Here is a 72089-nt window from a genome sequence, read left to right as displayed (position 1 = left end):
AAAAGACAGTTCTCGTCTCATTATTCCCTGTGCATCAGTGTTCCTGCGAGCAGAAGGAAACTCGTTTGTGCCACCTAATGTCAAGCACCGAGCACTGTGCCGTGCCCCACGCGGCCGGCACCCCGAGCACAAAGCAGCACCAGAGGGGGAGGGAGGGAACTTGGACGCTCATGGATCAGGGCTTCCTCTGAATCTAGGAAATTAATTAAAAATCACAATAATAATAACAACAATCACCATCAAGGCCTGGCACGGTCACGAGGAGAACTGATGGTGCTCACTTGCAGCCACTCGCACTGATGGGAGACTGATTTAGCTCTGGATGTCATGCCTGCTCCTGCAAAAACGGGCTGAAAGAGGCAGCGCTGGTAGCAACAAACTACACTGCTTTGGGATTCTGATGAAGAGTTCAATTTTTGAGGCTGAATCACCCTTGCTTGCTGAGATATTAGAAGAGAACGTGAGGCTTCCTCGGCAGTATCCGAACATCCTGATGCTGTGCCCTCCTGCAGGACAGGGCCAGAGGAGGGTGTGCGCGTGGAAGCAAACTTATGGAAACACACAGCACCATGGCCTCACATGGCCCAGCACAGGGACAGAGGAGCCCACGCCCAGCTGCTTAAATTCTTTCCTTCGAAGGGTTTTTAAAGTTTGTCTGTTCTTAAGCAGTAGCTTTACAGACTGGGGCCAAGAAGACCCCAGCACACGGCTATACGGGTCCTGCAGCATTGGGGCTGATCCCATGGGCACAACTTGTCCTCTCACCCACCGGGGCAGCTTTCACTTGATGCAGGGAGATGGCTGTGCATGTAAGTCCTTCACTGTGCCTTCGCACAGCCAAACCCCATCCCAGAACACACGGCCTCGGGCAGGGCCCCGCTGCGTGTCCCCAAACCCAGGGTCAGCCCCACGCTGCACTCACTTTCCCCTTTCCCTACACCGTGGCCTGCAACCAGCAGACCAGAAAGGCTCCACAGCAATTACAGAGTTAGGAGACGTGAGAGCTGCAGTTAAGATCTTGAGGGCTGATTACAGGATAAAATTTACTTCCAATGTGCAAGAGCCCATTTTTAAACTGCGGCCTTTCAGCTGGTTTCCATTACATATATTCTGAAGTATCAAAAGCAATTAGAGTGGACAAAGCCTAAATGGTAAATAATTTCCAAATCGGACTGTTATTAGAGCAAGCAGCATCTATTTTTGTTAGCACTAAGATACAGAGGGGGCCAAACAAAATAACTTTTGCTTTCGTATCATGAAAAGAAAGCGAGGCTTCTGCTTCCACCCTGAGAGCGGAGACACAGGATTTCAAGCAAGCAAAGAAGAGCTTCGAAAGCCCGAATGTGGTGGTGAGCAGCAGTGCTGTGCTCCCACCCGACCCTGGGCTCTGCAGGTCTGCCCCGCTCAGCGCTGTGCCAGACAGCAGCACTCAGACTGCCACTGCTCTGCAAAGCAGAATTTGTCAGAACACCCATCTTGATGCAATGGTGAGAAGCAGGCAGCAGCTCTGGCTGCTGTTGGGCACTGCTGAAGAACCCAGTGTGACCCCACGCTCCTGCCCCTGGATTTTTTTTTCCCCCTCAGTGGTGCCATCCCTCAACATCTGCATCTCGAGTACAAATAATATTTACCCAACCTCCGAACACCATTTTTGCACTGACGTCATTTTCTTTTCTGGCTGAGGCGTGAAGTTTTGTTTTGCATCTCTATCTTTGGGAAGGGAAATAATAATAATAAACAACAGCCTGCAGATCTCATTAACTGTAACGTGGTCATGGCTGATGGCAGTGCCTGAGCTCCTCTGGATGCAGCTCTGCCTGGAGGATCTGTGTTACACTCGGGGACCTGCGATCTGACTCAGCCAGACCGAGTGCTGCGCACAGGTACTGGAAGCTCTGCGCTGGAGGGGGGGAAATAAAGTCAGAATCCAGACAAAACCATGATTGCAGGAGGGACAAAATTGGCCACAGCTTTTTTCCAGCTCCTGCAAATGGAGTTGCTAACAGAATTACCAGCGCTGTCGAGATGTTGCGCTTTGCACTGGGCTTCACACGCTTTGTATGGACACAGCGGGTCCTTCCGACCTAAGAAATGCTAATTCAGGGCTAGAACATGGGGTTTGCAGAAATTGTCCTGCAAGTGTCATGGGGGGATTACCAACCCGACAGGAAGATTACAGCTCTGCCTACGTTTAGATCCCATTGATTTAAAACTTTATTACCTTTGATGTAGGGAAGCAGCCCAGCAGCGGGAGCTCAGCCTCAACACGGGGACTGCAGAGCTGATCCTCCCCGTGGGCAATGCTGCACCGTGCAAGCGCAGCTCCTGCACCCTGCCCTGTGCAGATGCCCCAACCCGAGCATAACCACTGCCGAGACAGAACACAGTGCACCCCAAATTACACAGCCATGATGCATTTTAACAGAAAAATCACGGAGCGAGCGATAGCACCCATACTATAGTAAAGCTGTAGTACAGACTAAGAAGTCTGCCTGGGCTCTTTCTTCTGGACCAACCACTATCGAGCCACCCCAAATGCTGCTCCTGGGACAGAAATAAAGAGTGGAGCAATTTAACCCCAACTCGGCAAAGCAGTGCCTGTTGCTTTCATCCTAAATCCAGAATAAAAACGAAAGCCTGTCTTTGCCTGATATATTGAGGCTGCTCACTGCTCTGCACACAGATTTCAGCCGATTTCCAACCACGCCACACCTGTGGCCTCCCTGTGTACAAACTCTGCAACATTCTTCACCCTTGATGACAAAAACACCTCCCGCTGTTTCACGACAAATACCCTGGGCGTTTCCCCGGCCCAAGCCCTGGCATGGCAGTAACACATCATACATCCCAAAGGAGGTAGCAGCCAGCTGCAGCGCTCCGACCTTTCGTGTGCTGGTGCTGTTGGTGCCCTTTGCTGCGGCCATGTCTCACGCTGGCAGCAGTACCCCCAGGGAGCACGGTATGGTGGGGCCAGCCAGGTGCCAAACACTGAAAAGGTTAAAGCCTGTGTTTATGGATCTGTTAAATGTTTATAGTCTTTCACAGGCTACAGTAGGCATTAAAATTACGATATCCCATTCTCGTAACAAACACTATAAAGGAGAACAGAAAATGGCAAAGCATGAAGCCATTCTCATGGTAAAATTTGCAAAGGGAATGCAACAACAGCACAGTATTAATTCTTCCCTTTGAAACAGCCTGAACAGAAGAGATGATGCGAGCAACTCAACCCACACAGCTCAACGAGGAGTCACCGTGAACTCACTGGCATTGCTCCTCAGCACACGCCAGCAGCAGCTTCCCCCAGGGAAATTTGAAGACCTGAGCAGAGCTTTCCTTCAGTCCTCGGAATTTGTAAGCTAACATGTACAAAATAAAACTTTTGTGAGACTCCTGACACACAGCAGGGACAGCGTTCCTGGTCCCACAATCTCCTCTAAGCCTCTTTGGACCACTGTAGGCTATCCACCCCACTTCTACACAACAATGGGTTTAAAAGCCAGTTAAACATTGTGTACGTGTATATATATATATATATATTCTTTTTATATTTTCTTAATATATTTCATAAGTCAGCTACAATACATTAACAAGTGCCAGTGGAGATGGGTAATGCATATTTGAATTGTCAACACATCCAGCCCCAGCATCAGTCCCTTCTGGACCTGGCTGTATGAATCCATGGGAAGGGACCCTACCACAGGCATTATTTTGGTAGTCCAAAAAGAAGAAGGTGCACCTGGGGCTTTGTTTTTCCTGTCAGATTTTAGGTGGAGAGTGATGGACCATGGCCATTCTGGGTCAGTTTTCCAGTCCTACACTCTAGAGTCTTGGCCAGCAGTTGGCACCAGCTAGAACATTCCAGCAGTTTAATCCTGAACAATTTTATCCAGGAATCACAAAGGTTTAAAGCAAAATTTGAAGATGCTACTGAAGATGAGGAGTTCCTTGGCGTGAAATAAGTAATGAAGAGGGATGGTTCTTGGAACTGCCACGAGCAGTGATATAAAATCATAAATAAATGGACATAAACACAGAGAGGATGAAAGGAGCTAGCAGGGGTCAGAGGCTGTTCCAGGTCTGGAAACAGTTCCTAAAAGTGGTACACCATTAGGCACACATACATCACCAGGCTTTGATAACCATGGAGTGGACAAAAACTGCAATGGAGAGAGAAATAAAATCCCTCTGTCCTGATAGCAGGTTGTGTGTTTCAGCGTTTCTATCAGCAACAGGAGGGCTCAAAGGGAAACTGCAGTGGGTATTATTGGTGCTGCTCTGACTGCCTTCCCTTCTCCAAAAGTCCTGCGTTATGAAATGATCAGCTATGAACATCTTCAACACCCTGTAACTTATGTACAACTACAGTAACACCTCTAATGCCCTCAAACACCATTGCTACCCAGCTGGTCTCCTGCTGCCGATATGCATTTTAGAACAAATGAAAGATGAGGGTTAAAACAGAGAAGTCAAGGCACGTTTGCTTTACCTGAATGATCCTGGTATTTGCATTGGTTGATGCTGCATCAAGAAATCAGACCACTGGCCATGAACCTGCAAACTTCCCAATGGCTGCTGGCACCGTGACAGTGATGGAGAGTGGACAAAGATGCTGTCAGAAAGGGGGCAAGTTAGCATGAAGCAAATTAAACTTTGAAATAACCAAAGCTGGTAAAAAGGAAGAGAACCAACAGTAGAACATGTGGTGGGGGGAGGTGGGTGCACACAGGGATGGAAGCACAAAGGGCAAGAGAGATTAGCAGCGGTTTGTCACACAAAAAGGAAGCTGGCCAGTAACAGCAGCACTGACATTTTCAGGATGGTCTCCAAAAAGTTAAGAAGCGTTCTTCCGAAGGATCCCTTCAGAAGTAGAATGGCGTGCTTAGCAGCTGAGAAAACAGGTGAAGACACAGTGCTGCCACTCCTCACCAAGACCTGGATGTGTTACAGAACAAAGAGCAACCGCCAGCAGGGCACGGCACTGCTTGAATAGCGTGGGGGGGGGAAGGGATGCATTCACAAAGTCATCGGTCCTGCCAAACTTCAGGTAGTATTCCTGTTGGAGGAGCTGATAGATAGGAACCAAATCATGCTAGTTTAGAGCAGCTCTCCATGTATCAAAACAATATTAGATGAAATTATAGGAACACAAGAGTAATTTCCTGTAAAATTCAACTTTCTACTTGCTTTATGTGCCCTCTTGCTAGCATCCAGCTCTACGGCGGTGATCCCAGTAACTTCAGTAGGGAAAGAAGTGTTACTATTAATGAACATACAAGAAACATTTTGAATGCATTCAGAAAATGAAGAACTTTAAAAACAATATTTCACAGAGCAGGAGCCAGTCCCATCTTTTCCCTAAAGATGAACAGCACAGCAGGGGCTTGCTGCCTAAGGGCCTGGGGATCCCAAGCAACATCAAAAATCCCATCCTGTGCCCTGTAAAACCTTTGTCACTGCAAGTTGCTGCATTTATACATAAATTCTCCTGGAAAAAGAATAAACTTAATGGTCCTTTTTGTCCGTTGTAAATGATGAAAACATCAATACAGGAAGCAAAAAAATCCCGGTGAAAAAAAATACCTTGTGTTCTGCTGAGCTCCTCCAAAAGAATGAACTTCCCCGGAGCAGCTTTTGCTTAAAAGGAGTCATGAAAATAAAACATGCAAAATGAGCAGATAAATTGTTTCTGAGTATTAACCCAAAAAATTGCTAAGGAAATATGAACTATTTTTTCTAGTTTAAAATCACATTTGATTCTCATAATTGGTAATGAAAATAACAGGTCCTTCGAGTGGCAGTTATTACAAGCACACAAAGGAAGATAAAATGACATCAAATATAATGATGTCATTGATATTTGTTTCATTGTCAGCTGTAGCACTAATGTGATCTTATTTGTTTTGTAATAGAGTATTAAAAACCTATATATGTAAAATATCATATGTGGTAAAGGATTAAAAATGCAGTGTGGGCACAACAGTAGGATTAGCATTAGTTAAATAGAGATGCCTGACTTAAGTTAACTAACACACTGTACCCAGCAGGGACCGAGGTACTGACATGGGAGCAGAGGACGAAGAATTGGGGTCACATGAGGAAATCCACTGAAATGGGCTACTGCGAGGCTGACATCATGAGCCTTGATGAAAACCAGACAAATTAGGGGAGTCCCACAAGGTTTCACAGCCATTTAAGCTCAGTCGCAGAAATTCAACGTTATTTCTTGGCCTGCATCTGTCATTTGCCCGTTGTGCTGAAATATTGTGAAATTCCCAATTAGGGCTGGGCTCCTGGCCCCGCGATGACAAGCCCCGATTGACCTCTGGGAAGAGGAAGAGGGGATGGCAGGGAGGAAAACAAGCCCCAGAGGCTGCGAGATGGGAGGTTTCCTGCAGGACAGCCTCACCACGGGGAATAAAAAGAAGGAAAACCCATAACTGGGGCATGGGATGCTGCACATGGGCAGTGGGAATTTATAGAGGAAAGTAAGATCCCCAAGTTGGATTTTTTTTCCAAAGGGTCTGTTGGAAACAAGCAAAGCTGCTCCTTCCCATGCTCAAAGGAGAGTATCTGGGCTCAGTTCTAGAGTAATTTTTTTTTTTTTCCTGAAAGAAATGGTTGAGGGCTCCAAGCTCTTCCACAAAGAAGCGCAGGCTGACCATTAATTTTCGCCCGCTTGCATGTGGAAGTATTCATGTGACACATTCCCAGAGCAAATCTGCAGATACACTGCCGTGAATCAAAGCAGCGAAGAGAATACAGCATCGTCCTGAAAACGAAGAGCTGCCGAGCTGAGCTGACAAGCCCGTGATTAGGCAGAAATTGCACTTCGTGGCAGCGCTCGACACCGCGCAACGCATCTGAGCAATACATTGTGCAAACATCTGGCGCTCAGCGGCGCGACGATGGCGGGGACGTGCGATCAAACGTCGCGTCCCGGGGCCCTGCACGCACCGCTCCTCGCCGCCCATCACCGGGCTGGGGCTGCTCCGGTCCCCCCGCGTGCGGCTGCGGCAGAGATGAAGCAACTGGGAAATCAGCAAAGCAGCAAGCTGAGCGGTACAAATTGGTAAAAATTATTTAATGCTGGGAGGCTGATCGAGACACCCCCTGGTAATACTGTCAATTAAGGGTATGAAATTAATATTAATTATCAATAATGAATTGTTTGCAAGTGTAATAATGAATAGAGAAAATACGAAGAAACGCAGCACATTTCGGATGCAGAACCGTTGGCTGTCTGTGAATATTTCCTCTGAAATCTGTTTTGGTTCCATTAAGAAGTACATTCATAATTATATTTTCTTAGTATTTGAGTTGCAAATCAGCCTAGACAGATCAGCGAGTGCCATAACGCAAATACATACACTGAAATTCTGTCTGATCCACAAAGTTACATTCATTAAAATTAAAAAAAAAAAAAAATCAGAAAAAAGCCCACAGAGATGCTCAGCAAGAGCAGTCGTCTTTGGAAAGGAGGAAATCAGCAGCACTTGGCAAATATTTTAACAAGAGAGGCACGTGCTGGAATATCACTCCCAGCTCATGCTGATGTGCTGCTGCCTATCAACAGATTGCAATAAATTCCTCCTCAAGGCACATTAGGAAAAAAAAAAAAGAAAGGTAGGCACACGTATAAGCAAAGAAATCATAGAACCATTTGAGTTGGAAGGGACACTGAAAGGTCATCTCGCACAACTCCCCTGCAGTGAGCAGAGACACCTTGCTCATGTGCACAGCCACTTCTCTGGGCAGCATGTGCCCCACCACCTGTACTGTAAAAACTATTCTATCCACTCATCTCCAGGTCTGCTTCCCTCTGCCCTCATCAGTCTTCCAAACTCTCTCACCTGATGCAAGCGGAGCCAAGTTCAACAGCACCATAACTGCTGATGGACCAGAAAATAATATGTTGGGGCGAGGAAGAGAGGGCAATACTTACTAGCTGAATTGAAATGTGACACTGGTTCACGGGTTAGGAAAGCATTTGGTATCAGAATTCCAACTGAATGCTGGGGTCCAAATAACTGGACCCCAAGACTGGGCTCCAGTTCTCTGCCTTTTTTCTTTGTTTTTGCTTTGGTTTTGATTCTCCCTTTTAATTAAACTATTTCAGACCATCAAACAGCAAGCAAGCACTAATACCAAAGGGCATAATTTGTACCCCCAGAAAAAATAAAATGCAAAGATGCTGGGAGGGAAGCACACGTGCTGGTGTTCTCACCAAATCCACCATCCAGAAGCCTCACACAGAAAACAGTTCCCATTAGAAGTAGCTGAAATCCTTTAAAATTTATGGACTGCAGTAAAATATTTCCAAATAACTCAGGTCCTTTGACATTAATCTTTTTTTTTTTTTAATAAATTGATTGTAGTTTTATTCTAAGTCCAAGCCTTCTGCAGCTCACACCACACTGCCCAAGGGAGAAGAAAGGAGACCTTCAAGCTGGTTTAAATGTTGTACACTGAAACTTAAAGGAATGGGGAGCATTTATGCCTAATAAAGGCCCGCTCCAGAGTGCTGCTCCAGATCCTCTGAATCCCTTCTCTTTCAGCAGAGGGGCTGCCTGAACGTCATTCACATTGCCCTTTATTTTTATCCATTAGACAAACAAAATGAATGATCACATTTCTGCTGCGGACAGAAAGCAGACCCCACAGGCTATACACGGTTAAAAGAACTCTTTCTACAGAGCAAGATAATACTTGAAAAGGTGACTGAAAAGATTTCAGTAAGGAAGAAAATGTCCCTGTAGGACCCTTCCTCATTCTGAGCTCTTCAGTAACGTCAGCCTCGCTAATCCATACCTAGCTGCGAGTTCAAATGAAAAATTCATTAACTTTGTGTCCTTTAATTTATTAGGTGTAGCAACACTCCTCATCAGTGGAAGGGCTGCAAGGAGGAGGCAATCAGTGCTCTTTTATTCTTTCTGCAGATCTATGGGCCCACAAAGGGGAAGGGCTGCTTCATGAGGAATTACGCTCGTCTAATTAGAACGGCTGCTGGTCGCTCCGGCAGGCCGGCTGAAGGAAATGCAAAAGCTGCACCCAAAGACCCAAAATGGCCACGGGAAAAACCATGCCAGGACCAGCCAGCAGCAGCACCACGGTGACCATTTCAGTGCACAGTGATACGCACAAAGGGAGTACACATTAGGAACAAGAATAACAAAACCTTTTACATAGCAAATTAGAACTGAAATCCGGACAGCCTGCACCACAGCAGGATTAGATGCTGGATTACATCTGCTGGCCAAAGCTGCCAGACACCTCTCTCTTGCACTCATCCTACGGCACTACAGAACTATAAACTGCTCCCATCCTGATGTGACAATGCAGCTCTTTTCAGAGATGTTGTCCTTAGGTGACCCACACCGGTGTCCCATCCCTTCCCTCCCTCTTTGGAAAAGGATAAACAATTATCCCCATTTTGTGCCAGGAAACACAGATAGTGAGCGGGGTGATGTGGACTGTAGCCAGGGCAGAGCCCCAAGCGGAGCCCTGCCTCCTGCCTGCCAGAACCGGGACCTATTAATGCCTAATTAGTGTTTACATTTTCAAAGCAAAATGTAAACACATATCTGCACCAGCCAATGCCAGCTGGGACAGGATAGCGATGTTATCCAAAAGCAATTTCCTTTCTTTTCACAGGGGCATCTCCAGGAGGTAGGAGCACAAAGCGGGATCCGGACCGCGACACCACACGTTGTGCTCAAAGCAGCAGAGCCGGATCTCCAGTTACGAAATGAGAGCAGCGACTGCTTAGCCTGACAAATGTAGACCAAGTAATGCAACAGGGAAAAGTACCCACAAACCAAAAAAAATGCTGAGGGTTCAACAGCAGTCAAATACGATTTTAATTATGGAAATATAAACGGTCTTGATAACCATCTGGATAAACTCTTTGAAGAAACAAATTATTGATACTAGAATTAATTGTTCTTTCGAACACCAGAAAACTCTGAACAGCTGTAAAAAATGTTCACAATGAAATCTGAGCCTGGTTGAGGTTAATCTGGGTTTAAATTTCTTTACAGATATTAAAATGGAGTTCAGCTGGGCTAGAAGTCCATGAAATCAGCTTGTTTCTCATGCCCATATCTTGCTCAGAAAAGCAATACAAATTCTGTGGCTTTCAGCCCTCCACCCTCATGCCCTATTGACCAAAACACCAAGGATTTCCCTCTTTCACCACTGGTACCTCCTGAAGGCCAGCAGCCAACACACATCATTCCCTGTGGTCCGAGTCCTCCCACTCCAAGGATGGTGTAGATAAACAGTTGGAGGAGAAATTCACACGACTGAGGATTTGCTGCTGCAATGGCTGAGAAAGTAAATCTGCAAATATTCTGCCACTGATATTCCTAAAACCTCTGTCACGTGAGTGCTCGTATAGCAACTGCTCATGGTTTCACAGGGGAAGGATATGATGGGAAAGGCTAGCTTAAATCTATCTATCATCAAATGTCTTTGAGGCTTTTTTTAAAAAAATATTGGAAGTTAGGGAACTGTAGGATCACCAAAAGATGGAGAAAGGGACAGATTTCCTTCTCTCAGGGTCACTCTTGGAAGGAAATATTTGGGACCATAGAAGAACAACCATGCACCACATGGGGAACCAAACACACGTGTTATTTTGCGCCATAAACTGAGTCCTTTTGGAGTGGTGTAAAATGGCTGCTGAGAACAGCAGATCCAACACAGAATATAGCCAACATATATACAACCATCAGTGCTTGTCTACAACATCTCCACAGTAGTAGGTAGCGTAAACAAGGTACAGTTGCTTCAAGGAAGGAGATTTAAACATGTCTGACGTAGTATTATCTCTGAGGCTGAAGACAGCTCTCCCATATGTCTTTAAATGGTGCATAACCCAGAACTATAAAAACTAATCTGGTTTCTTGACAAGAAGAAAAGATCATTCAGGCATAAGTGAGCACTGCAGGAAGAAAGCTGGCAAGAGACTATGAGCTATATCAAGAATAGTAAATAATAGTAATATCCTTAACTCCTTCTCATCGTATGGTGGAGTTGAGGCTTTGGTACTGTGACAAGGAAACACTGTCATTGTTAAACATGAAACTAACTATACAAAATGATTTTAGAAGTGATAAGCCTCCTCAGAGGTGAAAGGTTTGAGTTTAGTTGTAGGTTTGCCTCCCAAAGACAAGAAACCAGCCACAAGGCCCTCAGACTAGTCTGCATCTCAAAAAGTGTAGCACTGACCCCTTAGCCAGCATGGTCACCTTTATCACAAACAGATGAGCAGGTACACGCCACCATTCCTGAGGAACCAGAAATCATAGGAATTACTGTGTACATATACCATGCATTTTAAGATGAACTTATATTCTTCTCTAAAAGCTTCAATTGGAATTCAGTTTTGTGGTTGTCCTCCATGCAGGGATGGTGGCTGACACGAAGCATGCTGGAATAACTGGACCAGCTAAAAATCACAAAGGCTTTGCAAAGAATACATTAGTGAAACTCAAAAAAAGCAGCAGCTTCGGAGAACAAGACAACACACAGTCATCTTGCACCTGTGAGGAAAGCTTCTGACAACCTTCATAGCAGCAGCAATTCTTTTTGGAGATTTACTGCTACTTGCAGATCTTACCAGATTACTGAGGGTGCAGGGTCAGTCTTGCTTGCCTATAGAATTAAATCTCCCAGATGATCTTCCAAATACAGTTTACTTTGTAGTGTCCCACAGCACTGAGGCTGGCTGATTTGTGCTTTTCAGATAGATCTCATCTAGAGAAGTTGCAGTTGGGAGATGATACCCACAGAAGAGCTCAATAGCCTGGGATGCCATCCCCACCACTGGATCCACGCTTCACTGCAACATGAAGCACTCATTTATTGGCATGCTGCACCAAGCACAAGAGGTAGATTGTGCATTGGTGAGTGCACAAAGGTGGGAAATTATTTATTAAGAAACATAACTTTGCAAAAGCTTACCCAGACACCTTTGATATTTCTGAAGAGCACTGCCTAAGCTTGTTTTTGGAATAAAGTAGCTAGCTCAATGATATCTTCATTTCTTGAAGACAGTTGTTCAGTCTCTTTTCTATACTGTATGTTCCACATTAAGTCATTATCTATGCTGTTCACTCCATTAATTCTGCTAGTTTTATTAGCAAAGTTCTGCTGCCTGGTCCTGTAGCAGTGACAAGCATTTCTAAAAGCTAATCTGACAGATAATGACTCCATTAAGTGTTGAATACTAATTGGTTTACATCAGGGGCCTGAAATTAATTGATGTAAATAAATTAGCACCTGAGCATGCATCACCCCAGCTTTGGATTTTCCTAAATACCAATGATTTTTAAAGCTTGTATCTTCAGCAAAATGCAATGGAATATAAACAGACAGGATGAGTAATTAAAATGTGGCAACAAAATAAGACTATCAAGATGAGCTTAACAAAGATTGTTTACCTATTGATGGAAAGGGTAGTGCCTGCCTGTACAGTCTGTTTACACTGTTCTGACTCGTACAAAAGATACTTTTCTGACAGCTTCCAAAAGATATAATTATCATTACTATTAATAACAGTGAAACTGACCCCCACACCATTAGTAAGATTCAGCAAAGTTACGTGAAGCACGGTGAATGCGTGCTATCAGTCACAACAAACGCCTTCCCCTCCTTCAAAGTCAAGCCTTCGATTATTATTTCAAAGAATTAATAAAAGTTATTTTGTTTTAAAAGGATAAAACCTCAGTACAGAGGATATTTGTCATAGGAATGACACAAATAATGAATTATTTCTAAAGCTTCACTGTGCAGAGGCAGCTGGGAGCAAGGCTGTGTGCATTTGGGGCATCTCACGAGCAGTCAATAGATTAAAAGACACCAACAAATACAGCCTATTTTTATAGAGAGATTTACTATATTTATTTTCACTCTATAAGGAAAAATCACATCCAGTATAAAGCAATAAAATCAGAATACGCATGACTTGGGAAAGCAGATGTTATTTGGTGCAGTAAAGCATGTTCACCTTAGGGTGATACATGGACAGTACCAGGCACCGTGTGGGTCTGTCACTGCCAATAAGATGCCCACTTCCTGTCTTCATGGCAGACAGCTTGTAGAGAGCCACTGAAGCTGATCAACACCTATGAGCTTCCACTCAGGATCAACTTTCTAATTACTCACACAAATCTCAGATTGAATACGCAGATTATTTCACATGCACCAAAGAGCATGTTGTTTCAACAGCTGTTGCCACTGTGAAGATATTAACTGAGTTAAGGCCATCTCGTAAGGGATACAACCAGAGCTTCTGGAGGCTAGCATCATCTTCCTATGGGAAACAGGAAACACAAGATTATCAAGGAGAAATCTGTTGAGAAAATAATGCCAAAGCAGCAACCATAACCAACAAGCTATCTGATCACCACCACAAGCTCAGCCTTCCCACCTTTTGAGGCAAGAGCTGTGGGGGGATTTACCCCACATCCCTGGGAGGTCATATCCCTGCATGGTGCCTCTGTCATCTACCCTGCTCCTATTCCAGCCTCCACCATGCAGTGCTCCAGGATATCCCTGCTCCTGAACCTTCGCTTCCTGTCATCAGCTCCTCTCCAAACCAGAAAACCCCTCTTGGTTTTTTGAGATTTGCTGTCAGGAGACTGAAACTGTACTGCAAGGAACAGGGGTAAGAAGACCTTGGAAAGCAGCTGTAATAGAGCCAGTCATTTCTCCACTGAGACACCCCTAAAGATTCTTTATTTCTGAGCCATTAACTATCTTGAGTAATAAAGGTAAAAAATGAGAGTATTAATAACTGTGAAGAAATATAGGAATGAATATCTCCTTTGCCAATTGCAGTAATACAACTTAAACATTGCTGTGAGCAATTAAGCAGCTTTTAAACATTGCCTGAAGCTAAATAATACGTCAGAAACATTTAGCAATGCTGTGTTTTCTGGCACATGGCTCCTTCTCAAGCGTTCACCCAAGCAGCACAAAGCTACGCAGAACATTACACCTCCTGGATAGCTCTAGACAGCTTCTGTCATCATTCAGCCCTTCAGGTTACACAAGTTATGTGTATAATAAGGTTTTCCCATATAACAGAGCATCTCCTTGGCAGAACCCATGTGCTGGGCACAAGAGGTGCAGTAGGGTCCTTCCTATTCTCAGATCATCACCAGAACAGCTTTAACCTCACTCATGTAAAGATTCTGATTCACAGCACCAATGCAACGTTGGAAAGTCATCACAAATTAACCAGTGAAAATTGATTACTGGAATAAAACTTGCATGGGTTTCTCCTGTTATCAGCATTTACATGTAATGGACAACAGAGCTATTAGGTGGAGGAATGGACAACAGAGCTGGAAGTGTGCTGTTTTCTGCTAGTCACTGTACATACTCCTAATGAGAATTCAAAGGACATAATGAATTAGGATTCCCCTATTGGGCACCAAGTATTTCTTCATTAAATTCTAATGAAGTGGGAAGAGCATCAGGTTTGCTCAGGCAGTGTATTTTTCCCCCTTTTCTGTGGTTACATTTAGATGCATTTAGTTTGCCCTCATCATCCTCCTGACAAAGAAGTACTGAAAGAACATGTTTGCTAAGAATGGAAGAAATATAAATATGTAATGACAGAAAAGGCAGCAGTACAAACTGTCTGAAATAATAGCTGAGGAATTTTTCTGTGCCTCACAGACCCCACGTTGCCCCAAACAGCAGTTTGATTTTCTCTTTGGAAATTACAGGAAGAGATGAAATGTCTAACAATAAGATAACAGCCAGTCTCACTCAGCTATCACTTCTATGCAGTAAAAATCCTTTTCCCATTCATTTTGTGCACATCACAAAGTAAGAAACACGCTGTAGGTGGCTAAAGTGAAGAGCTGAGAGACTTCCCGCTACTTCTTCCAAAATGATGACAAATTTGGAAATCAGCTGTTGCCATTGTACCTGCACACGGGTTGGGAGTGGGACACGTCACCGTGTGCTGCCCACAGAGCCAGCACCTCCTGCACCGCTGCCTCCCACACCGAAGTAAAGGGGATTAGTGCACTTGATGTTCTCACTGGCTGCTGGCAAGACTAGCAAAGCAATTAGTCTGTTATGGCAATTTTATGGTGCTTATAAAATTCATTAGCAGCCAATTAATTACATTTTGTCATTAATAATTATATTATTATTATCATTTTTTTTTCCAAAGTCTTTTCTGATCAGGCCTCTCTCTCTCTTTTTTTTTTTTTTCCCCACCCCTTGCTTTACCTTTTTGTATTTGCTTCCTGGCATAGCCCATTCCAAGCCAGATGCTTTTAGGGCTCAGCTCAGCTACTGCACAGCAGCAGCAGCCAAAGCAGCAGAGTGGGTGCAGAGAGCAGGGGCAGCCCAGCAGAGCCAGTGACACATAGGAGCTCAGGATGCAGTAACTTGTGCCAGCAAGAGGAAGGCTCTCCCAGAGATGCTCACCCCTTGCAGCATGGACCCAAGGTCCTCCAAAAACAGTTTTTGAGGATCTTTCAAGTGCCCAAATATCTCCAAGCTGACTGCTCTTGGCAACATACATTTGTCCAATTGCTGGAAGGAAAAACAAAGTTTCTAAAGAAAGCTCCATTTCCATGAAATGGTGTTCTAGGTCAAAGGACAACTTCTCGTTCTTCTCAGATACCTGCAATATTTCAAATCAGTGCTGTTTACTTTATTTTATTTAAACAGACAATGCAGATAAAAACCCATGAAGTGGAATCTACCCAAAGAGGTGAGTTTTGAAGAATTCTCGCTCAGAGGTTCGGAACCAGACCACTTGTTCTATGTGGACAACAGCCAGCTTTTCCTTTTTGTTTGAATGTTTGTATTTTAACTCCACATGGGGAATAATCTCTGAGAGACAGTTCCCTAATATTTTACATTAATTTGAGACCGAAGTGTATTTTATTTGTACCGGAGCCAGGATTTTTAGGACTCCCTCCCAGGCTCCTGTCCTCTTTTGAAACGTCTCCTGAGACTTCTTTGATGCTCCTAGCATGAGATCCCACACCCCACAATGCAAGAGATGGTTGGAGCTGGAAACTTTCCCAGAACAAGTTTGCTGGTTAAAGGGCTCTGCTTGTGCTGAAGTACAGCTCAGTCCACAGCTCTTACCTCCTATTGGTATTTCCAAACCATCGTCTGAGACAATATTAACTGGTACCATGCTGGATATGTTCCTATCTCCTCTATGGGAGGCCGAAATACTTTTCTATTTTCACAGAATTCTTGATTTTCTGGAGCTGGAGCTCGGCACAGTCCTGGTGCAGCATCGCCACCTGCAGCACGACTACCAGCACTACAAATCAACAATAATCGGCGCAGATTTGTGGATGACACACACGTTCTGCATCAAATGTACCTAAAAGCATATTGGTCAGGTTTGGATTTTATAACCCAGTCCTAGCTCAAGATTTTACCTAACTAGGAAACATCATTTAGGTTTTATTTTCCACAGTTCAAGTAGTCGCAGCGTCGCTTGCTATAAATTCAGACCATGCTCCTCAGCACTAATACTCACCAGCTGTACCATGTTTTGTTTGCTGTGCACCAAAGCACCACGTTCTAGTACAAAACACTGGAAAAAGCCAATGGGATTCCAACCAGGCTGCAGGAAACTCCAGCCTAACTTTCCTGAAGCTCCTACCAAATGAATCAAATCTCAATTAGTTTTGGAAGCACATTGCATGAGGGGAGGTTGCAGCTGTCATGTCACTGAAGCCAAAGACCTTGGAGGGGTCTTCTATGGTGGCAGGGAAAAAAAAAGTCAAAATCAAACACAGAAATGTACTATTTGGCAAAATCACATTACAAAACAGCATTTGGGCATGATAAGCCTGTCTTTTCTCTAACACAAGTCATCAAAGTGTTTAACACATAAGTACAACTTGCCCATGTCCTGGCTCTGACACACTAGCAACATGTGTCTAGAAGAAAATGCTTGGGCAGCACGTGTATGCTGAAAAAAAATATCTCATCATGTAGATGTTCAGCTTTTACCAATTGGCACAACTCCCACAAACTCTCACCCATGGCAGCCAGCAGAGCATTTTCCTCCCCGCCATCAGGCCAGTAATTCAGGAGCCACAACACTTAAAGCACAAAATGCATAACTGTTGCTGTTAATAACAAAGTCTTTTTTTTTTTTTTTTGTCTGAAGTCATTTTAATACAGCATATTGTTAATTTCAAAAGTTGTTTGCCTTTGCAAGTGATGACCTCTTTTTTCCTATTAAGTCTTCACTGTTTCTAACTTTCTACAAGATTAAAGCTTTGTTGTTGATGAAAACTGCCCAAAGATTATTACCTTCACCTTTAGCTCATTCAGGTGACTGAAAACAATTTAACCTATCCTACACTCACACACACACACACACACAAGGACTTCATTGCCCTACATTACTTGGGAAATTAGATTTTAAGGAGTGACCCAAGATCACTGATGGAAGACCTGGATGTGCGTTGGCAGCACCAGACCCAGCCACGTTCACCTTAAGGGAACACTGCAGCCACCTCCATCCTTCATTTTGTGATACCGAATTGCACCAAAGGTGGTAATGCAATAAGCCCTCACTGTTATAGGAGAAAAATTAAATTTGCTGTTATTATGCATTCACATAAATCCTTGTGGAAAAGTTAGCTTCTATTTGCATTAAGCAACTATATTTCATATTGCATTGGTTAATGCCAATGTCTTTAGAGGTCATCAAACTCAACAGTTAAAAAAATTAATCTGAGAATTTACAGCGGTTAAATACAGCTAAATAATTAATGATGAGGAAATTGAACTTCCCATTGAGATTGGATTAGGAGCCAGTGTGGGACACCACTGCTGTAGAGCTTCTTTCCCCAGGGAACCTCCCAGCAAAAATCAGCCTCTTTATTGCTTTCCATATCACTAATAAAATATGAAAGCAGAGAATACAATAAGATTTTCATATCATATTAATGACCTTCAGAATGCAATCAGACTAGCAGCTCTCGCTGAGCAATTTGCTAACATAATATAAAATTGTTAATATGATATGAAGGTCACTAAGACAGTACAAAAATTAGTGTAATGACACCAACTAACCCAGGCCTTTCAGCAAGGAGAACAATTAACTGGCAACTACATTTCTGCAACCCATACCTTATATGCATGCGTCAGACACAACATGAGCATGAAGTAGTGCAGACTTATTGGGTTTGAGGGACTTTACCTCTGCAAGCTTCCAGCTTTGCTGGCTCCAACCCAGTGATGCAGAGGCATGTCACGCTGGTCCTCTGCTAACTCAGTGCCAGGGAGCAAATGCAAAATATGAGATTGATTTTAGATCTCGTTTCTCCTTCTGCAAAATGGAAAAAAAAGCACTTCTAATGGGTCCTGTCATGCTGACCAGGTGCCCTGAAGCCCTGGGAGAGGCAGCACTCTAGCAGTGTAGAAGAGCCTTTGGAGGGAAAACTTTGATATGAGGGGATTTATGGGAAATTAACAATGGTGATCTTAATGGAAGTGCGTACTTGAAAATAAAAATATTAATCATTTTCCTCCTGTACAAACCATTATTTAAACTCTGTTTTAGTAGGTTAAAAATATTTCATTTTGCATCCAGCAAAAAAGTTCTGAAAATATTCTATAAAAACTTCTTGCTTTTAATCTCTTCACTTTTAAGGTTGAAGTTAGATAACTTCACTTTCCACCATGCAAACATTGCTGAAGTACTAGAGAGCAAGGAGATTAGTGAGCATCTTAAAAACAGTTGCATTAAGTCCTCTTGAGAAGTAGACTCAATCAGAATTGAAATTTTGCCTTGACTCACTGTGTAATCTCTAAGAGCGGGAACTCCACTCATCCTTCTGAAATTCCAGCACTGACATCAGTCGTATCCCGTGACAGAAGCTGCAGAAGGTCACGCCAACATCCCACTGAGCCCTGAACATCCTCTGTTCTACCAAAAGCACCGTTACAAAAGTAATGGCAATGACCTGATTGAAATCCCAGTGGCAGATGGAAATGGGAATTCTCTAAACAGCAATGGGAAAGGATAAACTGGAAGTCTTTTAACAGTAGGAACATTAAGTCAGGGCCCTGCTTCCACAAGCTGTTTTTATACAGGTACTTCAGTATTTTGACTGGCAAATGCAGCAGGAAGTCATTTTTCAGCTGCACAGTGTGGAATAGAGGGAATCTCCTCTTGGAAACTCATTTTATGCTCTGAGTCAAAGCCCTTTTATATGTATTTTATATAGAAATTGATTGGTATTTAATTAAACTACACTTTATGCCATAGTCAATCTTTAATTAAATGCATCCTTAAGCATAGAATTTAGAGCATTACCAGAATGACTTTAAGTGCAGTAAGCATTTTTATGTTTTCCTCATAAACGAGAAACAAGGACAGAAGCAAATAGCTGCTCAAACCAGGGATTCTCTCCAGGCAAATGCAAAATGTTTGCAGGGAGCCACCCACCTACAGAAAGCAACTTCTGAATTTTTCCTCTTGGGGATGTAGATTTACAGAAGGTGAACCTAAAGCAGCAGCAAAGCTTTGAAAGAGGAAGATTCTTTAGCTGTTATGATCTCTGTGAACATCAAAGCCGTGTGCAGCCTTTGAAGAAGAAATTTCATTAGAAAAAAGTTAAAAATATTACCAAAAACTTCCTAACAAAATATCGCGATTCATTATAATATCTTAAGTAGCTAAATATTGTCCAAATAATACCCAACAATGAAAAATCCTCAGTATTTTATATTGCACAACTAAAGCTTCTCTCCATGCAAGCCTGAGCACGCTTTCTCTGAAAACTCCTGAGCCTTCTTGTAGAAAACTCCGAAACTGATGAAGTTTGCTGTCAACATATTTTCCATTACCTAATAGCAGGTGGCAAAACCCTTGTGAATTTAAAGAATATCCAGAGATAGTGGCCCTCTAAAACCCAGAAAGATTACACCCCATGTCATAAAACCAATGCTTTGAAGTGTGATGATGCAATAACACTGCATATCCCATCACAGTGCTCTTAGCTTCAATTCTGATGACTAAAGAACACACCTACATGATGGAGGATCTAGAAAAGTAAGTTGCAACAAGAAATAACTTTCCCCCCTCTTCTTACTAAGAGTGCTTATAGATCTTAGTTTGCACCTAGGAAAATAAAGTTTGCTTTTTATAAGAGGTTAAAATAAAAGATATGTCCATATGCTGCGATTATTTTCTTCAAAAAATTACCTCTAACAGAAAATAATTTATATTATATTTACTTTCAAATTATGTTTACTTATAGCAGTACTATTTTATTTCCCCACCAAAGGGGGAAATAGAAACATCCCTCTCTGTCTCTTATTAAAGGCCAAACAATGTTATTAGGGATTAGCCAAGCCCAAAAAGGACTTTCAATGTGAACCATGACAGTTTCAGGGAAGGTTAGGTCGGCTTCCTTCCCTCTGAGGCTGTGTACATATCACTTAGGACTTCGTTACTGTTTCAGTAACGAACTGAATCATGGAATCCCTGGGATGGGTTGGAAAGGATTTTAAAGATCACCTAATTCCAACAACTGGCTGTGAGCATGGACACCTCCCACCAGACCAGGCTTCCCAAAGCTTCATACAATCTTGCCTTCAACACTTCCACTGATGGGGATCCATAACTTCAGTTACAGTCCACTTTTTCTTTTTCCACCCAGAAATGATGAGAAAATCTGTGAAAATTCTCCAGAAGATACAATCCAGGATGAAGAAACAGAAGTCAAAAATGCAGAGAAGGAACCTGACTTCCTAGATGCTGGCATTAGTTCAACTTCCACAGGCAACAGCAATTATATATTCTGAAGAGCTAACCATACAGCAAAGAATGGCAGAAAAAAAAGTCATGTAATATGCTATAACTAACATACTATAGACTAATTGATAATGTAAGAAATAGAATCCGGACTCTTCAGAGATCACATCAGTTGTGTTGCAAAGCACCGAGAAGGCAGTATAGGTTTGGATGACATAAGACAGAATACGTTCTGCTTACACATTTTATACAGTTATCATTGTAAAGCACCACATCCCATTTTGTTAAGCCTTCCATTTTTGTATTTATTACAATTACCCAATGTGCAACAAATCCTTATAACCTCTCCCACTGGGCTGCAATACCTTGGGGTAACTGGCTCAAAACTTAACATGGGAAATAAGAACCCATCAAATTTATTTTGGCAGTAATGCTGGTATTTTATATAAACCACTTTTTCTACTTCAGTTTTGCCAATAACCAGCTTTTTATCACCATTTTAATAGTTCAGAAAACAATGCAATTAGGAAATACAACTCCAAGCTCAGGGGCAGGTAAATTAAAATAAATAAGGCAAAACCATTCTAGAATTCCCTGTCTCAGTTTTCTCACTTTCCAGTCTGAAGCAAATAGCTCTTCCAGTTGAGTTACCTGGAAAATCTATTGTGAAGAAAAAATGGAAGAGGAGATGACTGCAGAGATGCATTACAGAAAAAGCCACAATTAAGTTTGGTTTTGCTCTTTGTTTGAAATGCTCACTTTTGTTTTAATTATAAATCTGAACTTTAAAGAGTGAGTGTACAAATGCCAGCCCAATAACCATTTCAGTACAGACTTAGCATCTTCCTCTGCTATGGGACAAGTTCCCTCTGGGTTTCTCTGGGACTTCTAATCTGTTCTCTGCAATGCTGCATTAAAATTTCTCAAGTAAATAACACTTATTATAACCCTCTCAAATTGAGATGTATTTTATAAGAAGGCAGTCAAGTTGTGACAGTAAAAGAAACAGACATTTCCTCTTTTCTAGACCTAGATTCAAATTTTAGGGAGCTGCCACCGAAGTCACTGATCAAGACCAACCCTCCTCTTCCCAGAACCTCCACATCCCATGACATCATACAAGACATCAGGAAGACATCACTCCCCTTCTATTAACAAACAGGTAAGCATCAAACATAGGCCTTGTATATTATGGTATACTACACAGAGGAGTGCTATTTGGGTTTGCTTGTTTTGTTTTCCTCTATAGCTGATCTCCATGTGCAAAACCATGGAAGGATTGAATAAAACATTAAAAGTAGTTTTAAAATCACTGATCGAGCCCTCTCCATAGAGAAGGTACTACCTTCAGAAAAGTCACCCTCATTTGCAGCTTTCAAATAAGCACTGAAGACAGTCTAGAAAAACACTGATGGAAATCCAGGTCTCCTGCTACAACACGAGAAACACCAAAGATGCATTTTCAAGTATATAACACAATACCGTAACTTTGACATAAGAAAACATATATCAGTGAAAATAGCTATTTGCATAGAAATAGCTGTCTCATTTTCCTGAAATAATTTAACATTGAACATGTACGTTTTCCTAAAGAGCAGTGTCTTCTCAAACAAAAACTCTATTTGCTACAAAAAATAAAATAAAATAAAATAAAAAAATTACGTGGACAGAATTGTACTGGAATTTCTTGCAAAAATGCTCAAAAAAGGTTACCAAAGACTGGAAAGGATAACAAAGCTATGAGGGACATGGAGCAACAGTCTGATTAGGAACAGCTGTGGGAACGGGTATTGTTTAGCCTGGAGAAGAGGAGGTGAACTCATCACTTTGTACAATCCCCTGAAAGGAGATGGGTGTCAGCCTTTTCTCCTGCACAACTAGTGACAGGACTACAGGGAGTGGCCTCAAGTTACACGAGGGGAAGTTCAGGTTGAACATTTGGATAAATTTCTTCTCTGAAAGAGTGGTCAGGTGCTGGAACAAGTTGCCCAGGGAGGTGGTGGAGTCACCATCCCTGGAGGTGTTGAAGAACCTTGGAGATATGGCACTGAGGGACATACTGGAGAAATACTGCTGGTAGGTGGACAGTTGGACTGGATGATCTTGGAGGTCTTTTCCAACCTTGTTGATTCTAAGGAGGCATTTTGGGGATGGGGACATCATAGGTGACTCCCCACAGACCCATTTCCCACTCCATGCTGTTGAAGGATGCTCAATACACAGCGTCCAACACACAAAGTCCTTGTGCTGCAGAAATTCTCTTCCTAGCAACAGCCAACAGAGTTTTTGATCCATGAGTCTCATTAGGCTCATCGTCATCTCAGACATGTTTAGAGCCTGTGCTTTTGTAGTTGTAGTAAACATTTTGCAACTGTCAAATACCTGATCACTAATGGCGAAAAGAGACTCATTAAACTGTCTTGAGGCACATATCTCAGCAGTCACCATTCTCTTTAAGCGAAAATATTGTAGTAGGAGACTCCAGGATACCACTCTGGTCCAATAATACACATGCATTCTTAAGTATTTCTGCAATTTTCTTTGCATGACAGAAGGAAAACAATCACTTGAATTTTAAACTCATGACACCTCAAGTTTCAGTATACTATAATACTCCTGGTAGACTTATATTTTCTGAAACTTAAGATTGTTGTGGTTGGTGAAAACAGAGACCAGGATGTAACAGTGAGAGCCCTGAAAACCAACAACAAGATCCAGTTGGCACAGAAACATTCAGAGTGTCATTGGAATGCTCATTCCTCCAGCACCAGCTCCAGAGCTGCTCTTTGCAAGTGAAAAAATCACTCATGACAGCACACAGGCTGAGCAACAACAGCCAGGAGGAGAACAGTAACTGCACTGCGCTCTGTTTCACTGCTGCAGACTCCCAGAAAAACCACCTGCTGGGATACTCTGATGAGAATTCTACCCAAGTGTCTGAATAAAGGAAATAACCCTTCTTTGTGAATTATATTCTCGTGCTACGATGAGAAGTGTTAACTGGATGTGGCTTTGTACAAGGTACATAAGATTTGCATACAATACCAACACGCAGTGCCAGTAATGTGTAGGTAATCTCTTCCAGCTTGCTCCTTGCTGGGGAGGGATGACTGCTACCCACATGGATTACAGCTACTTGATGAGTGGAAACTTCTATTTGTGCTCACTGAGTGGACAGCACTGGTGAAAGCAAGAAACACCCACTGTCAACATAAAATGGTTGGAACCACCTCAATCTGCGTAAACTCTGCATTTAAATGCAGGCAGCTTCCACCTTCTCTCTTCAGTAGATGTATGAAGGAAACATCAGTAAATTATATTCTACCCTACAAACCCAATAAGGCAATTTCTAAGTAGGTCCAGTTGTGTCTGAAAAAATCACATAATCTCACTCAGAAAAGAGCCTTCTATATAAAAGCAGTGCATTTCCTGCATTTTCATACACATTATCTTGAAAAGCCATTTCTCAGACATCCCATGGGCAGTTGCCTTCAAGTTCAGCCCCCTCCCCAGCTGCAGCCTCGCATACAAATCAGGGCAGCCTCGGTGCACAGGGTGCTGTCAGAGCAGCTTGGCTGCCTGACAGCAGCGGGATCTCAGCACCAGGCAAAACAATGTCCACCTCCCCTTCATTCATTTTTGTCAACAGAACACAAATATGAGTTCATGGGGAAAAAAATTTAAAGTCGGTCATTACATTATGATGAAGCAGAACACCCATCTCCTCACATTAACCATACTGATGTAAGATATATAATTGAACTGTGTATATAAGACTTCCCATACTGAATATTTCACATGTCAACAAAACACTGTATTATGGAAGAACCTATTTAAATGGAGGTTTGTCTTTGTTCCATATCCCCTAATAGACAACATTTAAATAACTAGGATGCTCAAGCACTCTGTTCTGCACTTATGTTCTCTTTATGATGTCATCTGCCATGGCAATGATGTGACATTACAGGCATCTGCATGTTGAGAAACAACGCAGAGAATGTCCATAGAAGGAAAGTAAGTACTCACAAGCACTCAGTGGTGACCTGCTTTAGGAGAACAAAAGGAGAAAAAACAAGTTTAGGCCAAAACAGTAATTACTGAATATTGCAAATGCCAAGCAGGAGTCTTGTTAGCCAAAAAACCACACGCCTCACTAATCTTAGCACATAGTTCAGTCTATAGTAACATCATTGACTTCTTACAAAAACAAACGAACAAACAAACAAAAAACAAACCAGCTACCATAACTTACTTCTGTATGTTACTGCAAAGGGAAAAGAAATCTGTGTGTACTGACAGATCAGTGCTAAAATCTAGCCTCACTGTAGCTCCATATTGAAGGTCTTCTCCTAGAAAAGCATCTCAAGTACAACCATTTCCTTTCAAAGCATTGTCAAACATTTCTATGGCTCCTGATTTACAGTGGTAGAAGGTTACGGGTTCTGCTCTCTCTATTTGGGTCTCTTTTTCCCCAGAGGAAAGGTCTCGTTGAGCAGCTCAGCTGGGGAACAATGCTCTATAAAGAGACTCACAGCTTTCCTAGAAAATAAAAGTCTGTCTGAATTGTTTAAGCAGGACAGTGTTTTCCTCCTTCATGGAAAAAGGATGTCTTTCGTAGTCCATCTTGTCTTTGTTACGAAAAATCCAACACCCTTTCATTCAGGCTGCAGCACAATGATCTCGTCCTACCAGCACCAAACATTTCCTCTCCCTGAACTTATGTTTCCTAGCTGGGTCTCCAGCATGAACAATTGGCATTGGCAGAGCACAGGTTTTAGTGACATCTCTGCAACAAGGCCCAACATGAAGTACAGACAAAACTTCTGATAAGCCTAGAAATTTTCAAGTTGTGGGTGGTGGAAGCCACGTGTATTATGTTAGCAGAAACTTGCTGTCACTAATAACACAAACCTGCAGCAAATCTTACTGCCAGGACTCCTCTGTCCCATGGCAAAGCTCTGACAAGGGACCCAAAACCTGCCTGACATCCGAGCATCCTCCCATCTACCTGACCTACTACTTTTAGGTACTGGCAACAGCTCAGAGGCCAATGCAGCATGACCAGTTGTGTTCACCATTTCCATCCAATTCAACCCCCAGATTCTTCTCCTGTACTCAGGTTTATGTCTCTTCTCCAAGACTGGCTATAAAAGAACACCATTTTGGGCAGAGATAGCAAAAGGAGAATGAAAACAGTCGTTTTAACATAATAAGAAAACAAATCACAGGATTAAGTCATTTTTAACTTGCTTGACATAGTACAACTCAATACAAACGTTCACGTTTCTAAAATTGAAGGTAACTTACCAACAACAAGGATGCACAGGAAGTATTGTGACATTTGGAAGAGCTCTCCCCCTGTCAAACAGCTGGCTGCATGAGCAAGCTTCAGGACAGCCTTGTTTTTTCAGAATCATCCTGCAGCACAACAAAATCTTCCTGCCTGCCTAAAACCAACCTCCCTGATGAGCACCTGTCTCTGCTCACATTCTCAGCCTCTGCAATATATTTAGTTATTTGCTTTGTTTTCTTGATATTTGGGATTAAGTTATTACATTTCCAGATATTTCCCCACAGACGTTTTCTTAAACAGCTTCTGTTGAAATAGTAATAATCCTTCGGATGGTCCAGCTGATTATTCACCTTATTTCTTTTCACTAGGGTAGGCCTGTAAATTAGATCTCTCTTCTCCAAAGTTTTCTTGGATGAATGGTTTCATTAATAAGAAAGGAAACAGAAATCGATTCAAGCATTCAAAAGGCTCTGAAGCAAAATAATTTCAAAGTGAAAAGAATTTAGGAAATTTCAGAACACAGAGTGTAAAAGGACTTTTTAAACTAGGATGTATGGAAAACAGATAAGGTATGGAAAAAAATACAGCAGATTAAAGAAACTCATCAAGAAACGTGCCAAGTTAGATATACTGAAATATACTCTTGCACCGGATTTTTTAGTGTTACTTCCCTGATGGTGCCTTTTTTTTTTTTCTCTGACAGCTTTATCCGACAAGCCATTAAGAAACTGTTTGATCTTCTAAATTAAGTTTCCCTTTCTTAGTTCCATCCGAGTACTAAATTGCAACAGCTTCTTATCTTTGCATCCCTAATAATAATCATCTCCCTCCAATGCTCATGCCTTTGGAAACCTGTCATTAAGAATACCTTCTCCAGACCTCCAGCCTTGTTGAACACCTGCAATTCTCAAAGTTCTTCCTCTTCTATTAAGAAGAAATGGTACCTGTGGTGTGTAAACCACTGAGGTAACACCTTGCAGGAGAGATGCTGGGTTTGTACATGCACATCTGTATTTCTACACACTCAAGAAAGGAAAAAATTGGCAGGAATTTCTTTTATGGATTTTACTGATTAGAAGGATGTTCCTATAAAAAGATCTGCAAGGAAACACTTTTGCTGAATATTCTACTAAACATCATTGGTAGCAAACTGCATAAGTCCTTAGCTCCATATAATTTGTATGGACATTTGAAGGAATGTAGTAGGGCATAAATCATTTACAATACACAGTTGATTCATGTGAAGTTTAAGTTAGTTCACTCTGAACTCAAAACAATTACCACTGCAGTGATTTTATAAAGCACCTCTTCCCTTGGGAAGGAAGCATCTAAATCAAGCTTGGTTTCAAGCCACAGAAATTAATGATAGGTATTCCCATCTCAAGATGCAGGAAGCTGTGCACATAAATCCACGTGTCAAGATGAGGTTCATATAATTCTAAGCATTAAATCATTTATCCCTGAAATTGTACTATTCCAGGAAGAGTTCAGTTATATCAGCTTTGAGTTGGGGAGGTGCTACACTAAAAGCTGTCACCCAACCAACTAGTAGGGATTCAGCACAAGATTATATCAACTTCTGTATTGCTTTCTTCTGCTTTATCTGAAAGATCTAGTGAATGAGCTGGTGGCTAAGAGAATAGATTAGCACCAGAGGAAGCAACACCACCAGCCTGATGTGGGGCAGAGAAGCATCTGAGCTGGCAGTGTGGCCCCACAGAGGCAGACAGAATGGATGCAGGCACCCAGACCCAACCAGTCTCAGCCCAGCGAGGAGGTGTGTGCTGTCCCTCTGCCCATGAACCACCAGTATAAAGGTCCACCGCAAAGGCTCCTCAGCACACCAGGCTGTGGTCTGCTGCAGCTGTGCCCTGGGCACTGCTACTGCATGGAGTATGGCTTGGAAAGGGTGATGGCTTAACCAAAAATGCAAGTCTGGGCCAATGGAGTGTGTTAAAGGGTTGTTAGATTTATTTATAATATTATGCATGTCATTATCAGTATGTAACTTGTCACTTGTTTAGAGCAAATATAGTTTGGTTTTTTTTGTCACCGATTTTAAAAGCAATAAGAAACATCACAGTATCCAAATATGCCTAGGCCTAATCACTACGTGCTTACAAGGTAAGGCTTTCTTCCTCTATGCATTGTCCCTCTGTCTGAATTTCACATACCACAAGTTACAGCGCAGCACAACCGTTGCAGAAGAATTTTTCCTTGAAGTTCCTGAAGCCATGCCTACCAGGGACAAAGCCCCGATCAAAGCCATCAGAACTACACCTGAATAGGCCCAGGGCTCAGAGCCCAGCTCGTGCAGAGCCGCAGGGAGAGCAGCGGCTCCATGAGCCCAAAGGAGGGACAGAGGTGATTGGCATCACAAAGATTTCTACCTCCCACCACCAGGAGCAGACTGAGCTCTGTGCCAGCCAAACAGACCCTGCTGCACCAGCATTCCCATCCCAGCCACAGAGCAGCTCCTGTTGCCCACGTGGACCGGTGGCAGCAATACCACATCCAGGACAGCCTGACACTGATGCACAGCAGCTGCTGCTCTTCCTCTTCAAGCAGAAAATGCCCCCCCTTGACACAGCTGCTCGGGGTCCTGCAGAGCTGAATCATTCGGCATCTTTAGAAATTGAAATAGTACCACAGTGCACCCAGAACGCACCCTTCTCCACGCAGTTGAGCCCACAGGGGAATTTTGTTCCACAGAGTTCACTGCCCCCAGCTCTGCACAGCATGGGCAAGACAGCTCCTGCCATCCCCACAACGTCAGGCAAGGGCCAGTGAGAGCCAGCGTTTCCCCTCCCTGCCTGGAGATCATCTCACCGAAGGAAGGCTTTGCCTTCCCCTTTCCCAGGAGCAGCCGAAGCTGTCTGCCTGCACACCCCAACAGAGCCCACTCTGAGCCCCTGCTAGGGGCTGCCAAGGCACTGGGAGTTCCTGTGGGCAGCCGAGCACAGAGGTCTTTGCCCCTGGTAAGGCTGAAAGGAGGAAGGAAATCTGGGTTTCCCCAGCGGCGACCCTCACCCATTGCAGTGGTACCTGGGTGGAAGGGTAGCACATGCCCCTGGATCCCCTACCCAGAGAACTGCATCCCAAACACCAGCTCCAAGGTTACCCCAGATGATACCTTTAAGTATCATCAAAAGCTAGTGTTAATTGAGACTGATCCCAAGCCTGGTGAAGTTCAGCTCCTTCTCCTCTCCTCTGTTGGATGAAGGGAGCGAGGCAAGTCGTGACACCAGGCCATCTAGCTGCTTAAAAACCTGGCCCCTTTTATCACTCCCACAAACTCCACCAGGCACTATGGTTAATCCCAAATAACATAATCTATTAAGAACTTGAAATCATGCATATGTACTTACCCAAATGTTGATGCCATTACAAAAAACTCTTCTTTTACAGCCTGGAGCCAAGTGGCTACAAAAAATCCTGTAGAGATATCTTCCACATCCAGCATCTGGTTACTGTGAGGACTGAAGCACACAGCAGCTCTGCCCCAGCCAGTTTATGTTTTAAGGATGCTTTCCCCCCAGCACACCCTCAAACCATGTGCAAGAAATTAATAAACACAACATTCATTCAGTGTAAAAGCTGAAATACCTCTGTGTCACCTGATTAAATCCATTTAACTCTGACTGTTAAATGGCACCAATGCTGACAGTGCCTCTTTCTTACAAAGTGGCCCAAATAGCCAGGAGGAGGAGGGGGAGGAAGAGGAAGAACTCCAGCTGCTGAGAGCAAGCGGATGGGTGGTTTGTGCACTGGGGTTTTGTTGCTCTTTTCTTTTTAAAGCAAATATTGCTTCTCCTCTAGATCACATATTGGCTGTTTCCAAGGGCATGGTTATTTGGCTATATACTCACCAACAATCCATCGCAGCTAACCATAATACCTGTCCTGTAGCAAACTTTGGTACCATGATTTTAATATTCATCCTTCATAATACATCTCAAAAAAACCATGCAGCTCTGCTTATGGCTAACATCCATCTTTTCTAACTTGATTTCAGCGAGTCTCATACAAAAACAGAAGTCTCTCTTCTTGAAGATCTACCAGCACCAAACACCAGACAAGTTATTAAAATGAGACTCCCTGGTCACTCAGAGAATAAATGCTAGCATCCTCACACGGTTTGTGCGTGGTATCTGGAATACCATGTGATGAATGTGGCATTGCTCATTGGCCTCTCCTGACAGCACGCAGCACTGGGCAGTTTGGCAGAGGCTCCTGCTGTTTTCTTTGATGGCTGCTGGTGATGACAGTTGATTCAGGGCTTCAGGAGAAAAAGGGGATGGTAAAATACTATTGAAAATGATTGTATTTACCAATAGTGAATGCAAAATGAGCTGCAGAAATGATTATTTTCATCCAGCTGCCACAGGGGTGATACACTGGGGGAAAATCAAACCTATCTCATCCAGGAGATCTCAAGCTCCGTCCTGTTGATCCAGCACTATACTAGCAACTGCCTGCAAATACTGTTCAAGAACACGAGAAGAATTTTAAGGGATACTTACACTCCTTAAAAAAAAAAAAAAGAAAACACAAAATCCAGAACAATTCACAACTCCACTAAACCAGAACCATTCCCTCAAAAGCTTTCCCAAAGCGACCTTCTCACGGACCTCGTTTTTAGCTCAGCTTACACAGCATTGGAGCCAAACAGCAAATAGAGCAGCTCCCAACAGCAGGCATAAAACACACTTGAAAACTAGTTATGTATCAAGCTAATAAAATTAGGAAGTAATTCTGCAGTACAATTTAGGTTGTGTACAACCAGTGAGCGTTTTACAATCGCTCCTAGTGCAACAGCTTGGGAAATTGAGTGTTCTCCTAAAAGCAGCTGCAGCAGGACTCTTGAGGCCAAGAAATCAGCACCAGCAGCCCTTAATAACAGCAAAATGCCCTCACAACTTCTTTCTGCCAAGCAAGAAGCACAGCCCTGCATGGCAGACCTCGGTGTGCAGTGGCAGCACCCAAAGCCCCGACCAAGGCAGTGAGAGATGCGTGGCACCACGGACACACAGCAGCACTTTCTCTTTCCAACAATTTAGGACGATTCTTTTTAATTAAATACAGGGGTCTTTTCACGTTTCAGAAAATTAATCACTTTCAGCACTTATTAGTTACTCATTTATGTTTCAAACGTGCTTTATAATTCATTAAACCGCCTCAAAAATTAAATCCTTACCCGCTTGAGGCCCAAAACGTGTTTAAGGAAGAAAATTAAGCACAGGAATAAACAGCAGAGCGTCATGAAATATTAATTCGGCCTGCAGCACTCCCAGAGTTTATCTGTGATGAACAACTCCCGGCCATCACGGCTTGGAACAACACAACGCGGCAACGCGGCCCAGCACAACATGGCCCAGCACAACACCGCGGCCCAGCACAACACCGCGGCCCAGCACAACACCGCGGCCCAGCACAACGCGGCGCTGCCGCCACCTAGCGGGCGCAGCGGGCGCGGCAGTCGCTCGGCGCAGTGGCACGGCCCCGCGGCTCCGCGCTGTATCGCACAAACACAACGCGTGTAGGGGCAGAGCCTTAAGCTCAGTAGAGCCGTGTAGGGCAGCACAGAGAGCCACGCGGACGGGCTTCACCTGCACGGTCCGGCGCTGAACGCACGGAGAAGCACTTCGGTAGGAGCATCACGAAAGGGGCTCAGCTGAAACGTTCTAGCTGCTTCCAACAGCTACCCCTCCCCAATCGCTACTTTAAACTTTTTTTTTTTTTTTACCCCATAAAAGAATCAAGTGGGAAGGCACCTTACACAGTCACAAAGCTTCAGCTGTGAGTCACGGGTAAGGCTGAGCTCTTTTCTGAGCAGCAGTGTTCGCAGGAAAGCACAGCATTACAGAACGTGCCTATTTACTCTCACCCCAAATCTCAGCAGCAGTCCGAGTTGTTTAATACAGGCCTGGTCACTTAGCCCAGCAGCTGTTAAGGAACTCACGGCCTGGGACTTCGGGAGGGGGGGGAGGGACTATTGGCCACACAGGGAACTGTTGCACCACATACAGTGAGCGCAATACAGCTTGGCTTTACAGAAGTAGCTCATTACAGAGAAGGCAGTAGGGAGAGCTTCCTACTACAGCTTTTTAGGACCTCACGTGGCAAATGCAGATGCACTTATTCATCTTTGCCTACGCAGGTCACTGCTTTTAACTCAACTGCTCTCACTTGCGATCTAAGCACCTGTATTTTGAAACTATTTCTTCTTTTACCTATAGTTAAAGTTGAATTCCTGAAGAACATACAGAAGGAAGATCATCCCACCCTAAAGTAATACATCAATCCTATCAGTAAATGTATGTTTTATTGAAAGTGTGGCATAAAACACTTTACTGTGAATATAAGTTTATAAACAGCTCTTGACGTGAGGATTTTGGCAAGGCTTACCCAATAATGCAATTCACAGTACATTTAATTGAGTATGTGTGGTCACTGATTCTTATATCAATTAAAAAAAAAAAAGTTGTTGAACTTTCAAATCACAAGTGATCATTTTTTGTCAATTATAAAATTCATGAATTTGCAGCCTTTTTACTCCAGTACTCAAGGAACTGCCCAGCTAAAACTGTATCATTATTCACAATGTCTAACAAAAATAAATACAACTTTGAGGTTGTCTTTGGCATGTTGGAATTCAAGGCAATCGTATCTTTTAGCAGCACAGTGCAAAGAACAACATGCCATACAATGCACTACTAGATTCAGCCTTACAAGAAGAGAACGTAGTACAATGCAAACTTTAATGTCAATATATACAGAGCTTTAAAGAAAACTTTTAAAATTAAATGAAATAAATACAATATGATACAAAATCCACAATATGCTTAGAGAAAGAAATGACAGTTACAATATCTGATAACGGGGACCTCTTGTATAGTTTCATCTTTTAAGTACCTCAGAGAGCATGTGATTCATTGCACACCATTTTCAATTAATGCCCTTTCGTATATTGAGATTTATAGCCAGTCACGTGCCAGAATAGTTTTCAGCTCCAATCAGAGTATCAGTGCAAGATGCCAAAGTGCTTGGGATATTATGACAACACAATTACTTAGCCAATGCTGCTTATAAGCCTAATGCAAAACACACAAAATAGGAACACTTTGTCCTGCAAAGAAGATCCACCTTCAGCATGTTTTTAGTTCTCTCACACAAAAATCCAAACCAGGATCCAACACTACTCAAACTCATTACAGGTAATAAGCTATCTTCCAAATCTTAACCATTAAAGATCATTTAAAGCTTTCAAAGAAAAGTTGCTTTCATTACATAGAAAAATCTCAAGAAAGCCAGTCACTGATTAATTGGAGGGGGGATTTCTAGTTACATAAGTTACTACAATAATCATGTCAACTACAGCTATACCCTAGGGTTTCATTTTCTTTACCTTGCTTTCACTCTTTTATTCCCAAAGGAAAATATAGGCATAACAAAATTAATTCAGGGGAGTACACTTAAGACACTGAGGATATGTAACTGAAAGGCATTAATGCAGAAGGATGGCACATAGTACAGGAATTAACAGTGTATGCACGTTACCCATCGGTACCAACACATACTCAAAAACTGAGTAAACTGTTGTGGAGCAGCGTAGGAAAAAAAACCAAAACTCTGATAGCATTTATGTCCTTATGTAGGACTCACTATAATGGCTTAAGAAGCCATTTGAAAACTTCAATAGAAACCTGCTCCTCCCTTCCCTCCCACAAACATTAGCAAAGTTTAAGTCTTGATAGGTCTAAAAAAAACTTAAGTGCTACACAAGGACATGAACTCCCCTTAAGTGCATTGATGTTTTAGTCTAATTGCATTGATACAACCCAAGATACTTACTATATAACTGCCTAATTAATTAACTCAGTTATCACATGCTCCCCAACTTTAATTGGGAAATTTGAGGGTGGAGAGAGATGTGTCACTGCAAATGACCAGTGCATATTGCAAGTAACTTCCAATTGTTAAAGTTGACCAGATATAATTTTAACTACTGGACATTTCAGTTAATTTCCCCAATACATACATGAAATTTCACTTTGGAAAGTGAATTAAAATATGGAAGACTACTCAAGCTCTGCGTGAGTTATTTGTGTGAGGTTTTGGATGCCTTCTCTGAATGCCAGAAGAACTTTTAAAACCATAGAACATTGGCCTCAACTAGATAGTATGCTTAGACCATCTACTTAGGGTTTTTTAAAGGGTCAAAATAATGTGGTAGTTTATACACCATGCTAACAACAGCATTCAGGCGAGCCACAGAGCAGTGGCTTAAATCAAACGACCCATGCTGATTCTCTCTGGTTTGGGCACTCTTCATTAAGCAACACTGGTGGATGTTGCTGCCACTGCACAGCTGTATTCCTGTATTGTATTCTACAATAGAGGTCTTCACTCTTTGTCAAAAGGAAAACTGAAGATAATAATTACAATTGAAGGGGTGAGGTGGAGGAGAAGCAGGTACATCACATATGTGCTTCAGCTACAGTTTATGTCTGAGGGTTATCTACTCCCTTCAGCAAGAACTGTATCAGATTCTGTGCTCTTGAGATCTAGCACTTAACTGCCATTAACAGAGTCAGAGTAGAAGTTACCTTGCTGGCATTAAGACACCACACCCAAAATATCAGACCATTTGATAGTAATTACTTCTCCAGAAATTAAGTAGCATTTGTATTTCTTTATAAAAAGAAAAAATGTCACTCTTTTACAAAGTCTATTAGATCATAAACAGCTTGTATTCTTGAACTGTGCAGAGACCATATAAAACATTACTGACCTTCCACTCCAAGAGCATGTTCAAGCGTTATTCCGCTTCACACTGAACTGACAATGCAGTCTGTTCATGAGCATTTGTAATTGAACAAAAGTTCAAAAAAGTGAGGAATTCCAAAAGAAATATCAAAATGACTAAACGTAAACAGCAGATGAACTCTCTTGTATCCCTGCATATCTGACGTTTCAGAACTGATACGCTGAAATATTCACAGCAAGTTTACTTCCCCCCTACCCCCCCCCCCCCCCAAAATGATTTAAGGATTAAAACCAGCATACTAGAGAGTACACAGGTCTCATCAAATACAACAAAGATGTTTCTCCACATGATTTCCTTGTAATAAAGCACATTTGTAGTGTTGTAGTCACTAAAACCTTGCTTTTGCCCCAGGAGTACCATTAGCTCTACAGGCTAGTAACAGTATTAAAAAAAAAACTAGAAAGAATAACCTTATAGATATTTAAAACTCTTTGCTATGAATCAGAATATCCACCTCATTTGCACATTCTTCCTCTTATCACCTTTGTTTTGCACACTGAGAAGAACTTAAGTTATCTTCAGCTGCTTACAACTGCTTTTGTGCAAAATGCTTTTAAGGTGCTTATAATGTGGTGCTTCTAAGCAAGCTAAAAGAAAATGCCAATATAAACACTGTTAAATGATTAATGAATAAAGCCATTAAAGAGCAGCTGCTACCTTGCAGGAAAGCTAAAGACAATTCAAATTTGACATTTGTGTTCCATTCCTTGCATTACCCTCTGGACCAACACAGTTTTTACTAGTATGTTTCAATCCATATTATAGCTGGACCTCAGCCAAGATAGTTTATTTCTACTAATTCCTCCAACCCCTCCCCCCCCCCCCCCCACACACACACACTTCACAGTGAACTCAGATTTTTCTGGCAGTCATTTGTAAATTTGCAGTCAAAATCACAGGCTGTAGATAAGAATTTCACATGCATTATTTTGGACATAGGTCTCTAATAGAGAAAGATGAGCCAATTGCACAAGGGACAGCTCTGGTACTAAACAATAAGCTTTCCAGGAAGCAGTCGTTCTTTGATAGCTTTCAAGCAGGCACCTCAAAATCAGGCACAGATGGCCCCAGTAAGCTTCCAACATCTACCAAACACTCGAAAAATTTAGTATGGGGTATACACTGCATGATACAAATAGCACACCTATGTTTGCTATATTCATTAAGTCTCAAATCTATATATACTCATACCTAACTACTTGGCCAGATAATTTCCATCTTCCCCCACCACAGCAGAAGAAAGCAGCTTATCTAATAGCACTTCAATGTCAAGCACTTCACAGGTATAAGCAAAAACCAGCCAGCACCCTTTGCATTTTAAAATCTGAGTTACAATTGTCACTTCTGAGAGTTAGGACAGAATTTTCTCCAAAAGCTTTTTTTTTTTTCCTTTCCTTTCTGTTTCAAATTGCAGAGTTCTGCCATCACAAATGTCTTACAACTGGTTATCAAAGGTGTCTGGGACAAGAAATGATGGCCTGAACTGCAATTCTTGGACACTGACTTTCTCAGACTGTGAACAGTCTAACTGTTGGTCAATAATATGCTTCCTAATGTTTAAAATGCATACCATCCTACTGCTGTACAATTTTATTGACATGATGTCTACAACCTGTGAAAATATTATTATCTCTGAATGTATTAATTCCTAGCTTACTAGCAGAAGCAAGCCAGCACTGGTTATGAGTCAGAAAACTCCATGACAATTCTGGCCCTGAGATTTGTTTCCTTTCTATCACAAGATTTTTTAGAGAGAAGTCCTAACATGAAGACAGACAGAAAAAGTGAGCGCTGGCAGAAGGATATTGTCAGTAACTTGCCCATAACTGTGAAATTTCTGGGTCACAATTCTCCTATCTGGGTAGACTGCAAGGCTTATTTATTTTTCCCAAGCTACCCCTACAGTTAGGCAAATTGAATTTTGTGTTTATGTTCTGTAGTATTTGTACATGCAGCTAGAGATTCAGGTAGAAGCAATATTCTATAAGAAAAACAAATAAATATAAAAAGTAAAACCCACATGCCAAGTTTGATATAAGAAAGTGTCAGTTCATCTTATATGCCAAACAAACTTAAAGTTTGTTATACTCAGTGGAAACAACTGCTAAGGAAAGTTAAGAATTGATGTACAAATGGATATGCAGTAACAAATTCTTGAACAAAACTGGATTACATGGTGTTGTAGTACCAATGTTACTTCAGTCCTTACTTCTGTCAGTTTGTGTGTATTTGCCTTCTCCAGCTCAGCACCAGACAACATTCATGGTAATAACCAGAAGTGATCATCTTAGAGGCCATTTTTTCACAAGTAAATAATTTAAGCTTCCAGGTAAAGTGCAGAACCTTACACATCTCTTTTGTTTATATTTTCACAAACTTACCAATTACTGGCACCATGCAAACGCAGACCTGCCAGATTAGTACTAATGCATTTAATACTGGCACAATACATTAGGCATCTTTTTATAAAAAGAATGAACAAGTCAATTGAATCAACTTAATTCATTTAAGTGCCCAATTACAAAATTAAGAATTTGTCCTTCACAACAGGGTCTAAATGCACAAAGAGAAGAAAAAACTGACACTGACACTTTTTTATGTACAACTTGGTCATTGGCAACGGTCCCCTAAACCTTTTTTTTTTTTTAAATGAACCCAGCAAAACTATACAGAATGTGAAATATTTGCAACAGAACTCTAAAAGGACAGTGTCAAGAAATTCATCATGGTGTACCTGGTGTTTAAATTAATTTAACAGATACAACCTGTAAAATAACACAGTATGAACCTGTGGAATTTTTTTCTTTTTTAAAAAAAGGACTTCTACAGAATTCAAGTAGTGTAGCAGGAAACCATAGATGCCTTTTGATCACAGGTCAGGCAAAGTAAAGCCACTTATTGGATTTTCTCCTTGCTTCTGTTTGCTAAGGTGTCCCAGTGGATCTATAAGTCTGTTGACGTTAGCTTTTTCATGCTCCGTCGCTGAGCTAAACTTGAGGCTGCAACAGGCTCTAACACTGGCTGAAATGTCTTGTGATTCAGTGCAGAATATGTAGCAGCCATGGCTCCCTAGAGAACAATGAAATAGATAACAAGTTGTAGAAGTCATTTTTAATCACAAAATAAAATAATTCAATATTAAGTCCTTAAAGAAAAGAGTAAGATTTATGGCCAATCACAGACGTTCTCTAAAGTTAGTGTTGAATGGAAAAAAACATTTATTGCTGATTTCTTCAGCAAAGTACATCACAATTATTTTGCTTTGCTGTGTATTTATTTATTGTTTAAAACATACCTTAAATATAGCTGTTACCTTTTAATGTGGGTCAGATTTAGTACCTTCCACAAGGTTAGCATCAATTTATTAAAGACAGCCTTTTAACAGGCTATTCAGGTTCTGACTTATGAACACAACACTAATAAGACTGGCTTTTCACAGGTTCTTAATCAGTTTTGTTAGATTAAGAAGCAATTGTACAAGCTGTTTGTTTATGGTAGAATATGCTTGTGTGTCATAAGTCAGAATCACAAAGTGAACAGATAAAACAAGTGCAGAAACCATAGCTTGCTAATTTACTTAGGAAACACAATCTGGTCACAGAAACAAATCCCAGAGATTTCAAATATTCTGTGAAGTGGGAAGGAATCCACAATGACTATCGAGCCCAACTCCTGGCTCAACACAGCACCATCCAAAATCCTAACTCTGTCTTACAGAATTGTCCAACTGCTCCACAAGCTCCAGCAGCTTGATGCTGTGCCCATTGCCCTGGGGAGCCTGTACCAGGACCTGAATTTCTCAATTAATAATGACAGGAGATCTGTGGAAGTATCAGATAACTGAGATATCTGGTTCTTTTATGGCCAAAAGCTACCTTCATCCATGAAAGGCAAAGAAGAATGAACAGAAAAATTTTTTCCCTTAAGTACAGATTAATTTTTTTTTTCTGCTTTAATAACTTAAATGATGAGTACATACAGGCAAAGAGAAAGAAAGTTCAAAAAACAGTTCTGTCAGTAAACTCCCAAAGTGATCTCAAATCACTGCACAACCATTAACTCAAACCATATTCAGCCTGAAAGTTGTTTTACCTTTACTAGATGTGGTGCATCTTGCCTGTTCAGTTGATAATGGGGCAACTGGTCTCTGCAGGCTATCCATGAATGTTTTAACACTTGCTCTGCTGTATACCTCTGATGTGGATCTACGTGAAGCATATGTGATAACAAGTCCTAAATAAAGATGAAAAAAAAAATTATAGCATGCTATTTAATTAAAACAAATTTAATACAGACTATAAAGCATTAATTATGGAAGTAATGAAAAAAATGTGGCAGGGATTAATACAATACAAATGAAAACATCAGTAGATAAATTGGATCATTTTGTGCCTTGGCACTGGAGAAGCCTTAAAACAATGTGTTATACTATAATCAGTTTAACAAAGCAGGCCTTTATTGTAAAGAAACTTGTTTCTGTTTCATATTTCAGTTTGTTCATAATTAATATCCTCTAAAAAAGACTAGAAATACTGTTAGAATTTAGCAGAAAGACTTTATGGAAGAAAACTAATGGCAGATATTCATCCACATTCGTACTGCACACTTGAGGCCTGCTGACTACACATTACAGTTGAATTCATATAGTTATATATTATCAATTATTTTTCTTTCAAAGAGGTATATAGAGTAAAATCAAATTAGAATGGACCTTTTTCTTTGTGTGTTTAGAAGCACTATTAATAAGCTATGAACTCAATGTTGGTCAAAAGGTGAGCTGAGTGGGAAGGGCAGAGGAATAGACAGAAAGAACTTGAAAGAAAACTAAATGTGAACAAGCTGACAGAATGTTCCCTGTGTTTCGGTACAAAATATTAAACAGTTATGACTATATAGAAATTAATTACTTGTGGATAAGACAGAATTGGTAAACAAACATTCTGAATCACTCCTATTGAAATGCACAAATTATGCAGTTCCAAAAGATCAGGAAGAGATAACATTAACATCAAGATTTATAAAAGGTAAAAAATGGTAACTAAGATACGTACAGAGTAGGCCAACACCAAATCCCCAGAACACATACTGCAATTGTAATTCAGTTTTCAAATAGACAGCACCATAATAAAGCTGATAATTTTCAAGATATTAAAACATAATGAAGTATTAGTTTGAAATTCAAAAGTAACAACAAAAACAGCATTAAGACCTGACAAATTCAGTGTTGAACAAGTTCAAAAGAAGTGAAGTGAACCTATACAACAGAAATAAACATACTAATACAAAATAAGTTGCTACTAGAACCAAGATAAATGGAAGGATGACTTCACAATTAAGTAATGCCACATACATCTGGTTTTGGTCCAATAAAAAACAAATAAAAAGATTAGGAAAGCCTAAGTTGGGATCTGTCTTTCTTAAAATCTAAGTTAGTGACCTGTGGGAAGCAACAGTGTACATCTCTGTCAGGTTTTCAGTGAGAATTAAAGTAGAAGTATACAGTAAAAGCTGATAAAATGAAGGGCTAGCAGCCATCCAATGGCAGGATAGAGTTACGAGCCAGCAAGAAACTTACAAAATTCAAATTGAAATTCAAAGTCTTCCACCTGCAATGAAAGTAATCCTTGCCAAGTACATGCTAGGGATTGACTACCCAGGGAATTCCTGATACCTAACCTAAACATCCCAGGTGCAACTAGATCATTGTAGCATTACAGTAAACTTTGCAGGTAACAACAGCAAACTGTATTAGACTAATGTATTTTAGAAAGCTCAATAGATGCTGTTTTTAAGTAATACAAAATTACAAAGGGGAAAAAAAAGCAGAAACAAATGTATACCTTTGCTGCATCAGAAACAGTATCCCAGTTGCCTCCACTTAAAGAGAATTTTCCGCTGCCTATCCGTACCAGGATCTCCTCAGGAGTATCATTAGGACCATTTGCAAATGGAGTATAGCTATAGAAAGGGAGAAACAAACAAACAAAAATAAACTCATACATAAGAAATTGTAAGAAACTGATAAAACCTCAAATCATTCTGAGTAGATGTTCCACTGACAGAGACATGACATACATATCAATACTTATAGTTTCAAACATGAAGTGCTAATACATTTTCTTTTCCCCATAATTACAGTTACATAGAGTAAATGAGAAATGCAGATTGAAAAGATTCTTTAACTTCTCTTAATAACGCATTCTAGATAGTCAAGACTTAGAAATTAAAGGATTCATAAAAACAAACTATGCTAGACGATCAGAGCATTCAAAGCAATTGAAATTCAGAACAGTACACTAACAGAATGGACTAGTAACACTAGAGTAATAGTGTTGGGGTACGTATCTACATTCAGACAATGAGCAAAACATACACTTACCTGTGGGGCAACAAAATTATTGATTAAAAACAAAATAAAAACAAAAACACTAAGAGTTTGTAAGGCTTACACTATGAGATCATTGGGTCTGGAGGTTTGGCGGTTTTTTTTCATAACTTACTGTGAAGTTTCCTGTAAATTCAGGTTATTTTCCTAAAATTCCTATCGTCAAGAACCCCCAAAAATACCTGAATGACTTAAATACACACCTTATACAAATATCAGAAGTATTCCAATGTCTTGGCATCTCCTGTGATCATAGGCTAATATCAAATTAATTTTAATAATAACAATCAAGTGTTACTCATTAAATGTATCTTAACACCTCTTAGATTTCAAATCAGCAAGATGAAAACAATAAAATTTACTGCATCGCATCTTATTACTTTGAAAGCTCTAACAGAGGAATGGTCAATCAGCATCATCAGCAAACGTTTAGGAAGTATCCCAACCAGCTTAATTGTTAAAGGGAAACAAAGCAGAAAGCTAGGAAATTGTGTTGGACTGTTCTTCTCCTATTCTTGCTACCTGCTGTATCTTTCTGTTCAGACAATGTTTCTTAACTGCCCAAGATCTGCTTGGCTGCACATCAATCATACATTAAACTGAGCTAGATGAAAAAATTACAGCAAATTTTACAAAGAAAATCACAATATGATCAAGAGTAGTTCCAAAAAGATAAGATTTATCTGTGTGACAAAATTTTTTATACCTATCAGAAGAGAATTCATTGGCAAGCTCATAAAAGCTATTTGTTTAAGTGCTTCTTAGTGCTTAATGAAAGTTTAGAGTTTAGAAAACTGAAGAGGTTACATGTCAGAATTCTGTAAAAGGGGCATGAGCCAGCCAAGCCTGCATAAGATGATACATGAATTGACTATAAGGGCACAGGATGGGCAAGAGAAGAGGCTGAAAGATTAAAACAAAACAGAAACAACACATACTTTTGCAGACTAAATTCTCTCCCATAAACTAGAGCAAGTCTTTGGTTTCCTCATGCCATGTACTAGGGAAGAAAGAAGACCTGAAACTAACTGCAAGATAAACCGATTTTATGCACACATTTGTAACTCACAGCTTCCTGTTCCACTTTCAAGTGTGTTACTCTGCATTCAAATCAGAGAAGTAATATCTTAAAATGTTAATAAAAGCAGGAATTTGTGCAGGATGCTAGAGTTGTAGGTAAAAGAAATAAGGTAATATTTCCTCACCCTGCCAACATTGTGTAAAGGAGAACACCCAAGCTCCATATGTCACAAGCAGCATCATATCCCTGGCGCATGAGAACCTTGAAGAAAAATAATAAGTGTTAAGAGACTTTTTATTTATTAAAATAAGACAAAAAGAAAGCAAAAAATTCCATCCCTCACATGCATGTGGTGGTAGTGGTTTGAGGTTGCAAAATATGGATGGATAAGTCAATCCCAGTATAGTTTGAGGTTTCATTACTTGTTGAATATACACATTACAGTTACTATCTACAATATTTCTTGTTGCCAGAAAATTATCTTAAGATTCAAATCCATCCTTATTTTCTGAAGGTGGATTCTTTTAAACTAAACCTTTTTGAAGCAGGTCTATCATAAAAATAAGTACTTTATCAAGACTGGTGCATAATTAAATCTAAGGAAAACTAGCAGTTGGTTGGTTTAAAAAAAAACAACAAAACTTCTAAATAGTTTAAGTAAGTTGATGCTTCAAAAACAGCACAGAAGACACGTGGCAGCTTAAGATACCTCTGGTGCCACAAAGTTTGCAGTGTAGCACGGAGTTAGAAGTAGCCCATTTTCTCCTCGGAGTTGTTTTGCAAATCCAAAATCACAAATCCTTATAGAATCAGCATTATTTGAATCGTCCGTATACAAAATATTACTAGGTTTAAGGTCTCGATGCACTACCTTTAAACAAGAAATTTTAAAATCCATCATTTAGATGACACACAAACACACGTACATGCAATTTTACTATAAAATATAATCTCTACATTAGTATACTTATTAACACTTCTACACTATTACCCAACTTTTAAGTAACATAAAAATTCTGTTTCAAGAAAACTCGACTACTAGCTCATAATGCAAATGAAATTAATAACAACCAACTTGCAGACAAGCTTAGGTGAAGAAATATCATCTGTTTCAGTATCTGTACAAATTAAAATGGCTTGCAGAATGGTAGGATGGGTCGCTTATTATTATTTTTCTTTAATAAAACAGATCTTCCTTTCTGCCATAAGAAAAGCACGTAAGATGTATTTGTTAATTCAAAGCAATGTGAATGAAACTATGACAAAAGAAATCACTCACTCCTTGGCAGTGCAGGTAGTCCACAGTCTTTGTGATAGTATATAATACAGCGCTCGCCTCTCGTTCTGAGAAGAACTTTTGTCTAAGAATTCGATCAAGCAGCTCTCCTCCCTTCATCAGCTCAGTGACAAGGTATATGAATCTACCATCATCATACACCTGAAGCAGAACAAGCACATATACACACACACATTCAACCACATCTATAATTATAGATCCTGAAAAATCTGGAAATTACAGACTACAATGTTCACCCATTCATGTGCGTGAACAAACAGCAAGGGCTGTGAAATTTAAATCCATAACTCAAAAGCTTTAAAGCCTGAAGTATAAAGACAGCCTATATGTTATTCTGTGAGAAGTTGAGATAAAACATCAAATTGTGACTTGGAATAACACTTCCTCAGCCTAGGAATTTGTTTGTAAGAGGAAACCAACCCTACCATTCCCTACTCCTTGTCCCCTCCATCGATGGTTTTTAGCTGCTGACACTGCATACATGACACATGTAACTGCATTTTCAGATTCAAATCACCAACACATTTGAAGTAAAATCAAAACAAAAAAACCCACAACATGACTTAACAGATAAGTAATTTCTCATTTTAAATTCATTAAACAATCTTCAGAAAATATAAGTATCCAGACAATTTAGAAACACTAAATTCTTAATTATATGTACTGATTTCTCAGTATATTTTCCTAAGTAAAAGGAAGTTCATAAGCCCCAATAAACTCCCTATATCTATGCTATAGTTTATAACAAAGTAGGAGACAAAGGTACCTACATCCTTTAAAGTTATAATGTTTGGATGCTGTCCATAACGCATGAGAATCTCAATTTCTTCTGAGGGATCCCTTTTGCTTTTATCAATTATCTGAAAAATATAGCAACATGAAAAAATCTTAGCCACAGTTTCAAAAATTTCAAGAGTTTAATGCTTATTTATCGTGACCAATTCCATCTTCCAGCTTTGTGTGTCTGTTTACTCAGTTCTTATTCCACCCTTGCTACCAGTTAAGGTTTGTATCATTAACAGTCTATTTTGACTTAACTGTCAGAAGCAGCACTTCCCAGCAGTCTAGCCCCAGCCTAGTGGATCTCACCTAGTTTACTTCAGGAGTGCTCATCAACATACAATATTCTCAAACTTCAAAGCCAATTCCTCGATGCCACAACTTCTCCAACAAAAACAATAGAAGCCTATATGCAATTTCAGTCAATGAAGAACCCTTGTTTCTTGTCTTGCCTATGACAGCTACAGTAACTGGAGAATCCATGCATTGAAATTAATAAACCTGCTATAGAAGAAGTCAGTGAAGTCTATACAAAATACCTTTACAGCAAACTCCATATTTGTAGCTATGTGTATACATCGCTTGCAAACAGAGTAGGAACCAACACCAATATCTTCCTTCAGTTCATATACATCAGTAAACTGTGCACTGTTTCCATGAAGTTGCTTTAAAAACAAACACATACAAGCTGTCATTTAGTACTGTTGTAAATAGTAGTTGTTCTATTTTCAAAAGCAAAGTTGTTGCGTTTTATTTTTTTTTTTAAAGCTTGACATTGCTTTATTTTAAATACCAGGAAGATCTGCTTCCCCACATCCCCAATTATGGGGTTAAAATAGGTATTTATTAAAATGATTCATAATATTTTATAATAAACTCCACAACATAAAATAACAGACTGCAAACATTAGGTACCAAAAGAAGTTTACCTGTACTATTGGCAGTATGTTGGTGAGTGGTGATATTTTATGATCTTCCACAGTAGTAGTTGCAACAAAACTAAATCCTTTGAAGAGCTGATGTGCATTTGCACTAGGTGGAACTCCTGGAGAATCTAGTTGCATACACATTTGATTAATATGACTAAGACTTAAAGCTATTTTTGACTGTTTCATGTTAGAAGAAAGATTTTCAGGAAAAGAAGAGAAAAATAGAACTGTGCATTGAATAAGATTTCTATCCTATCATCTGCCTTGTTTTTGTCTTTTCTTTCTTTCAGAAAGCTAAAAGAAAGGGAAGCGTGGACAGATTTAAGACAAAATTATCAGTTATTCTTATTAATAGAGCTCGTCTTGCCTTCTACCTCCCCTGTCATCACATCTAAGGAAACCATAGTTGAAAGAAAGAAAAAACTCTGTTAATAAGAAATGCTACAGTGACTTACTTAAGAAGGCTTTGAGTTTATAATTATGATGTAAAACAACTCATATCTTACCAGTTCCAATCTCCTATTTTAGCCCACAATGCAAATACCATATTAAAAATAACATTCATTTGACCCCTATAAACCCCTAACCCTCACCAGCCTACCAACAGTGGATGCATGTTTACCTTTTGGTGTTTTTGCTGTGAATTCTGGATCAAAACAAAAGGTATCTTCTGGTTTTCCAGAAGCAGGTTTAAACGGGGGTTGAATTTCTCTTCTGAACAGTTTCTGTAGTAGAATGACAAAAGTCTTAAGAGTTAATGAAACTTCCACAGTTGCTGCAATTTCACCAAGCTAAAGGCTAAGCAACTCAAGTGTCACAGTCGTACTAGAACAGTTTTTTGAAGAAGTGGATAATACACAGTATCCATAAAAAAACATGTATGCAAAAATGGTTACATTTATAACCTTCAATTTGAAAAGTTAGGGGAAATGTTATTCAGCAAGTCAAACAGTAGTTCTTCTCTTGCTTTTCTGAATCTGTCTTGTCTACCAGGTTTGCACTTTTTAAACTGAGGTAGCAGACTGCCACTTATTCCTAGTTCTTCTCTCTTTTATTCAGAATAATGGTCATATTGCATCCTCATGAGCTCAGATCTAGTTCATTGCTATTTCAAACAGTTGCTACCATCCCAAAATATCCAATGTGGAAAGATGTGGGATACAGTCTTTGCTTTAGTCTGAGACTCAGAATAGAAGCAGCTCTCACAAATGACAGATACGTCCCTCTTGGCAAGGTACTGCCAATTCCCAAAGCAATTACTCTGCATTTTTCCTGACCTGCTCAACTTAGCCTAAAGAAGAGAAGGACAATAAGAAAAGGCTCTTCACTTTCTTCTCATTCACTCAATAGGTTTTAGAAAAATGTTTTGCCAAAAGATAACAAACCAGCAGTAAACCTCTGGTTTATAGTTATGGAAAATTTCACATAAAATGATGTCAAAACCCCAATCAAAGCTCCGAACATCCTGAGAACATTTTTTGTTGGCATTTCTCTTGCACTGTCTGACCTCTCTGCAGTAATATTTCAATAAAGAACACACTTCCCCCAAGCCAAAACCAAGAACATGAGAAAGAAAACTGAATTCATCCCAAAGAAAATGAAATAAAACATGGAAGTGTTCATCAGTACCATCATAGCTAAATAAATACAAGAGTTAGTTTCTGAATTTGCAGTCTGGTGTTCATTTCTAACTCAGTGCCCTACAGAAAGCACCAGCTAACTTGAGACCATATTAAATCAGGCTTCTGTCACTAAGTGTATTCACATAAAACACTCCTGTTACTTTAAACTTCGCTTACTAATAAGGACTCTCCATGTAAATGCTGCATAAACACAGCTAGAAAGCCAATTTCTCATATGTAAATAAAAGGTAAGGATAATGACAATGGGCTTTAAAACAGTTAAGCACAGTATTGACAAGCATTGCAGGTAGCCTTGTCAGCACAGCAACCCCTACATCTACCCTTTGGTAAGCATTATAGCAAAGGAGTGTATACAGAGGAGCTTTACTTGTAACACCCAGAAACATTCACACCTCAAAAGGCACCACATCAAGGTGCTTGATAAAAACGTAAGAAAGCAACCATGAAATAGTTCAGTACTCTGATCAACTCAGGGCACCAGAATCAATATTTCAACTGTGTGGAATATGACTAGTAAGAAGGGAATGTGCTACAGCTGACTACAGTTAAGTCAAAGACAATGACAGTCACAGTGGGGTTTTGTGCCCTGCACAGAAGGCATGAGACATGCTTAAACTGGATGGACACTTACTCCAGAGAATGATTCTTGCACACAGTGAATGCCAACACCCTCACACAACTCTAAGTGTTGTAACAGATAGTTTGAAATTCAGAATGCTGCAACTCTAATTACAGAACAATTAAACACACAATTTAGAATTAATTGTTCTATATCATAAATGCTACAGCTCCACGTGTCAAGCAAGATTACAGTAGAAGCCAGAATGCAACAATCAGCAGTACTGCAGTATTTACTGTGCCCTATTCAGATGCAAATACCTATAAGCTATAACACATACAAAAATTAAAGAGCTTCACCATTCAGATAGTTTTGTACTTACATTCCAGTCAACAGTAGAAAAAAAAGGATGCCTCTTGATTTCTTCAACTCCATCTGAACCAGCTCCTAAACAAAGAAAATACTCAATTTAAAAACTTTTGGGTAAAGTCTTTGAACAAAATTTCATTTAAAAACACCTAGCCTTTTTAATCTCCCATAGGCATATTCTTTTGATAGGAATTGTTAAAACCAGAAATATTTCAAGGATGCAAAACACTTTGCTAAGCACATTCTCTCCCATTCCTACATGAGGATAAATGAAGCCCACAAACACAGATTGTCAACACTTTGTCAGTTTTATTCTCACTGACAAAAGAGTTACTGGTTTAAAAAAATAATCATTCATTAGCCAAACTCAAGAATTCATGACCTAAGTTGCCATGAAATGGCACCTGAAGTAAAATCTTACTGAATGCCAACACTGAAGTTTGAAATGTCCCCAGCAACTGCTTTCCTTAAGAACCTGACTCAGCTCATCTACTTTTATTTCAACGATCCAAACAAGTTGACCCACCTAATCTATTTGATGGGTTCCTTTTAAATAACATCCTCAGAAGACTTTGTGCTTCAGGGCTGAGGAACTGAGGCATACCAAGTTTTGCTCTAGATGAAGATAGAAAAAGTAGGAAGAAATTTACCATGGTGAAAAGAGTGGATACAGGCTTCACTGCATTATATGATATATTAAGGATTTATTCTAAATTATTGTACAGTATACACATTTAATGCATTAGCTTTTCAGTTTCACATTACACATCAATGGTTACCAAAAGCAAACAAAACACACTAAGAATAAAAGATATTCTCTCCAAGCTCCCTAAACAAGTTTTATGCTAAAACTAAGTAAAACAATTGTCTTGGAACATGTAATGAGTTCAAAAATATTTTCACGTCTCTGGTATGTTGTCACCAAAACATCTACCAGAAATAAGGTCTGAAGAAACTCAAACTCTAAATTATTTCTTACTACCTATTAGCCCCTGAAGTGATTGTGAACATTTCAGTATCACTACAAATTCAAACTACCACGTTAACAGAGCTTCTCCTTCATCCCTTCCTTAACTATCACCCCCTCAAAAGGCCCAAGGCTCTGCATGTTGTGCAAAGGAAACTGTTAACTAAGCACAAATAAAGGTGAGAACGTTTGCCTAACAGCTTCTCTCAGAAGTCACCTGCGAACCCGGTTAGTCCTGTTAGACAGCATGTGTTGCAACTGAAGTAATGTAATATGAAAATATGAACACATTAAGTGCACTGCACATATATATGTACATAAACACTTGATTAACTGTTGCTTACAAACCAAGGAATTCTGCAACAGTACCATGAGTGGAAAGTACTGCTGTTCTAATACACTGTTCTGTTTTTATCTTTATTACACACAGACAATGAAAAAGACAAGTTTTTCCCTATGATTTTAATTCCTGCAGATACTTCGCAGCATTTCCATAGTCTAGGATCTAAACTTCATTTTTATGTGCAAAAATGAGGGTGTGGGGTAGCTTTTGTGTTTCTGCTTTAGTTTTAATACTCTCAAGAAAGAGCTGTTACACATGTTTAAATTACTTTTTAGAATGTTGGAAAATGTAATAAAATATACTTACTTCAGTATCATATTCATAGTTTCATTTCGATCTTTACCTTGAAATGGTAGCGTACCAGTAAGCATTTCAAACTGAAAAGAACAAATGTTAATCTAAATCAACACTTTTTCGCCCCAATTGCCTGAAGTGCTAAGTACTGTACTCTTCCTATTCCTACATTAGGAAAACTGGCATCAACTTTTAATGATATTAAAAAAATCCACAAATCTAAAAATTGCTTTTAATCAGTAGTTCACGTGAGAGGCAATTGTAATTATGATGTTGGGATATCTTACATAAGCTACTTTAAAGTAATAAAATGCCTTCTGTAACCTTATTTTAGATGTTGCTGTACTATGAAAGCAGCAAGAAGAACAAGTTCTAAAACAATACTTCACTTTTACTGTCAATATGTATATTCCACACTGATGCTCTTACACGTTACAGTAAACTTGTAAGCACCAGTGTTACTGGCTCATTGCTCCACTGCACTACAGTAAGCCTGTTAGGTTCTACTCTTAGAAAATCAATTAATACTCCATTTTTACTCCACACTTTTAAGTAGCATGCAAAATAAATACACAAACTGAAGTTTCACACTATTAAGCTACACGGGCCACATGCATGATTTGAGGTTCCTAGCAAGCACTTCTTACAGTGCTATGCAGCTAAAAAGTTTCATTCAAATTAGTTTCTATTTCAGTAACGCTTCAGTTACCAGCTTTCTCTACCTCACTTTCTTAAATCTGGACAAATCTATTCTGGACATTATTTCACATCCACTTCAAACATCAGCAGTGTATTTATGACCCTTAAGCAAGGTAAGCAGCAAAGCATACAGTACCATAAGAACACCAAAGGACCACCAGTCAGCACTCTGGTTGTGCCCACGCCTGTTTACTACTTCCGGAGCCATGTATTCCACAGTACCACAGAAAGAATAGGCCTTCTTCTCTTGATCTACTGATTCTTTGCTGAGTCCAAAGTCTACAACGAAAGTATTACAAGAACACAGCCAGTAAAGAGAAAACAATACTGTAATAGTTCTTCAAAATAAAAGCATTGACAGATTTCGTTTGCTTGCTTATAAGAACACTATGTCATTATCCTAACCCATCATGAAATGAGACACTGCAGATATCCAAAGACATCAGAAATTTAGTTTACCACACGCCAGAGACATTCTATAAAGCAGCAATTATCCATCAATATTACTACTCAAAACATTAGTAACTCAATATCTTAAATATTACATATTCAGAGCCTTGCAATAATCAGAAGTTTTCATTCCCAACTTGCTTTATTCATACACAATGATACAAATGCATTCTACAGAATGCAGTCCATTACTGAATAATGAAAAGAAGTCCTTGATATCAGTTCAACTCTCAAGACAAGGCTCTCGGCATCCCCTTCTCTGAGAAGGGAAGGGACTGCTATGAATTAGGCTTTGCTTTCAGAAGGAAGTAAGAATTAAGATTGAATTTAAGTATATTATGCAGAATTTTAAAAATGCCTTTTAGAAGTTCCCATCACCATTACTTCAGACTTTGAGAATTTTAAGTTAAATCAGAAGTTTAAGTTTAATCAGAATATAATAGCAGTGTTAATAGATAAAAATATAAAATGAAATTAGTTTCATTTCAAATGTAATTTTAAGCATTTAGAAATGCAGTCACTTATATTTTCCACATATTGAAAGCTTTCAGTTTTGTACATTTCCTAGAAGATAGATTTCCATTGTTCCTTATATAGCATTTTGCTGCAATTTCAAATGTTTTTTACAGTGATAATTAGAAAACGTAATATAATAATTTAGAAGTCTTTTTACACCAAGAGCACCTTTTCTCCTTTTAAAAAAAGTCTCAGCCAGCAGCATTTAACCAAACACACCTTCATACTTCAGTTACTCTTATACACTAAGCTTACACACACACATACAGAAAGTGCTGTACTAATAAATGTTACCTACCTGTTAGCTTGATATGTCCTGCTTCATCAAGCAAAATGCTGAAAATTAAAATTCACATTCACCAATAGACATAAACAGGAGTATTTCATGTAACATTTAAAATATAGTACTTAACAATTTTGATCTTCTCCAACATCCATTACTAAATTAACAACTCAAAATTACATTTAAATCACATATATATTTTACTTTTTGTTTTTAAAATTTTACCAAAATATTTTCAATTTTTTTACATCACTATAGTAGAAAATGCAAAGTAACAAGCAAAATACATGTAATAGTGGTAAAATACATTTTACTTTACTTTTCTGGCTTCAGGTCCCTGTATACAATTCCCAAGCTGTGAAGGTGATCCAAAGCAAGGGCCAGTTCTGCGAGGTAGAATTTCACATCTTCCTCTGTAAACATAACCTAATAAGAACTGTATAGATTTACCTTCTGATCTTGTCTTCAATTTTTAAAACTGCAAACTAAACAAAGTACTCCTATCCACCTTAACTTCAAGACAAGTTTTAGCAGTACCTTATGAAACAGTAATTCACAAATGTACCTAACAGAAATTATATGATTATACATGCTATTCATCATGATAATAGCCATCAAGTAAAAGAACAATCTGTAATACTGAAAAATAACTGCAGTTACCACAGGGCACTAGCTAACTTTCAAGGTAATTTAATTAATTGTTATATTTGGTGTTACTGACCACTAGCATTCCTTCAGCCACAATCCTACACAGATTGCTTTCCACTGCATCCTAAGTTTTCATATAAGCAGCTATTTCTCTGTCATTCTCACCAGGTGTCTCAACTGACTTTACAAGTATTTAGAAAGAAATTAGAAGCACATAAAGTAAAAGATTTTGTGAAAAAAAATGGATAAGCAAATTAGCACTGGGATCTGAAGAGCCCAATCTACTTCTGCTAGGGAAATTTAAAAGGCCCTAGCAGGACACTGAAGAACCAACTGAACTTGCATACTAAGCATTTTATAGAGATGCTTTTTTTGTCCAAAACACTCAACTGGTTGTTTCTTATTTTCGTATACAGGAACTGCACATTTTTGGCTCTTTTCAAGTTTTGGAAATAATGAAATAAACTAATCTTCAAATTTAAAACCTCAAATTTGACTCCAAAAACTATTCTATTTCTTGAAAGAACTAACAACAAGAATAGCTATCCCAACTGCACAGTAAATAGCTAATAAGACTTAACATTACAGTCATTGGACTTACTGATTTAGTAGTACACTTATCAGTACTTTGAATTGCACACTAAATATGTAATCTCTTGCATTGGCAAGAAAAATATTTCAAATTTCCACAGTGTCAGTTATTCATATTGTATGAACAATAAAGCCGTTACATGATAGAAACAGTACATAAGAAATTTCACCTTGATTTCTTTAAGAGCAATGCTGATGCTTTTTCATTTATATCCAAAGGGAAAAGACAACATTATTCTTTGGAACAGCCAAAATGCAAATCTCAAAATATAACAATGCTAAGTGGTAATCCACAGCCTTGCAATAATAATTTCATTTAAAAACTACTTTGTGTTAAATTAAATATAATGCAAGTCAGTGTCATTAAATTTTACCAGCAAAAACTTCATTAACTACTCATTTGATTTCCACAGTTGAAACTCTCATACCCGCATTAGAACTTGATCACCAACAAAAGCCTTTTAATAACCTCATACTAAAGCCAATTAACTTAAAATAAACCTCATGTGGAAAGAATGAAATGCTATGGGAAATTTACATTTGTGTGTATTGTCCACTGTCTTTGCATTACCAGGCATTTTTGACAACATCCTTTTTTCATATGAAAAAACAGCCACCATTTCCTCTTATGACATCTTTTAAACACTGGCTATATCTATATATAACAGGTAAATGAAGTTTTCAAAAAAAAAGAAAATCAGTGAGAATAACCTCAGTCATTATTTCTTTATACCTGAGGGGAGTACACAGCTGATTCAGCTGTCTAGTTACTTCCATTACGGACTAACTTGCATCCCTTAATTTAACTGTAGTCAGTAATCTCAGCTGTGTTAGTACAGTACAACACTGAAGCAAAGTTCTTTCTACTGTACCAGAACTTCCTCTATAATCACAGCATACATCAAAGCAGAGACAGACCCCTTTCCTACCTACTGTTCCATAAACCTATGAACCTATGAAACCCTTCAAGTATGTCTATTCCTTTAACAGAGTTTTTAAACCTTTACTTTCAGAACTTTAAGAAATGAGCACTATTAACTTTGAGATGGCCAATGTTCTACCGAGGTCAGTTTTCTTAAAAATAAATAAATAAATAAATCTTAAATGAGGTCATAGTATTTAATACAGAAAACACAAAACTAATGAAGAGGCAGGCTGTGCCACATTTCCTCCTCTGTAATTCTCTCTCAAGAAAGCAGCATAATGAAAAATTATACTTCCAGTTACATGCCAAAGTTAGACAGCAGAGGAGCATCTTCAAAAATGCTCCAACTTCTCAAGATTAAACACCAGGATTTATTTTACAGTGCAGCAGAAATCTCTTAGGAGATGCAGGTTTCAGGGAACATCTATGCTAACTACAAGCACAACAACTGCTTTAGTTACTGTTGAATTTTAACTTACTTCAGTTGGGTTTCCAAGCAACAAAACATTTTTAGACAAAGGAACTGGCCTTTGTAGGCACCAGAAAAAAGATCAGGCTGCTAACAAACATGTAAAGTTACAGCTCACTGTTCTGCAACATGTAAGAAAAACCCAACCAAGTTCTCAAAAATTTGACCATAAAAAAAATTGAGGAAAACCGTATAGAAAACAAACAAACAAGCAAGCAAGAACCCTAATACTGTCAAAGAAAACTTCTATAAGACTGAGTTAAGATAAAATTGTTGGTACTTACCTCTTTGGATAATCGTGTGAATACATCTCCTCCCCTGAGAAAATCCAATATTAAATACAGCTTCCCTTCAGTCTGAAAAGCTTTCAAAAAATAAAAATCAGTTGTATGTGACAAATATGATTTACAAAACATATCTGAATACTTTTACAAGATGGAGACATCAGTGAAACAAAGCTTTTGTTTAGGAACTGACATAATTAGGTAGCCAACATGAAATTCACATAAATCAAGGATTAATTTTAATCCATGACTACCTGCCTGCTTATTCAAAGAACACAACCTTAGTAATAAGAGACTGTTAAAACACTGTTCTTTAATTTCTCCTTTGCCAAACAGGGAAACACCAAGCACATTAATGATCGTTTAGGTCTAACTCAAACATAGAAGTCTGCAGAACTCTTAAAGATTTCTTCTGAAAACTCTTCTTAATTTCTAAAGTACCTTATCTAAAAGTTTAATATTGTCCTTGTTTCATCTGGGATAGAGTTAACTTTCTTCCTATCAGCTGATATGGTGTTGCATTTTGGATTTTGAATGTAAATAAAGTTGAGAATACATTGCACAGGCCAAGGGCATTCCAGCTCCTCATATGGCCCTACAAGCAAGGAGGCTCTGCGGGCAGAAGGAGCTAGGTAGGAGGGGATAGGGCTGGGGCAGCTGACCTTCACAAGCAAAAGCAATATACCATGGCATATGGAGTCACGCTGAACAATAAGACTGGCAGAGTTGGCCAAGAAGTGTGTTGCCACTGCTTAGGGACTGGCTGGGCACTGGACACCAGGTGGTGACCAACTGATGCACAACCTAATCATAGAATCATAGGGGTTGGAAGGGACCGCTAGAGGTCATCAAGTCCAACCCCCCTGCCAAAGCATCTTTTTGTTGTTAATATTTACTATTAATCTGCTGGGTTAAGCCACTATATATAAATATATACATCTACACACAAGTTCTTTTATCAGCCTTGCTATTTAAAGTTGCTAAAGCCACTTCAAGTAATAAAAAAACTGAAGCAAAATAAATACCAACCATAGTGCAGTTTGACGATAAATGGGTGATTTACTTCTACTAATATATCTCTCTCCATTTTTGTACGAACTCTATCTCGAACTAAGGGGAAAAAAGAAAGAGAGCAGCAGTGACAAAATTTAATAGGTATAATACAAATGGAACAAACATAGCAAGTCTTCACTTTCCAAAATACTTTTACATTCTGACAACTTAAAGAATTTTTTTTACTGTGTTGAATGTTTAAGTCTTCCACAGAAGATTTTCAGACATTAAAACTGACTCTTCTTCCTTACCTATCTCAGCTTCCTGTTTTAACTAACTTCAACCTCTGAGCTATTTGTACTGAATAGATACATTCCACCTCTTAAGATCACTTTATCCCCCTTTAACTACTAACACATTGCAGTTGTATGGGATTGCCTTCAATAAAGTACCTCCTGAAAGCCAAAAATCAAAGTTAGCTTACTATTGCACCACCAACAAAACCTAATGACTTAAATTTCAGCAAGAAGAGAGTTTATATTATCTGGAATACTGAAATTCACTAATGAAGTTCTCTAATACAACAAAAAAACAACTAAGCAGCATTAAATAATGCAGTTTTAAACTCTGGGAAAAAAAAAAAGACATTCTACTACATAATTAAGCCATCTGGTCAGATTTGAACTCAAATTTTTGATCTCAGATCTTTTATCAAATAAGTATTTAGAAACACTTGAGATAGGGCACCTAAAACCTACTTTCTAAAATTTATATAAAACAATAGACAAACCTTTTAAAGAAGCTTTTTTCAGTACTTTCATTGCATAAAGTTGTCCAGCATCAGGACCAATTATTTTCCTTACGAGGAAGACCTAGTAATATAAATATTGCCTTTTAAACCACAACTAGAAATATTTTACATGAACATTAGAATGATCTTTTCAAAACATCATTGCTTTTAGCTTCATCAGTACGGACAGAACATATCCCCATTCCCCAAAAACTCCACAGAACGAGAAGATGCAAAACATTTGCAATAAGACTTTTTTCATAAGCAAATTTGGTAAGCAATTGGAAAACTACCACAAAGCATTTGCAAGCTTTGTACTAGTTTCAGATACCTTTTGGTATTCTTTCCTAAGCATTCACTTTAAAGGAAAAGTCAAAATTGCACTCCCTTGGTCAACATAAAGGCACATATATTACCAAGTTCTCTTAAGTACCCAGAGCTTCCGTCAACTACACATTCTTTCCTATAGCCAAGTATTTATGAAATAGAGTATGCAGACAGCGTGTGAATTTATATACTTTCTTGAGAATGACAAGAGCGGGACTGTCTGGGATGCCACTGCTCAGCCTAAGAAATTTCTGAGGTTTAAGACTTGAATCTCAAGTGCACATCAGGTTATGTTAATCAACTCTGTAAGAGCGATGAGACAAAGGCGAGGAAACCTCACTGTTCATGTTCAAAGTAATCCCTCCCTCCGGAATAGAAACAGCAACTATTTTTTTACACTCTTGCCAAAGGGGTTTTTACGATGCGACATATAGTTTAACAGTAAGGAACTCATGTTAATTAGAAAATGCAGCACAAATACACGCATCTGCACCAACTAATATTCTAATGACTAGGTCTTTCAGTTTTATAAAAACTGATGCTTCTGTTTTTAATAATTGCTGTGATAATAACAGTTTAGTCCTGAGCAATTCCCCCCCCCCCTTCAGTTTCTATATTCAAATGTCAAGATAATATGAAGAACTACCTCAAATAGTCTCTGGTATTACTGACACTCAGATTTTCCTTGATATTAGACCTATTTACACATACACTTCTTTAAAAGTGATTAAATATCTAGAAATCATTACGAGATGTGTTCATAAGCCTTCTCATTCTAGTATCACAAACTCATACAATGTCAATGATTAAGTTCTATAGGGCTGGAAGAAAGGTTTTTATTTCAAGTTCTAATTAGGAAAAAAAAAGTCATTTCCTGGTTATCAAGCTTTGATCGTTAACATTCGGCCCAATGATTGACCTACAGCACTGCTCCAAACTGATGCTCAAATAGTCAAGGCAGTAGCTCGAACACCAGCAAACAGATTAATATACTCACAATACTCTGTAAAGTAAAACATTAATTAGCCTATACAAATATTCTAATGCTTAAAAACTAACAGCTTCTGATCATGTAAGGAATCCATGTACTAGTTACAAATACTAGCTAATAAGGACCTAAAATAGCTGCTTGCCTAATCCCACATCTCACAGATGTGCAATAGTTTGTTGCTGCCCAATTGTAAAGCCCAAATTAAAATGGACACACTGCTCAAAGCAATGAGCCTAAGCTAATGAAAGACCATCTTCAGCAGCTGGACACTGAAATCTCAAAACATTATTATAGGTTGAACTGAGAAGCTCAGTAAGAGACATGAGGTTTAATCCTTGCTTTCAGGTGTTGTAGCAATACACTGGGCTACAGAAAACAAGCCTTGTGTCTGCTGAATCCAAAAGAAAAGGCCTGGGAAGTATGAAGAAGGAGGAAAGAGAAACCAAGTATCACCAAGGTAGCAGCCACCTATCTTCATTGTTTGCTTTCTCTTCTAAACAGAAAGCAACAAACAGTACATAAAACTAGCTCTGTTCCGAAACGTAACAGTAACCATCTGCTTCTTAAAGCTGGTTCTTGAACCAACTACTGCGAGGCTTTACAAAGCTCCCAAACAGACATCTCACCGAGCTGGTGGGGCTCTGAGCAAGAGCATTCCTAAAGCTATCAGAAGTCTGAGAACTGTAAAATGAGAAACTACCGAGTCAGAGATAGGATATCTGGTACCAAATGTGCTGAACCCTGAGATAGCTTAAGGTGCCTCAAGTTCAGAAGAATAAGTGCATGGAGCCACAGTGTCTAAAGAGACAAAGCACAAGGAATTGAAAACCAACTCCTTCAGGTAAAGAAATGTTTCTTAAGTCGTAAAACATTAAGAAGCTACTCTAAAGGATATTTTCTAACCCCTCACTTATTCAAAGAACACCTTCCTAATGTCTGAATTATTTTTCCCCCTCATAAAACTCAGAGGTTTGTTCTTACCACAAGACAAGAAAAAAAAAAACCCCAGCAAATAACAATCTTCTTTATGCATTTTCCCAAAGAAGAAAATACAATTTAAGTGTTGCAAAAATCTAGTTCAAAGGTCTGATTTTAAAATAAATTAGCTATTTATATAATAGGATTAATAGTCTAACTAGTGTTTTAAATGTGTTTGAGCCACTTTTAATTTCATTTCTCCGATGTAACAGCAAGAAGTACATTACAAAAAAATTACCATAAGAGAACTGCCACATTTCTTCTATAATCTATTTAAATAACTTTTCACTTAGTGCCTGTATCTGTAGGTCTCTTGATAAATACAGTAAAATAAAGAAAATGAAACATTTCCAAGGTTATTTACTTTACTGTTACTTCAGTTCAGTCATTTCTCTGTATCTACATCAATTGCTTTCTCATTTCTGGAAGAGTTAAACGTTCACACTTGTACCAAACAGCATCATTAAAAGATAAATCATCTCCTCTGTATATGTCTACGAATGCTTATTGCACCACTAGTGCCTCCCAAGCATCAATCAGAACTACAGAGAACTTGAGACCACTGAACAGATATTAATCCCAGTCCATAACCAGACGCTGCACAAGAGTCCCAAGAGAGCTGAAGATACCATGATTTCATTTCAAATAACCATGGCATTGGGCAAACAGAATGCCTCAGAGCTGTTGCATAAAAACACCCCTAAGCCTCCAACCTAAGTGCTAAAATCTTTTGCTATGGTGTCATAGTTTCCATGTAGCTGCAGACATCAGTTGAGAGGAACAGAGGCATTTCTGTGGCTCAGTCAAAGCAAACTGTAACTTTCCAAGGCAGACATCCTACAGATTTGCTACTTGTCCTTCTGCCTAGAGACTGATGCTGCTGCCTATCTGGATCTGATATGATTTGATGTCGCACTATAAATAGTGCTCCCTTTACACCAGAGGAAGACTGGAAAAAGATGGTCTTTGTCAGTTTCTTTTCAAACATTACCAGTGACTCAGCTACGGCAGTCATTCTTCCTCAAGAACTGTACTTGATCTCACCCTTCCCAGGTTCAAAGTCTGAACAGGTCTGAAGAAAATGTTGCTTTTCTAGTAACATACACTGCTACTAGCATTGCCATTAACAAGACAAAGCTGATTTCAAAGTGGCCATCAGATGAGAACAAAATTTGCCATCTTACCTTTCCAAATGATCCCTGACCAAGAACCTTTAGCAGTTCAAACTGTGCTGGATCTGCTTTCTCACATCCTTCTTTCACATGATGGGTAATGGGAATTTCTTTCACACTTCCTTCATCCTATAATTTCAAAGTAAACAAGATGCAACAATGAAGAATCCTGAATTAATCAGCTCTTATTAGAACTGCAAGTAAATGCTTGCTTTTCTTCTATTAAAGTATTGAAATTGTAATAAGGCCTAAAAGAAAGCTGTTCAAATGGGAAGGTCTCTATCCATACTTCCTGAAACAGATGCATTTTTTAAATTTCTAAATGGAAATCAAACTCTCATCCAATTGAATAATACAATTCCTTTAGTCATAAATGTTACAACTAGAGTAAACACGAGTTCTCCTACAGGACAAGTGTAAATGCACAGATTTTTAAACAAGACTGAGATGATTCTTCTGTGCTTTACCTTTGCCTTAGCTGCCTTTCATTTTCCCAGTGATTGCTCTTCTCATCCTTTCCGTTCCTGAAATGGTCTTAATGAAAGCAAAATTGAATTTCATCATTTTACATAATTATTGCTTTTCACGGCAGCAAGTAATAAATACGGTCATCCACTACTCTAGCTAAAGGACTCCATGTTGTTTGAAGAGCATAAATAATACATGAATCATGTATTCTCATGTACAGATGAAAGGATTCTCAACAGAAGAAGTGCTCTCTGAGGTACAGAGCTCATGGAAAAGCTTCTGTGTGGCATCCTCCCTCAGAAAGCTGAAGGCAATGCTGAGAGGTAGGTACAGATTTAGCATTCTGTTGACTTTGTCCCTGATGCTGTAGTCTTTAGTAAAGTAAGGCACAGCAGCTACAAATGTGAAGAGACAATCATCTATGATGAAAACAAAGCAGATTAGGTATTGCAGCTATATAAAACTTATGGCCTAAGAAGTTTCTGGAAGCCAAAACAACCGAGATGTCAGAATAAGCACCCTTCAAATTATGTGCCAATGCCTGCAACAGCAATCTGAGCTTGCAAGTAGAAGAGGTACAAGAGTATCTCTTGGTCCTAATAAAAATACCAATCCATCTTTCACAGGCAGCAAATAAAACACAATCACAACAGAAAACCCAACAAACAAACAAAAAAGCAGTACTTTGATGTCTTGAAGGTATCCAAGTAATTATTAATTGTTCTCTTTTCATCTCTTCACATCAAAACTGTAAGTAATGGCAGACCAGGGGAGAAAAGATGATATAGTAATACCCCCAAAATCTACAGTGCATTGTTTTTTTTTCAGTGGGGAATACAGCTGCCATCAGACACAGCACTTCAAATGATTGCTTTAATAAAAGCCACCTTCCTACAGTTGGGTTGCTACAGGAAGTCTTGCAGCTTAAGACCATGCATGAAAGCTTACAATCATCTGTATCAGACTTGACTCAGACATACCAAGGTGCAATTCTCTAGGTCACGTCATACATAAGATCCAGACAAAAAAACTGAACATCCAAATATGGATGCATTTCCTCTAATAACAAGAAAAGGTATGGGCAGTGTCACTGCAAATTCACAAACCATAGTGTAGTGCTATTACCAGTCCTTCCTCCCTCCAACAGTTCACATTTCACTCTTCCAGGGAACAGGACTGCTTCCCAGACACAGGTAGGTATCAACAGAAGGCAGTGCTGCATAACAGAATGAATTCCCAAACACACTCTAAGCTACTGTATTTCCTCTTACTTCACAAAAAACAGCTGACACAGACTGATGATACAGCGTATACATCCCAACTATATTCTATCCATCTTGCTGACTGTGCAGATATATATTTACATTAAAGATTTTTGTTTTTAAATAACCCACAACCTTGGATGTAAGGCAGGGAAAAATCCTAGCAGTTTGTATCACCAGGCTGAAAAAGAATATTCAACTGCAAGTTCTTTCTATGAAGCGTGTAAACTCTCGGAAGTCTTTTTTACTTTAACATCATAATTTGTATTGCTTAATACCATGAACCTTTGCATGAGAAAAGATATTTAAGAGTTCCTCTATTCTTCCATTTATTACCCACCTCCAGCCATTAGCCTGTGATATCACATTTGGTTGCTGTGGACATAGGAGTTCTAAACGTGACCAAGGAGAAAAATGTTTTCCATGCAAATAAGGACTAACTTGAGATGTATAAGGCGAATTATTTTTATAGGTAGTTTTGCCTTTATGAAGGATGTCTATACAATTTTAGCTACTTAATTATCATTTAAGCCCTAGAAATTGACATGACTGAGATTCAAAAAGATCTCTGCATCATCGACAACAAATGAGCAGATAAATAGTTGAACAGATATATAAGCCAGTTTCATTTTCACTTTAGTTTGGTTTCTATCGACTGCAAATTCAGTTCTGTTGTGCTCTGCTGCTCAAGTAGCAAATCTACTGCAGGGTTCAGGTACCTGCTCTCAGTGAGCTGGCTTGCAAAAGAGGTATCTATTCGCAGCAGCTTACACAGAAGACAAAGCGCTGAAAGAAATGCCACAATCAGTTATGGCTTTTTGCCATCTTATTAGTTACAGCTTGACTGGTATGTAGCTCCAAGCACCTAACAAACAAGCTCAGCAACATCCTTCTGGTTCACATACAGTGAAAGATTGACACACAACCCACTGCTCATCTTTCTTTGCTATGTGGAAGATGATGACCAGGCAGAAGGTTTATTTGCTTACTCCACACTAGGAAACAGACAAGCATCACATGTTTCTATCCCCAAGTTTATTCTCTACATCACTTAATTAAAAATATATTATTGCAATACAAAGCAACATGCAAGATCTACTTGATACTTTCGTCCATAATCCTGTTCAAAAATATCAAGATGACTATGCTGAAAACTAGCAGACAGTATTTCCATGCTAAGAACAATGACCTCCAGCATCTCCTCAAAACTCCAGTTACTGAGACACTGGACATAAGTCTTGCTAAACAAGGTTTAGTCAGTATATTTATACAAAAATATGACATGAACTTATTGGTACAAAAATGAATTAATACCTTCTAAATAAATGTTAGCAACCACTTTACAATAAACACACCATTATCTGTTCCTCCATAGCAAGAGAAGAATAAGCCCAGAGTGTATAAAAGGTTCAAGGCTGGACTGAGTATTTTCTGAGTCTGAGAGATCGGTAAGCACTCTTCAGTGCAGAGGAACTGCCCACCACAAAGCACTGGCTCACACTGCCAGCTTTCCCAAACAAGCCACTTAGGTCTCTATCCAAGAGCTGATTTTCAAAATCATCTGAGACAGAGCCTCTTCATATCTGGTCAAATTAAAAGAAATTCCAAACTCACAGAGCAGGCATCATATACATTTCTCTTCAAAAGAAAGTCACGCTAATGAGCGTCTAAACTGAACATCTATCAAATGTACTTACATGGTAGGAATAAGCTTCACCCTCTTCCATAGGCTCATCTGCCATTTTAAGGCCATTTAGCTGGAAAGGAAAAAGGGAGAAATGGAGGATGAAAAAGAAGAAAAACAGCAAGATTAAATACTTCTGGAAAAAAAAAGTTTATAATTTGACTAGTTTACATTTTAGAATGCACATGAAATTTGCTAGTCTTCATTCTGGAACTTAAAACTTTAGTTTCAAACAGTAACTACTACTACCTTCTGTATATCCCTTTGTGTCATTTAAATTAATTCAAATTAAATAACACTGAAAAGTCCTTCTCTAAGAACTGTGGACACCATTCATACAAGATGATACTAACACAAAATTCATTTATTCTGCACAAAATCTATGTTTCACCTGCTTTTCAGAAACCTAAACTCCAGTAGCCTGCTGATGAAAATTAAGTTCCAGTTTAAATGCAAAAAAACAAACAACCAACATACTAGAAGTGATTTAAAGTTTCCTGGGGCCAAGGACATGCACCAGAGAGGGTAGTATGGAGTGAGTGTCACAGAGTTCTTACTTGGCAGAAAAAATATGAAAATAGGAAATATTTTAATAATTAAAAAAAAAGCTCCTCTAAAAATGTACCAGCATCAAAGATGATTTGAATATCTAGCAAACAAGGCATTCAAACTTCAGTGAATGACTTTAAAAACTACAGATCTGTATATTAAAATATTGGTGGACCAATTACCAAAATAGTACCTTCAAGAGGCAGAAAAGTATGATACACCTCTGGAGGGAAACAAATGACATGGCCTTAAACGTGAATATCACAATGCCACCCACTCCCCCCAACCTTCAACCACCAGTTGTTTTTTTTTAAAAATATATATATCCCATTATCAGTGTAGAAAAAAAGTCTCATTTTTAAATTGAGTTCTTGAGTTTAACATCTTCTTAAATAAGAAACAATCTGATTTTGAAAAAACAGAAAAAAATATAAACCAAAGGACATGCTCTGTTTCAGCATGCAAAGTATTAATCATAAACTAGAAGTACCTGATAAAATGAGTGAAAGCCAGTTATGGATTTTGCTAGTGATAATTGCTAATTTGTTTATGTTAAATGCTCAGCATAACTACCTTCACGTGGCACAGATCCCACACAAGAAAATACTAACTAGAAACCAGAAAGTAAGGTGCACAAACACAAAACTTTTTTTTCTTCAGAACAGGAGTTGAAGCAAGTAAGTTCTTGACTAGGTAACAGTGTATTTGTCTTGCACTTCTGAATTTATCTAAAATACGTGTCTAAGACACCAAAACACAGTACAGTTTCCAGTATGTGGATGGGTGAAACACAGGATTACAAACAATCTCAAAACACAATACAAACCATGCCCTTGTTTAAGAACAGAACAGAAAACCTGACAGACAAGTCGGGCTGAAAGGACGGGTTTATGCTGCTGTGGTTGTGTCATCTTAAGCATACCCTCAACCACTTGCATTGCTCCTCCCAGAAGGGCTCTTCATTTCAAGCACAGCTTTGAGAACTAAGTCCTAAATTAATGATTTTGATAACATTAGATCTCCAACTTCTGTATCAAGATGCTAGCACTTATTTTTAGACTATATTCTCACTGACAAATGTAATCAGAGGACACAGCAGGAGGCTCTGGTTACTCTAGCTCTTCTCTGTATTTCCATTTATTTTAACCACGGATAACATACACCACTCACATTAACCACAAATCCAGATGAGTTTATAACAGAAGACTCACCTGCTTTAACAAGAGCTGGCATATTTAGCACTTGCTCATCATGCATACACATCACACATCGCCCCCCGACCACTCCAGGAGATTCACAAACCTGTTACGCTGGATGCAGAAACCTTGCACAGGCTACCGAAGCCAATGCATTTCTTGTGCTGCATAACTTTTAGTTTGCATGCCTTCTTTCAATTTGATACTTGGGGAGAAAGGAACACCCACTATACTTAGTACTGAATTAATTGCATGATGCAAAAGCTCAGACCAGATACAAACACCAATCTCATTTCATACGACTCGGTACTGTGTGATTTATTCAGACAATTTTAATAGAATACATTCAAGTGCAATCTAATGTGAAGCCCATCAAAGTTGTACAAAAGTCAGTAAGGAAAAGGGATTCTACTCCAGCTGCTCAGAAATATGACAATACGTGCATTTTGACTCTCTTTAAATAAGGTAAACATTTCCCAAGTTTTGTTATTTAAATTTAAGCTCTGGAACCAATATTACTGGCCAGTAGAACTGCAGATACGCAATAAAAACAGTAGCTTAACTCCAGACAATCTCACTATCACTGCTGGAATGAGTTTATGAATCAAAAACCTGTATGCTATTTGATCTACTTAGTTTCTGAGCACGCTATGCAAACACACTTCCAGCTTTATGTCAAATCAAATACATTAAGTTACTGGATTTTCATTGCAGGTAATCAAATGTCAACTTAATTAATAATTTCCTATCATACTCTTTCCCCATCATTGCTGTCTTTGTTTTTCCCTGTCCGGTCTCTTTACAATTACAAAAACTGGGATGCCTGCCAATCTTGAGCCTAAAGAATTTAATGTTCAAGCACATCAATCTCCTTTCATTGCCTGACAGACACACAGACAACTATACTTCTGACTTTTTTGTTTGTGAATCCTGATCACCATCCATTTAAAAGAAAAGAAAACCAAATCATACCCTGTCAGATCACAACCCAAAGACTAACAATTTAAAGAAATCACAAATTTAGTTACTCAATTAAAATACATTCAGTGACAAAAATCAAAATATTACTACTCTGCCTAGTTACTTCTGTTGCCCAGGTTTCGGTAATTAGAAGATTCCACTGCCTCTCATATACTACTACTACAAAAAAATAATACTCAATTCCTATCACAATAGAAAAAAAAAAGTACAAAATACTGCTTCGTCAGCCAAGTAGGATCACCTTCAGTAATTTAAATGCAAATATTTATAAACAAACATATAAAGGACAGATCTATTTTAACACCTAAGTGTGGAATTACTTTCTAAATATCTACGAACACAGAAATTGACTATTACTGGGAATTAGAAAACACTCTGTTTGTAGAGACCAGAGCAATGGAAGCAAGTACCAGTTTTCTGAAACACGCTTTCATCCTTGAATCGTTTCACTGTTCAGTACTTGTGAACTTCTACAATTAGCCGAGCATTCTGAAGATCAGCTTGCACTAAGATACAAACTAAACTCAGGCACTGAGGCAAACAACATCAATGCCTTCCAAATAGAAACTTACAAAATTAAATACTCCACATCATTGATTGGTACAAAAATTAACAGACACCACTACATAGAAAGATGAAAACAAAGCTGAGGTCAGACGAGGTGGCAGGTAAGCTTACCAGAGGTGCAGGATGAGACCCAATGCTGCAGTGCCGAGCTGTCCCTGAGTTAGCTCAGTGTAACCTGCCTTCTAATTTAATGCAATGGGTCCCATGACTAGTTGGGACTACACCATATTACCTCAGGAGAATATCTCAACTTCTGAGGGCACGTAATAGGCTTACATACTAATGCACATGCTTTCCCACAGACAATTATGGCAGGAGCAGAAGAATCCCAGAATTACCAAAGAGCTGAACCATCTAACTCAATATATGTTTTTCACACTGAGGACGTTTTAACTGTTAACATGGTGAATGCGTCAAGCTTTGGGAGGTCTGTTAATTCAGACCAGACAAACAGTCACCAAAAGCACCTCAATGAAAAACAGTATGGCACAGGACACACTGCTTTACTTCCCATTTACAGAAGTATTTCCTCAAATGCTTATGTCAAGATGCTAAGCGAATAAGCTGGCATTAAAAGCTACTTATTCTGAAGGCTTGGAAAAAATGACTTTGAAAAAAAAAAAAGTATTATGATGACCACATTTGTTCTTCACTTATTTTGAATTACATCTGCAAAGTTTGTATTGTTAATTTAATTAGCAGCAAACTGGCTACTGAAGTGCATTTTATGAGACTAAATTAAGAAATGTTAGTTTTCTATGTACACCCAAGCAGGCAGAGATTCCATTCCCGATTTAAGCACTGTCTGAAAACTTTAGGAACTGAAGCTTAAAGGAACCCATTCTTACTATGAGACATCCGCAACCTCTGAATGCAAAGGATTATTATTATTATACGCTTTTGCCTATATTTCAACTCTCGGTATCATTGCTATATGCATGTGGGTTGTATCCAGAGCTCTTTGTTAGCAGGGCTCACACGTATTTAGGAGGGACAAGGCACACACCCCAGGCTGCATGCAGGGCCAGGCTGCACTGAAGGCCAGCAGGCATGGGTTCCCCTGCCCCACCACTGGGCTAGGCCCACATCCTCACGAGAGGAGGCCAGATAACTCACACCCACTCTAAATATATCAAGTGGCACAGGGAGATCGAGCCATTCACCATTAAAAAAAAAAAAGCATTCCTAATTTCACAATTCTTAGGCAAACTTACAGAGCTCTTCTGTGACAAATGAAACGTACATGCAGACAGGCTAACAAACCTTCAGCAACATGTAATTACTGATTTTAAGGGAACATTTTGATCCTCTCCATTATCAGATGCAGATCTACGCATGTCTTGTACTTGCTACTGCCGCAGTGAGCCAAAACCCTGACCACAAGCACAGGGCTGCCAAGTTAGCCAAGGCCTGCAGACCCTGACACCGCTGCCTGGCATGAAGCAGGCTGCAGCTGCACAGCACAGTGTGAAAAGCAGCAACTTGTCATTTTTAGATACAGTGCTGATGAAAACAATGTTTATCAAGTACTACATCCACATACCTATTGAACTTCTGTACATGAGAAGCTAACAAGTCATACAAATCTAGAGGGATTGGGAAGAGTGCAGGGACTGAGCTGAGCCGCAGAGAGTCAGAACTCCCCCACAGCCATGTTCCAAAGCAATATACCAAACACTCTGTTGTAGCACTTTCCAATGCAGAAAGACATTAATTGTTCTCATTTTAGGAGTATTACTGTGCTTACTTCTCCCCTCTTCATTTAAGGCACTTTGTTCTTGTGAGTCTTCATAAAGACAGGACATCACTGCAATGGCTGAAGGCCCTCAATTCACAAGTTACATGCAACTATGATCGCATTTTTTTTCCCCTTAGCATAACACTGCCTAATTGTGGACATTTCAGAGATACACAGAACTAGGTAGCTGAGTCATCCACGTCACTGCCAGTAATTACTCACAAAGGAGTTATGCAACTCCTAGCACTGACAAAATTCAATGGCCTTTGACAGACCAGGGTCTGAACACGCTTGAAAGGATGAACTAAGAACATGGACCCAAATCAAAGCCATGCTGACTTGAATTGCCATGGACAGACTACACACAACAGGAGCAACACTCAACTCATGAGCTTGCCTTTATGAAGGTCGCAATGCCCAATGCAGCCCAGATTTCTAGCTGAAGGCTTTTATTTCCAGTCACCTTGCTGTTCCAGCCTCGCCTTTCTTGTCACTTGCAGACAATTAGGCATCTAACTTTCGAGACGTTTGCTTCAAAGACAAATAACTGAGTATGAGGCTGCCTTTATGCAATTCATACACTTACAAACTCAATTGTACTTCCCATTTTAAATGCATATAACACCAGTTCTATTAAATAAGCAGAAAATTAAAAAACTACTGTATTCTGCGTAATTCTAACTACCTTGGCATTTCACTGTCTCAACCAATAAGATGTTAATAGATATAGTCTTTCTCTTAGCAGATTGTGGCTATTTTCCTAATCCACTGCATTGTGGTTATTTTCCTAATCCATAAGCAACATTGCTTATAATCAACATTTTTTTTTTATGACAATAAAATACTTAGTAATCCTGTATTGGGAAAGAAAGAATTCACTCAATATTTGGAGCTTAAATTGCATGATACTAATTCTTTTACCTATGCTTAAGGATTACTGTAGCTGCAGAACTGCTTTACCTAGTGGTACTGTGAAACACAAGGAACATGAGAACAGACAAGAACTTCCACAGTGCACAGCTCCAAATCTCAGCCTCAGCACTTCAAAGAAATGCAACATGAAAAAGTGCAAAATAGTTCAATCCCCTAAAAAAAGTTTCTCCAAAAGCTCGTGCTGCTTGTATGCCTTCAAGCATGAAAGTTGCTTCCTACCTTCAAGATTGCATTCTTCCCTTGCCAACTGTTTTTAGTTCATCAAGTTGTCACAAGTGCTTCTTCATTGGAAATGCACTTATTTCTAATAAAGTAATTCTAAATTTAGTCAACAAACAGATTCCTCAGAGAGTACTGCTTCTCCAATTTTTCCTCCTATGGTAAAACTAATGGAGGAGAGATCCGGTAAACACAAGTAATTTAGTCTTTAAAATATAAAACAATTTCTCAGTAATACAATTTGACGATAGCTCCAGCAAGTCCGAGGTCACCTAGACCTATCAAACTGCAAACATATGGTTATATGAAGTACTGTAAGCAATAGTTCATTCTAGAAGCATGAATCCAAACCAACACACCTGTGTTAAATCTCCAGAAGCAAGTAACATAAAAGCCCAGCAAGTCAGAAGCACTCCAGATCCCTGAGATCCACCTGAGATTAAGTGTTATGACAGTACTAATTATTTGCTAATGTAACTTGGAAACATCCCATGCAACTTGAAGAACCTGGTTCTTGTATAAATGAAGTCCTAAACACCACTAGCCAAATGTAACCCGGTCGTGATGTCGCACTTTAATCACAGCACAACTGAAACAGTACTAGGAAGATATGTTTGGTAAGCAGTTCATGCATGGGCTTGAGAAAAACAATGTAAACAGCAACTGTTGCAAACACAGAGCTTTTTGTTGGACATCCATCACTCCACACTCCCCTAGCTAGGTGGGCCTGCAGATCCACCTGTCAGGTGCCCCTGCCACTCCACCAGCTGCCAACACAGCATTCGCAGCAAATCCTGGGCCTGAGCTGCATGAACAACATTCAGAAAGTAGTGCCAGTGGTGGTGTAGGGGTATTTGTCCAGCCAAAATATACTGCGAGATGGGCAATAACCACGCTTTAGGTTCCAACTGCAACACTTGAACTTCAAGTACTTTAAACCTAAATGTATCGCAATACTCTTGAAGAGCAGCTGATCCCTGCCAAGAAAGTTCTCAGACATGCAGTAAGCAGTAAGCCTCATGCCTGAACTGCAGCATGCTATTTTCACAAAGCCCTAATAGTAACAAATAAAGCTTTAATACTTCTGGTGACTTTTTAATCTCTACCTGTAGCTTCACCAGCATAATTAGGACGTCTCTATTATTGAGCTACGTGGATCGTGTTAATTATGGGATCATTAGAATATTTAAAGTGCAGCAGCCACAGTGCAGAAATGCTTGTCCAGTAATTGCAGTGCTTGAACATGGCACTTTGTAGACACAGCAGGAGAAAATTAAAGAAATAAATCCAGAATCTTGAACTTTGCGGCTTTGTTCCTATTGAGAACTACTGCGTTTTCCTTTCATGTGTATACAGTGACGCTGTCAGAAAAGCAAATTTCGATGCGATCCCTTAAAGGTGATTATGTCACTTGTCCCAGAAGTGGAACACAGGCCTACTTTGCACACGGTGACAGACTGCTAGAGATCTCTCACCCATGATAAGGGAAGACTCCTGCACCACTGAAAGCAAGTCCAACCAGTTCGGAGAAGCTCCGTTTAGATAACATCTTTCATGCGTCTAGCACAGCAAGGAGCAATCCTTCAGCTTGTCATACCTGACAACGCAGCGATGTAATCTGATTTACGCTTCTGATTTACAAGTGCCAAAGTTTCAATACCTGAGCGTTGCTTTCTGCTTGAGGTAACACAGGACCAGAGCACGACAGCCGTGACAGTTTTAACACTGCACTTGGCTCACTGAGCCTGAGTTTTAAGACTGCACTGGGCACACGCACTGAGCAGCACTGTGAAGACACCCCAGCGCTGTCCCTCTTTACGAACCCTTGCTCTTAGCGGAGCACAGACACCCAGGGACAGCAGCGCGACGTTAGCAGAAGTTGGACCAACTTCCCACGGTCGCTACGTCCACAAAACCGATCCCGATCACAACAAAAGCTCCCGAGCTGCGCCGTGCCTGGCACGGTAACGCGCAGCACGGCAGCTGCCGGCGCAACCTGACGCGTGTCCGTCCTCAGCCCCGGCAGCGCTCACCCGCGGGGCAGCGGAGCTTCACCGTCACTTTCCCAGCCCGGCAGCCGGCGCCGGGCACGGCTCGGGCCGCGAGGAAGTGGCGTCGGCCGCGGGCGCCGGCGGAGGAAGCGGCGGGGCCGCGTCGGGAGCGCGGGGGCGAGCTGGGGTCCAAGCTCCGACGGTGCCGCGCTCCGCCCGCCCTCTTCTCCCTCCTCCACTCCTTCCTCCTCCTCCTCCTCCCGCCCCCGGCCCGGCTGCTCCCACGCGGCCGGGCAGCGGCAGGCAGGTGCCCGAGGGAAACCTCCGCCCCGCCCCTCACTGACCTCGCCGCCGCTCACGTACAGCTCCATTTTGCGGCAGGGCTCCGGCTCCTCCACGTCCTCCAGCGGAGCGCACGGCACCATGTCCCGGCTCTCTCCTCCTCAACGGAGGAGCCGCCGCCGCCAGCCGCCTCTGCGCATTCCCCGGCGGCTGCTGGAGGGGCGGCGGAGCGGAGGGAAGGGGAGGCGGGCCCCCTGCCCGCACAGCGCGACGAAGCTCAAGCTGCTGCTACTGCTGCTGCTGCTGCCGGTCGGCGGGGGCGGCTCCACTCTGCGCTCCCCCGCGCACACCCCCCAACATGGCGGGCGCCAGGGGCGGGGCCTGCGCGGCACGAGGGTGACGTCAGCGCGGGACGGAGAATCCCTGCATGGCGAGGGGCGGGGGAGCGGTGACGCGCGGAGCGGCGCGGAGGGAGCGGGGCTGGGGGACGGGGATGTCAGGGCCGCGCTGAGAGGGCGGTGTCACCTCGGCTCTCTGCCCCCATCACCTGCGGCTCCCGGAAAAGTTTTTTGTGGTCCGCTTCTTTTTTCTTCTCTTTCTTTTTTGTCATTTTCTTA

At 39.9% G+C, this 72089-nt stretch overlaps 1 protein-coding gene across 2 annotated transcripts; it reads right to left on the bottom strand.

Moving 5' to 3' along the window:
- Positions 1-35724: 35724 nt before the first annotated feature.
- RPS6KA6 (ribosomal protein S6 kinase A6) lies at positions 35725-71669 on the bottom strand. Of its 2 annotated transcripts, none has more exons than XM_065729511.1 (22): positions 71535-71669; positions 63030-63089; positions 59615-59731; positions 56135-56216; positions 55381-55461; positions 54352-54431; positions 51754-51860; positions 51450-51487; positions 50322-50464; positions 49499-49569; positions 48409-48497; positions 47896-47960; positions 45934-46036; positions 45312-45436; positions 44922-45047; positions 44373-44462; positions 43585-43743; positions 43015-43176; positions 42490-42566; positions 40740-40857; positions 38992-39132; positions 35725-37968 (listed from the first exon to the last, which is right to left on the bottom strand). In XM_065729511.1, the coding sequence occupies exons 1-22, from the start codon at positions 71613-71615 to the stop codon at positions 37843-37845; spliced, it is 2241 nt and encodes a 746-aa protein (XP_065585583.1). In that variant the 5' UTR covers positions 71616-71669; the 3' UTR covers positions 35725-37842. The 2 variants fall into 2 exon arrangements, with proteins under 2 accessions (XP_065585583.1, XP_065585584.1); XM_065729512.1 differs by lacking the exon at positions 71535-71669 and adding an exon at positions 71196-71368.
- Between the last annotated feature and the right edge of the window lie 420 nt (positions 71670-72089).

This window comes from Cyrtonyx montezumae, unplaced genomic scaffold (assembly GCF_038088225.1).
Source record: "Cyrtonyx montezumae isolate F1298 unplaced genomic scaffold, pur_monq_1.0 scaffold_11, whole genome shotgun sequence".
Lineage (NCBI taxonomy): Eukaryota > Metazoa > Chordata > Aves > Galliformes > Odontophoridae > Cyrtonyx > Cyrtonyx montezumae.
The sequence above is the reverse complement of the archived record's forward strand: the minus strand, read 5'-3'. Positions and strand labels throughout refer to the sequence as shown.

Coding starts and splice junctions, on each gene's coding strand:
- RPS6KA6 (XM_065729511.1), bottom strand. CDS start 71,615: ATGGTGCCGTGCGCTCCGCTGGAGGACGTGGAGGAGCCGGAGCCCTGC. Junction 55,462..56,134: donor GAAAAAAGCTTCTTTAAAAG/GTTTGTCTATTG, acceptor TTTTCCCCTTAG/TTCGAGATAGAGTTCGTACA. Junction 51,861..54,351: donor TCACACGATTATCCAAAGAG/GTAAGTACCAAC, acceptor AGTTCTTATTAG/GTTATGTTTACAGAGGAAGA.